The 68,542-nt window shown below is 40.4% G+C and overlaps 4 protein-coding genes across 4 annotated transcripts in view; 3 read left to right on the top strand and 1 right to left on the bottom strand.

The window, feature by feature from the left end:
* Positions 1–19,493: 19,493 nt before the first annotated feature.
* Positions 19,494–38,776, bottom strand: toe1 (target of EGR1, exonuclease). Its single transcript, XM_080441091.1, has 9 exons — positions 38,358–38,776; positions 37,004–37,044; positions 36,278–36,374; positions 35,520–35,678; positions 33,208–33,321; positions 24,544–24,692; positions 23,484–23,649; positions 22,151–22,604; positions 19,494–20,022 (listed from the first exon to the last, which is right to left on the bottom strand). Exons 1-9 carry the CDS (start codon positions 38,463–38,465, stop codon positions 19,640–19,642), a joined length of 1,671 nt encoding a protein of 556 aa, XP_080297217.1. The 5' UTR covers positions 38,466–38,776; the 3' UTR covers positions 19,494–19,639.
* A 999-nt stretch (positions 38,777–39,775) lies between these two features.
* Positions 39,776–44,965, top strand: LOC308092836 (uncharacterized protein; the record flags this gene model as incomplete). Its single annotated transcript, XM_080438935.1, has 4 exons — positions 39,776–40,073; positions 42,665–42,857; positions 43,724–43,914; positions 44,522–44,965. Exons 1-4 carry the CDS (start codon positions 39,921–39,923, stop codon positions 44,963–44,965), a joined length of 981 nt encoding a protein of 326 aa, XP_080295061.1. The 5' UTR covers positions 39,776–39,920.
* Positions 44,966–50,704: 5,739 nt separating this feature from the next.
* On the top strand, positions 50,705–60,054 carry selenop2 (selenoprotein P2). The gene is made up of 5 exons (XM_080439261.1): positions 50,705–50,731; positions 55,213–55,473; positions 57,003–57,215; positions 58,442–58,550; positions 59,218–60,054. Exons 2-5 carry the CDS (start codon positions 55,235–55,237, stop codon positions 59,530–59,532), a joined length of 876 nt encoding a protein of 291 aa, XP_080295387.1. The 5' UTR covers positions 50,705–50,731; positions 55,213–55,234; the 3' UTR covers positions 59,533–60,054.
* A 3,108-nt stretch (positions 60,055–63,162) lies between these two features.
* elovl8a (ELOVL fatty acid elongase 8a) overlaps positions 63,163–68,542 on the top strand; it is a gene marked incomplete at both ends in the record, with an annotated part of 12,773 nt that continues 7,393 nt past the window's right edge. The window contains 4 exons of the mRNA XM_080438936.1: positions 63,163–63,168; positions 66,232–66,304; positions 66,408–66,595; positions 68,484–68,542. The exon at positions 68,484–68,542 is cut by the window's right edge and continues 22 nt beyond it. Of these exons, the coding sequence (XP_080295062.1) occupies positions 63,163–63,168; positions 66,232–66,304; positions 66,408–66,595; positions 68,484–68,542 (326 nt within the window). The remainder of the gene's footprint in view (positions 63,169–66,231; positions 66,305–66,407; positions 66,596–68,483) is intronic.

Here is a 68,542-nt window from a genome sequence, read left to right on the forward strand (position 1 = left end):
CTAAATGGAACAGAGCCTTCATTAGAACCACTGTGCTCCACTAAATGGAACAGAGCCTTCATTAGAACCACTGTGCTCCACTAAATGGAACAGAGCCTTCATTAGAACCACTAGACATTATAGTGGTATCAAATGGGGGTCTGTGGGCTCATCCATATCAAACTGCAACTCAAAAGGTTGACAATCTCTGGGTTCAAGTTTTTACATGTGAGTATTTCTATTCTATAAACACATTCGGTGCCGAAACCGTAAAATCATGTCTTTTCAATCTTTTTGTTTTTTTTGTTTTTTTTCACAAGGGGGGGGGGGGGGGAGTAGCGCAGCTCTGGAATCACCCACGGTGATTCTGAGAAGGAAGGGACAGATGGATCACCGTGCCAAAAAAACATGGCTCCCCGTCCGTCCATCTCCTTGCAAAAAACCTCTGTAGCTCCGAAACTTTTTCCGGTGGGGAAAACGAGTCATTTTGGATGCACGATCACTCCGCCATTGTGACTCGCGTGAGAGATGTTATCGTTCCAGGCGTTAGCCAGGACCATTGTGCACCGTGCACGCACGCATTGTTTTTCATGGATTGTTCGTCGTGGAGTCTAGAGCTTTAAACAGCGCAGCGCAGCGGTGAGATTTCTGGCACCAAACGTAATCTGTTATTATAAAATTCTGGCACCGGATGTGTTAACCAACTTTTCATGTTTTTTCTCTTTTTTTTGCAGAAACCAAAAGCCCTGAAGATGTTCCACTACATGTTATATATATATATATATTCCAGGGTGTTGTTGTTGTTACACAGTTGTGCGTTTGTTTTTTACTGAACAGTTTTTCACTTATGTTTGTTTTTTACTGAACAGTGTTTCACTTATGTTTGTTTTTTACTGAACAGTGTTTCACTTATGTTTGTTTTTTACTGAACAGTTATGTTTGTTTTTTACTGAACAGTTTTTCCCTTTAAAGGGCTAGACCACTTTGGTAGAGGTTTGGGTTGTGTGTAGTTTTAGCTTTACCCTATGTGGCCTTGTGGAACTGATTGACAACGAGCTGTCAGCAACGTCACAAAACGCTGGCGCCCGGACGATAGAGATCAGATTATTTGATGAGACTCTGGGGAAGCCTGCAGTGGTTGTCTTGGACAATGGACAGGGAATGTCGTCGAAGCAGCTCAGTAACTGGGCAGTGTACAGGCTGTCTTAAGTTCAACGAGAAAAAGGCCAGTATGATCACCTTGCCATGATGATGTAACTCCAAAGGTGGACAAGAAATGAAAAGTAATTGCTCCATTGATTTAGAAATTGATCATTCAAAATATGCTCCTCATTGACTTGACAAGTCACTCTTTTAGCATGTAAACAAACACAAAGTTGATTATAAAAGTTTTTATAAAAATGTTATCTTCCTGCTGATTTTACTATTTGAAGGTCTGGATCTGCGGATCCAGTCTGGGTTTTCTTCTTAATAAAAATAGCTAAATCAACAGGAAGATGACATTTGTATAAAAAATGTAAAACAGTACTGGGTTTTGTGATGTTCTATATTGTCTGAAACTCTGAATCAACTTTGTTTGCGTTCGTTTACGGGCTGAAAGAGTGACTTTGAGAGCTGTTTTACCAATGTAAGTCAATGAGGAGCTTATTTTTGAATTATCAATTTCTAATCAATGGAGCAATTATTTTAGATTTCTTGTCCACCTTTTTGGAGTTGCGTCATGGCAAGGTAAACTACACAACCCAAACCTCTACCAAGTGGTCAAGCCCATCTGTTCAAAATCTTACTTTGGTTTACTCTTATGAGTGCCCTCCTGTGTTGTTTTGGTGTAATTACAAATGTATGTCTGATTATATACAGATATCAGTGGTTCAGAGCCATGATAGTATTATCGTTAACATGTCCTCCATGTGTAATGCACTTTGATTAAACTTGCATGTGTTTCATATCAAGGTGACACCCACATACTGCCTGGTTATAGAGTCTTTCTTCATTCCCAGCCAGTGAATGCATAGTGATAGAAATGTGTTTCTTCAACAGCCTTGTACCACATAACGCTGTACAAAACATTAGTCCAATTATTCTACAAGCCTGCTTAAACTTTCTGATGAGAGAATTCATTCACACAAGCTCATTTAAAATAGTAACCCTGTTGAATGTGTTTTTTTTTTGTACAGCAAATATTCAGAGATGCATAACGCATCTGTGTCACTTTAGATTTCTTTGGCTATTCAAAAATAGCAGATATACAAGCTCATAGCGCGGCACCGAGTGCCGCACTATGAGCTTGTAGATCTGCTATTTTTGAAAAATCTTTAAAAAAATGTTTAAGATTTATTTTCAAAAACCTTTTAGGATTTAGATTTTTTTTTAAAGAATCGCCTCAGGTCTTAATGGGTTAGGCTCATTTGTCAAGCATTACAAAAAAAAATCTACACAAGGTTTATCAACTTAGACATGATTTATATGTGAAAACTGCTCAAACTTTGTCATGTCAAGGAGCCCCAAAATTATGTGTATTTGGCCGCGGACGCCCATCTCAAAATATTTAGTTCCAGGGACCCCCCGGGCCACCCTCCCCCCAGAAGCAAAGATTTGAGTTACAAATGTTCATGATTTTTCTAAAATAGCCAAAGTGGTTACATTGCAGTCATTTAGCAGACGCTTTTATCCAAAGCGACTTACAATAAGTGCATTCAACATAGGTAGGGAACTAAACTACTAATCACCAGAAGTCTTTAGTGCATTTTCTGCAAAAACAAGCAACTAAGAGTATACCTAGCGCTAAGGTAAAAGTGCAATATATCAGCTACCTACTTTCTTAAACAGATGAGACAAAATAGCTAAATCAAATGAGCATGAGCTAAAACAAATAAGTGTATCGACTAAACAAGATCCAATAAAACAATACAATAATAAAACAAGAGTTCTTACAACTAGTTAACAAGCAGGCAAGGCGAAGAGTAAAGGTAGTGTTTCCTGAAGAGGTGGGTTTTCAGTCTGCGGCGAAAAGATGGGCAGTGACTCTGCATATATTACACAGATGTGTTCCCGGTTTGAATGGGTCAATATGGCAAGGAGGTAGTTTGAATGTAAAGGTGAGAATTCTGAAGATGCCTACTTGAATGAATCAACTGTTGCAGCAAAATACGTCAGGATAACAGCTTTTAAGCATTTGTAAAGATGGACTGATAGCAAAAGCCATTTGATATCCCATGCATTTAGATTCTTGAATTATAGCACTTTCTTTGTCAACTATAAGACAGGCTTTTTTTTAAAGATGACAATTTTGTCATGTATGAAAACCTAAAAAGGGATCAGATAAGAGCACAAAAGAAAAAATACATTTAGTGTAAGCAGTAACATATTAATAAAAGTATGTTTAGCATCAATTAAAACAGTTGACAACAATGAGTAGACGAAGCAGAAAGATTACTTATAAGTTGTCAGTTAGCCTGACACATAGAACGGCTAGACAATGAGAAAAGAGATGCATCATCATTTAGTGTTTTATTTAATTAGAAAAAAATACATGTTTTTGTAAAACTGTGGAATATAAATTTAGATAGTCATTGTCATTCTTATAAAGGCACAAGTATGTTGTTTATCTTTCACAGTTCAAATTCTTGAAACTCACGGCTGCCCTCCTGTGTTTACTTGGGGTCATTACACACAGATGTCTGATCACATACAGTCAATGATATGAGGTAGTGTTATCTTAACTAACGAGCCCTCCATGAGTAATGTTAAGACCTGAAGCCGATTCTACAATGTCTTCTAAATCCCAACAGTATTCTAAAAAAAAAAAAGTTTCTATATCAGTGGTGCTCAAACCTTTTCGTGACAAGGACCCCCAAAATTATATGTATTTGACCGCCGATCCTCATCTCAAAATATTTTGTTCTAGGGACCCCCCAGAAGCAAAGATTTGAGTTAAAAATGCACACATTTTCAAGATTTTTCAAAAATAGCAGATCTACAAGCTCGTAGTGCGGCACTCGGTGCCGCGCTACGAGCTTGTATATCTGCTATTTTTAAATAGCCAAACTAAAGTGTAAAATTATGCTTTTAGCTCAAATCAAAAAGTGACACAGATGCGTTCCAGGTCTTAATTTTGTACAACAGTGATTAGCGACACATCAAACATACAACCTAAAATGACCGGCGCTCTCCTTCAAGACCGGGAACGCATCTGTGTCACTTTAGATTTCTTTGGCTATTCAAACATAGCAGATCTACAAGCTATGAGCTTGTAGATCTGCTATTCATGAAAAAATCATGAAAATCTTTGAATATATAAATATTTTATCTTTTTAAAGCGATTTTTTTTAAACTAAAATCTTTGCTTCTGGGGGATTCTACAACTTTCTTCTAACCCCTAACAGTTTTTTTTTTTGTTGCTATAATATCAGTGGTTCTCAAACTTTTTCATGTCAAGGACCCCCAAAATGATATGTATTTGGCCGTGGACCCCCATCTGAAAATATTTTGTTCCAGGGACCCCCATGAAGCAAAGATTTGAGTTAAATATGTGTGTGTGTGTGTGTGTGTATATATGTATATACAGTGTATATATATATATATATATATATATATATAAAGATTTGCACACATTTTCATCACTTTCTTTTCAAAAATAGCAGATCTACAAGCTCATAGCTTGAGCTTGTATGTGGGTCATTCCAGAATTGGAGGACATTTTACGTCCCACCCAAGAAATGTCAAATAATCCATTTACAAAATACTAAATAATGCAGTTGTCGTGTAACTTTGACTTGTCCAGAGACCAAATCTAAATCAACATGGAGAAAAAAATGTTTGAACATATTTTAAAAAAATACCAAATAAGTCTGTAGTACCCCTAAAATGCTACTTTTCTCTTGTCCCACCCCCTTGGTGACCAAATTGAATCTCAGATAAAACTGTTAAAATGACATCTAAATCTACTTTTTTTTGCATTATTTTGTTCATAGATGTCTCTTGTAGATGTGCAAACATATTTTTTAATTAACATAATATTTTAAATAAGTATTATTATGCAAGGAACCTGTGTCCCACAACTTGCATGCAACCCTGTTACCTTAACCTTTTTAGCATGGTAAAAGAAGAAGAAAAGTGTGAGTCACATGACACACTAGAAGTGACATCATCAAACACTTTCCTAACAGCATGGGTAGAGCAAAGGTATCTCCTCTCTTCTGTTATTCATATTTTTATAACATTGTCAGCCTTGCTTGAATGTCTCAACCTACCTCACGCAACCCTGTTATGCATATTTCCAGAATAAGATAAATACTTGACAAAAAAATCTGTACTTATTTACTTATGTGAGTTTGTCCTCTTGGTAAATCCTAACAGCTATCTAAACAGCTAGCTTCTATTCCTGAGAAAAAGCTAACATTAGCATAGATTTGCAATCCTGTTACTTGCAGCCCTGTTACTGTGATTAGAGTAACAGGGTTGTACAACATTAACAGGGTTGCATTAATAGAATTAAAACACTATTATTTATGGTTAAATTAAAAACATTACATAATCTAAACTATAATTTAGGTTAATCTACGTATTTTAAACATTATTGAATTTTACAGACTATATTGCTTCATTTTATTTTAACCATGTAGTCAAAATGAGTTATAGTTGTTCGGTGGCAGTGGTGGGATGGTATGCCTTTATGAATTTGACAACTGTGAAGTAGACCATGATGCCAGGTGGTCGTGGAAGAGGCTGAGCTACCAGGCTGAACCCAGTTGAACTGGGGAGTCAAGAAAGTGTTTGGCGTGAGGGGAGCATGGAGTTGGGGCCTCCAGTTAAAGGGGTTGTCATCTCTGTTCCCGATCCATCTGACTGTTCTCTGGTAACCGCCAAACCATGTGATTAAGGACCAGTGGTGCGACCAAAAGAGGCTACAGTGAGTACTCCAATGGCACCACCTGTTGATACTAGCTTCATGGAAGAGATGAGGAACTTTATGTGTCGTTCTAAACGGACTGAATAAATCTTTTTCTGGCCGTAACCAAGTCCAAACAGCTTCTGGTGCAATGGACATAGAGACATCACGACAGCCCATGCCACTGGATCAGAGACCTGATAATCCACCTAACCTAACTCCAGCCTCTCATGTTTCAGAACTGAGAATCCCAGACATCAGAGAAGGTGAGGATGCTGAGAGCTTCTTTGTGCGGTTTGAGTGCATGGGGGTGGAGGCAGGGAAAATGGGTTGCCCCGGTTGTCACTTTATTGACCAGACGGGCCCTTGAAGTATATGCTGGCATGGATGAACAACAACAGTCAGAGTCATATGAAGCTATCAAAACAGCAGTACCAAACAAATACAATGCTACTGAAGAGACTTATCGACAGAGGTTCTGCAGCACCATTGTTCCAGCAGGAACTCAATATTTTGAGATGGGCGTCCACGGCCAAATACATATAATCTTGGGGCTCCTTGACATGACAAAGTTTGAGCAGTTTTCACATATAAATTATGTCTAAGTTGATAAACCTTGTGTAGATGTTTTTTTTGTAATGCTTGACAAATGAGCCTTAACCCATTTAGACTTCTTTGGCTATTCAAAAATATCAGATCTACAAGCTCATAGTGCGGCACCGAGTGCCGCGTTACGAGCTTGTAGATCTGCTATTTTTGAAAAATCTAGATCATTTTTTTTTTTTTTTCAAAAAACGTTTAGGATCTAGAAAAATAAAATAAGAATCACCTCAGGTCTTAATGGGTTAATATGACAAGGAGGTAGTTTGAATGTAAAGGCGAAAATTCTGAAGATGCTCTACTTGAATGAATCAACTATGCTGCAGCAAAATACGTCAGGATAACAGCTTTTAAGCATTTGTAAAGATGGACCATTTGAAAAAGTCATTTGATATCCCATGCATTTAGATTCTAGAATTGCAGCACTTTGTCAAGTATAAGACGAGCTTTTTTTAAGATGAGAATTTTGTCATAATGTATGAAAACCTAAAAAGGGATCAGATAAGAGCACAAAAGAAAAAATACATTTAATGTAAGCAGTAACATATTAATAAAAGTATGTTTAGCATCAATTAAAACAGTTGACAACAATGAGTAGACGAAGCAGAAAGATTACTTATAAGTTGTCAGTTAGCCTGACACATAGAACGGCTAGACAATGAGAAAAGAGATGCATCATCATTTAGTGTTTTATTTAATTAGAAAAAAATACATGTTTTTGTAAAACTGTGGAATATAAATTTAGATAGTCATTGTCATTCTTATAAAGGCACAAGTATGTTGTTTATCTTTCACAGTTCAAATTCTGGAACCTCACGGCTGCCCTCCTGTGTTTACTTGGGGTCATTACACACGGATGTCTGATCACATACAGTCAATGATATGAGGTAGTGTTATCTTAACTAACGAGCCCTCCATGAGTAATGTTAAGACCTGAAGCCGATTCTACAATGTCTTCTAAATCCCAACAGTATTCTTTAAAAAAAAAATGTTTCTATATCAGTGGCGCTCAAACCTTTTCGGGACAAGGACCCCCAAAATTATATGTATTTGACCGCCGATCCTCATCTCAAAATATGTTGTTCTAGGGACCCCCCAGAAGCAAAGATTTGAGTTAAAAATGCACACATTTTCAAGATTTTTCAAAAATAGCAGATCTACAAGCTCGTAGTGCGGCACTCGGTGCCGCGCTACGAGCTTGTATATCTGCTATTTTTAAATAGCCAAACTAAAGTGTAAAATGATGCTTTTAGCTCAAATCAAAAAGTGACACAGATGCGTTCCAGGTCTTAATTTTGTACAACAGTGATTAGCGACACATCAAACATACAACCTAAAATGACCGGCGCTCTCCTTCAAGACCGGGAACGCATCTGTGTCACTTTAGATTTCTTTGGCTATTCAAACATAGCAGATCTACAAGCTATGAGCTTGTAGATCTGCTATTCATGAAAAAAATCATGAAAATCTTTGAATATATAAATATTTTATCTTTTTAAAGCGATTTTTTTTAAACTAAAATCTTTGCTTCTGGGGGATTCTACAACTTTCTTCTAACCCCTAACAGTTTTTTTTTTGTTGCTATAATATCAGTGGTTCTCAAACTTTTTCATGTCAAGGACCCCCAAAATGATATGTATTTGGCCGTGGACCCCCATCTGAAAATATTTTGTTCCAGGGACCCCCATGAAGCAAAGATTTGAGTTAAATATGTGTGTGTGTGTGTGTGTATATATGTATATACAGTGTGTATATATATATATATATATATATATATATATATATATAAAGATTTGCACACATTTTCATCACTTTCTTTTCAAAAATAGCAGATCTACAAGCTCATAGCTTGAGCTTGTATGTGCTCTTTTTGAATAGCCAAAGAAATCTAAAAATGACAAACAGATGCGTTCCCGGTCTTGATGGATAAATGTCTGAATGTACCACGTACCGTTTACATTTCTGAATAATAAAGTATACAATCAAAACATTCAATCAAAACATTCAATGTCTCTCTTCACAGATTATAATCTAGTATCAGCCTGGCTGGATCTATTTACTATGGAGAAGCTCTCAGGCATTAGGGGACCACACCTTCTGAGGAGAAAACCGCTGATTTAGTCTCTGCTGTGTTGCAGGCTACTTGGTATCCAATGGTGAACATCGGGGTAGTCAAAACTACATCTGTCAATTTTGTCACAGTGTTTCAAGTTCACAGACCAACCCCCTGATTGGTTTAACCCATTAAGACCTGAGGCCGATTCTACAAAAATATCTTCTAAATCCTAAAAACTGTTTTTTGAAAAAAACTTATGCTACTATATCAGTGGTTCTCAAACGTTTTCATGTCAAGGACCTCCCAAAATTATATGTATTTGGCCGCGGACCCCCATCTCAAAATATGTTGTTCCAGGGACCCCCCCAGAAGCAAAGATTTGAGTTACAAATGTTCGCTTTAAAAATTATCTATTCAAAGATTTGCAAACATTTTCAAGATTTTTCAAAAAATAGCAGATCTACAAGCTCTTAGCGCGGCACCGAGTGCCGCGCTATGAGCTTGTAGATCTGCTATTTTTGAATAGCCAAAGTGTATAATAATGCTTTTTTAGCTCAAATCAAAAAGTGGCACAGATGCGTTCCAGGTCTTAATGGGTTTAGAAAGACAATGGAAAGAGGAAACGTTCAGACGGCCTGAGATGTCGATGTAGCTCCCCCACAAACTGTTTTACTGTAATATGTTTTTGTTCCATATTTTGTTATAATACGATAATGTCCTGCTGGATCGCTGCCATGCTCTTCACGGTGCACGTGATCTTTCTCTGACTCCACATCGCCCTGACCTTCCACATTCTCATTATCGTTCCATAGCTGGAACGATAATGCGAATGGGTCTGCGACATCCGAGGCGATCCCAATATTTCTCTTAGGCCTTCCTCTAGGTCTGCCCATGAACCCATAATATCTTATATGCTTCTTCGTACACCCTCTCTCTTCTCCTTCCTTCTCCTCATCACCACGATTCTCGGCGTTGCACAATGTGTCCTTACTTATCTCAGCCTCCTCAGCAGCACGGCTCTCCAAACATCTCGCACGTTTTCCTGCTTCAGACTCGTTCCTACTCGTCTTCTCCGGCCGAACGTTCATCCTCGGCTCAGGGACTCGTCCATGACGATAACGCTGGACGTGACTCTTCAGGCTGACGTCGTGACGAAACGACGCGTCACAATGCTCGCACCGGTAGGGTTTCTCCCCCGTGTGGAGGCGCATGTGGGATTTGAGGTTGCACGACGTGGGTGAACGAGCGCTGGCACACCTCGCAGACAAACTGCTTTGCTTTCGTGTGCACGACCACGTGCCTTAGGGGTGTCACGATTCACTTACCTCACGATTCGATTCAAAATCGATTCCTAGGGTGCCGATTCGATTTAAATTGCGATTCTGCGATTAATTGTGAGTAATTGCGGTTCGATTCGATACTGCGATTTATTGCGATTAAATCCTAGGGTGCCGATTCGATTTAAATTGAGATTCTGCAATTAATGGCGATTCGATTCGATTCTGCGATTTATCGCGATTAAATCCTAGGGTGCCGATTCGATTTAAATTGCGATTCTGCAATTAATTGCGATTCGATTCGATTCTGCGATTTATTGCGATTTTCTTCCCCAAATCGTTTTGCTTTAATTATACTAGAACATTTTAAAACAATTCTGAACAATATAAACCATGAAAAGTTGAATCATACACTTCAGTGCAGCCAGATCATGTCAGTCAGTCTTTCTGACATTTATTTCAGACAAAGTGCCAGTGAAAAAGGTACAACCTCTTCAAAAAAATCTTCAAAAAATCATGAATCATTTTTTTTTTTTTTTTTTTAAATCGAAAAAATCGATTCTGAACATTTGAAACGATTAAAAAAATCGTGGCATTAAGAATCGCGATTTATTCACGAATCGATTTTTTTTGACAGGCCTAACGTGCCTCTCCAGTGCACCGCCGCTGGGAAACCCCACGCTGCATATGTGGCAAATGAACGTTTTGGGGCCTCTGTTGTGACTCAGCAGGTGTTCACGGCGCTCTAGCATCTTGGCAAACACCTGTGGACAGTCGGGACATCGATAGGGCTTCTCTGCGGGGAGGTGGCTCTGCTCGTGTGCACGTTTTTGTGTCTTCGTCTCGAAGGTGGAGAGGCAGTACACGCACGCGTGCTTGTAGCCTTCCTTGTGGATGCTGCTGTGAATTTTTAGATTACGCTCTGTGGAACATCTTTTGCCACACACCTTACAGGAATAGGGCTTGATTTTGTACCCGCACGTGTGAGTCTTCTGCTGAACGCGGAAAAACTCTCCGCACTCGGGACAGAGTTGCCGGACAGTTTTTAGGCCCGCTGGTCCTCCATCCTCGTCATCTTCCTCTTCGTCGTTCTCGTCTGTATCCGACTCGCCATCTATGTCGCGGTGCTCCGGGAGATCCCGATCGCTGTCTGAATCGTGCTCTCCGTCATCCACCTCACTGCCTTGTCCTTCATCCGCGGAGTCAGTTTCCTCGTCACTAAAATCTATAATTGCAGTGATTTCAGCAGCGCCAGAACCCTCTGGATCACTGGTACAGCTGTGAGCGTCGCCCGAGGGCACTGCCTGTAAAAGATAGATAGAGATTAGATCGGCGGTCTTCAACGTTTTCAGGCCATGGACCCCCTTAGCTGAGAGAGAGATGAAGCAGGGACCCCCCTCTATATCGTATAACATTGTGTTTCAGATTCAACATTTTGTGTTCATGTGGTCTGCTCTTTTCCCCTCTAAACAAGCTTAGTGCTTAATGAGTCTTCCAGTTTTAGTAGACCTTGTATTGTGAATTTGTACTTCCATGTACTGTACTTCTCATGTCTTACTAAATAAAGTACATCAATCCACACCTATGCCTCTTCGCCAAAAATAGCCGATCTACAAGCTCACAACGCCTCGCAGCGCGAGGCGTTGTGAGCTTGTAGATCTGCTATTTTTGGCTAAAGTTCTCCTCAGAAAAGGGATGCTAGGGTTCAAGTGGTTACGGTAAAAAAAATCATATCACCCAAAGATTTGGCGGACCCCCTGTAGTAACTCAGAGGACCCCCTAGGGGTCCCGGACCCCCTGTTGAAGACCCCTGGATTAGATGAACAGTAATGTCATTCATTTGGTAAGCTCGATAGCATTCCCTCCTGTAAAAAGTGGTTAAACATATTCAAGTTTTGGCAGATTTTTCTAACAGATAGTCAAATCATACAGGTTATTAATGTTAGCTGATGAGCACACCAGTATATATGTGTATAAGGCAGGGGTCTTCAACCTTTTCAGGCCAAGGACCCCTTAGCTGAGACAGAGATGAAGCAGGGACCCCCTCTACATATTGTATAAAATTGTGTTTCAGATTAAATATTTTTTGTTTACTTGTTCTGCTCTTTTCCCCTACACCTATATCTCTTTGCCAAAAATAGCCGATCTACAAGCTCACAATGCCTCGCGCTGCGAGGCATTGTGAGCTTGTAGAGTTAAATGAACATTGATTTTACAATATGAATTGGGGTCCCAGAGAGAAATGCCATTAAATGGGGGTCCATAGCCTAATGCATGTCAAACTGGGGGTCCTTGAAATTAAAATGGTTGAGAATCACTGCTAGAGCCGTCAAAAAATCTTCTCTTATGGGGGGTCCCTGGCATATCTTTTCAAATGGGGGTCCGCGGGCTAATAAGTTTCAATTTGGGGGTCCTTGACATGAAAAAGTTTGAGAACCACTGAGTTAGAGTGCACATACCCAAAGCATTATGTATTTATACAGCCAGATAAATGTCTTCAGTTCAGCCTTTTCAATTTGAACATGAGAGCAACATAAGCCTGGAGGACAACATTGAAGACATGATTCAAAATATAGATGAAAATGAAGGTGAAACGGTGAGGAAAGAAGTGGATGGTCTCTGTGCAGTAACTGTCTGTCAGTGCCAACAGAGAAGGAGTGTTTGTAAAGATCTCCACTTTGTCTGCAGCTGTTCACTTCACGGTAAGCATATTGATATGATCAAACTATCGTTTCATGATGAACCCTAGTATTCGATATCAATCATTTCAGAGATTAGCATCCATCGTTATCGGATGCTTTATACATCTTCCTTGGCTACAGTTTAAACCAGGGGTCCTCAATGTTTTCAGGCCAAGGACCCCCTAGCTGAGAGAGAGATGAAGCAGGGACCCCCTCTATAGGCCTATTGTATAAAATGGTGTTTCAGATAAACCTTAGCTGCTCTTTTTTTCCCTCTACACCTATAACTCTTTGCCAAAAATAGCATATTTTTTTAGCTGCTATTTTTGGCATATCCCTTTTCTCCTCAGAAAAGGGATGCTAGGGTTCAAGTGGTTAAAGGTAGGGTAAGTGATATTTTTGGGTTAAAACAAAAAGTATTTTTTTAAAAGGTTAAAGCACTATATTCTGATAGTAATCATTGCTATAGAGTGTTTGTTCAGTAACAGATGTCTCCATGTCTCTCCAGCTCTTTAATAAACAGAAAATACATTTTTCGGTAGGTGTCAAAATCTCAGCCAATCAGGAGAAAATACCCATTTTTAAGCTTAATTTTTATAGTGTTCCAGTTCAAATTTTGCATGCTCATTTCTTAGTGTCATCACTTCCAATTTCACTTGTTTAATCTATATCCTGATTGAGTTCTCTATCCTGATTGGATAAAATTGGAAATGAAACTGAAACTGAAACGAAAATGCATTTTCTGTTTTATAAAGAGCTGGAGAGACATGGAGACTCCTTATATGGACAGGACACTAACGAGCACTATCAGAACATACCCATTTTGCAATTATTTGAATAATTGCAAATTACTTACCCTACCTTTAATGTAAAAAAAATAATAATCATATCACACAAAGATTTGGCGGACCCCCTGTATTAACTCTGAGGACCCCCTAGGGGTCCCGGACCCCCTGTTGAAGACCCCTGGTTTAAACAATGCTGAAACAATGAACTGTTACTCTGATAGAAAATGTAATTAAAAACGCCTATATATTTGTAATGGGTGAAAAGGGAATTTCTCTGGCTGCTTTGAGAGGGCTCAGATGAACTTACAGTGTAATCCATCGGATCAGACTGTCCGTACTGTGGCTCAGTCTCCTCGTTAAGTTCATGATCTGAGAGGAACAGATCCCGGGACTGACGGTTCTCCTCTGGTACATCCAACTCAATCTTAGGTTCAGCTGCGTTAACGTGGCCCATACATAGTACCGGACAGTCCACATCCACTGGAAACTGTACCGCGACATCACGCATATTCATATAATCTGTCTGAGTTGCAGCATGGGTCCTCATTATCATTGGAACTGGGGGACTGTTGTCTTCTTCTGGAACTGGGGGACTGTTGTCTTCTTCTGGAACTGGGGGACTGTTGTCTTCTTCTGGAACTGGGGGACTGTTGTCTTCTTCTGTGGTCACTGACTGAACTGGGGGACTGTTGTCTTCTTCTGTGGTCACTGACTGAACTGGGGGACTGCTGGCTTCTTCTGTGGTCACTGACTGAACTGGGGGACTGCTGGCTTCTTCTGTGGTCACTGACTGAACTGGGGGACTGTTGTCTTCTTCTGTGGTCACTGACTGAACTGGGGGACTGTTGTCTTCTTCTGTGGTCACTGACTGAACTGGGGGACTGTTGGCTTCTTCTGTGGTCACTGACTGAACTGGGGGACTGTTGTCTTCTTCTGTGGTCACTGACTGAACTGGGGGACTGTCGGGCTCCTCCTTGATGGGGTTTGTGTTAAATGGTTCACTTTTTTCAAAGGCTGCAACTGTAGGAGTGGGTCGTGTACCAGTACCACGGTGGTCTTTAACTTCAACTTTGACCTTCACAATTTCAGGTGGCTTAGCGTAACCATGGTCCATATACACCGGATATAGCCACCAGTATATTGCATCCGCCGGACACTGTGCCGCTGCATCCGACCTGCCCCAACACGTGTTAGTTTCAGCGTCAGTAAACACCAGCAAAGGTAAACACTGTTCACTTTCAGACCGCTCAACCGACTCATCGGCACTTTCTTCTACAGGAGGAGGCGGGAGGAAATAAGCATCTAGTAACTCCTGTCTTAGCAGGCATTCTGACGCCTTGCTGTGGGGGAAAATCGTAGGCACGGCAACCGGAGTTAATCTCAGACAATTACGACCCACGACAAGCCGAGATCTGCTGTACACTACGAATGAATCGGGAGTGAAATGGCGGGAACACATCCGCGGGTATTTGGCGAGTTTTACCCCCACACACCCACTCTCCTAGCCCTAGAATGTCTGTGATCTTACATACATTTCAAGTATTCCAAATACACAGTCATAGATCTCTCTCGGTCCCCCACTGTGTAGTGCCCATCTGCGCGGCCATAAAAGTGCTCTAAACTCCGTCTGTACTCACCCAATAATTAATTCCTAAGACGTGGAGTCATATTTTGTCCTCTAGTTTCATATCCATGTGAAAGTTCTGCCAGAAAACGTGTGTTTAGTCAAATATCTCCACTTATTCACGAGCTGCACACGGACGACTTCTGTACGACGCGAGGGGCCAGGAATGATTGCAGCACTGAATATACGTAACTTCCTTTAGGACGCACAAATGTTTGGGACACACAATTGGCAGGTGATGATTCATTACCCCGCACCAATCATAAGCACCTGTCAATTGTGTGTCCCAAACATTTGTGCGTCCTAAAGGAAGTTACGTATATTCAGTGCTGCAATCATTCCTGGCCCCTCGCGTCGTACAGAAGTCGCCCGTGTGCAGCTCGTGAATAAGTGGAGATATTTGACTAAACACACGTTTTCTGGCAGAACTTTCACATGGATATGAAACTAGAGGACAAAATATGACTCCACGTCTTAGGAATTAATTATTGGGTGAGTACAGACGGAGTTTAGAGCACTTTTATGGCCGCGCAGATGGGCACTACACAGTGGGGGACCGAGAGAGATCTATGACTGTGTATTTGGAATACTTGAAATGTATGTAAGATCACAGACATTCTAGGGCTACCACTCTCCCAGATCCTTCTCCTCTTCATGTCGCTGAGGTTAGGGAAGTTGTGGAGACTCATACCGCTGTCCCTGTTGTCTTTAGCCGAGAAATTACAACCAGAGGCAGAACAGGACGGCTTAACCATAGTTAAAACTACTTTCTACCGGACAGACCTCCACACTGTCTACAACCTAAACACACTATCTACCCAGCATGCGTTGCGCGCGTGAATGTAATGGCGGATTCCTTAGCATCTACGAGTCTTAGCGACCGCCCCACCAGTTTGCTCTGGAATGTCACCAGTAAAGCCCGCATTTCTCCAAACATGTACAAATGCGAAGTATAAGGTGCTTACCCGCTTGCCCCAAATGATAACTAGGTTTACGGTGGGTTTGTGTAATGTATTAGTCCATATTATTCAATAAAGAAGTGTTTTAATCCCGTCTGTGGCCGAACGCCATTTCCCCCCTCGTTTACTTCCAGTTTACATTGAGTGAAATTCGGGCTTTCACCGGATGCGCCCCGTCACTGCCGCTCTGTGGGAATTTACCGACAGAATCGGCCACAGACGGGATTAAAACACTTCTTTATTGAAAAATATGGACTAATACATTACACTAACACACCGGACACCTAGTTAACATTTGGGGCAAGCGGGTAAGCACCTTATTTTTTACATTTGTACATGTTTGGAGAAATATGGGCTTTACTTGATTTAAGGCTAAATGTGGGGTAACTTCTTTTTTTTGTAATTAAAAATATTTCATGTTTCTAACTACGTATTTAGGAGTAAAGCAAAGGGACAATTATTGTATATTAAAGCATATACGTCTTACTAGTCAGGGTTCATTTAAAGTGTCACAACAAGAGTTAACTATAACGTCTCACATAACCCAGTGTTACATTTACTGCTCAGTGCTCAGATCCGGTCTAGAGCCCGCCTATTGTATTGCATTGTATCCGCTTAGCTTCCACTCAAAAACATAAGCACTTCCGTATCCGTTTTAGACCGGATCTGCAGATTGATGAGTGAGTTGACCTCATTCTACTAGTACTCTCCAACGTACCCTTGTTGCTTGTTGTGGGTTCGCTGAAGAAGGCACAGCGGTTGTCTTGCAAAGCACACACTCGAGGCATTTAAAAAAGTAATATGGCGCTGCTGCTGTTGTTGACCCGGAAGATAAACAACTTAATGTTATGGGTGTAATACCATAGGTGTGTACTGTGTACAGTAACGGTAGTGTCTCCGTTTGTTGTTGTTGTTGTTGGCAAACAACTTTATGGTGCACTACCGCCATCTTCTGGACTGGAGTGTGTAGGTCCCCAATCTACATCAGCTGTTCTCAACCTTTTCAGGCCGTGACCCCCCAAAATAATCATATTTAAACCGGGGACCCCCCAAAATAATCATATTTAAACCGGGGACCCCCCAAAATAATCATATTTGAACTGGGGACCCCCCAAAATAATCATATTTAAACTGGAGACCCCCCAAAATAATCATATTTAAACTGGAGACCCCCCAAAATAATCATATTTAAACTGGAGACCCCCCGAAATAATCATATTTGAACTGGGGACCCCCCAAAATAATCATATTTGAACTGGAGACCCCCCAAAATAATCATATTTGAACTGGGGACCCCCCAAAATAATCATATTTGAACTGGGGACCCCCCAAAATAATCATATTTGAACTGGGGACCCCCCCAAAATAATCATATTTGAACTGAGGCATAACATTTAGTTTGACCTTGTTCCACAGATAAACATTGTGAAAATAGCAGATCTACAAGCTCACAACACCTTGCAACGTGAGCTTGTAGATCTGCTACTTTCACAATTTGTACCTCTTTATATTATTTGACAATTTGGCCAATATTTAGACCAGTTTTCATAGTATAGTTTGTTGATTACTTTTGATGTATTAATGGTCTTTTACGTTGCTTTTTTTTAGTTATTAAAAAGGTCTTAAATGGCCACTTCACTGTCATCTGGGGACCCAGACCCACAGGCTGAGAACCACTGATCTATTCTACACCATTTCAGCTGGTTCAGTTTAGACACATCTGAACCATCCCCAATGTAAGGATCTAGGAGGGCATTCAGAGCACTTCATGTCTTCTCACAAGTCATTCATCTCAAATCAGACACTATTAACAACATCTCTACTCTATTATTGCTGCTCTTAATAGAAGCATTTTTTTTCTCTTTGTACCTATGATTGTTCAGGTTGATTTCCTGCACACATGTACCTATATGTCCTAGTACAATTTACACATTGGTGCGCGTTTCACCCACTTTTGTTTAACCCATTAAGACCTGAGGCTGATTAAAACATTTTTTTTCTAAATCCTAACGCTTAAAAAATATATATATTGAAAGATTTGCACACATATTTTTTTTTTTTTTCAAAAATAGCAGATCTACAAATTCATAGTGCGGCACTCGGTGCCGCGCTATGAGCTTGTATATCTGCTATTTTTTATATAGCCAAAGAAATCTTAAAATGACACACAAATGCGTTCCTGGTCTTAAAGGGTTAAAATGAACAAAGTACGTAAACCTAAGAAGACATAGTTCAGACACTTGCAATGCGTACATTTTCAAAACGCTTTCCTGTGATTTATAATGACAGTCAGGATGTAAAAAAAAAGTATTCAATACGGTACTTTAATTTCTTTTATACAAATACATTGTGCTCTGAAAAAATCATCATACATTCTGAAAAGAGCGTGTCCGTTTGTATTGTAAGTCGTCTATCTAACTAACAGCCCGATTATGTCAACAAAGAAAATCAAACAAACTTAAAATTTGTACTATATAAAACAAAAGCGCTGACATACACACATCCCCTTGCTGGGTGGCGAACGGCCTTTTCCTGTGTTGTTGAAGCGCAAGGGGCCCGGGGGGGAGAGAGTCAGCGTACTGAAGTCAAGCCACAGACTACTGTGTTGTTGACGGACAACGGATGCACGCTTATGAGAAACAACAACAATAAAACCTGGCAAAACAGTTGCGTGCATTGCAGCGCAAGATGAGGATAAAGGAAACATTCAGTCTAAGTGTCCAGTTTGCTAATTCACAACTACTGTGCCAGATAACCCTCAAACCAAGAGAGTTAACCCATTAAAACCTGGAACGCATCTGTGTCACTTTAGATGTCTTTGGCTATTCAAAAATAGCAGATATACAAGCTCATAGCGCGGCACCGAGTGCCGCGCTATGAGCTTGTAGATCTGCTATTTTTGAAAAATCTTGGAAAAAAATGTTTCGATTTTTTTCCAAAAACTGTTAGGATTTAGATTTTTTTAAAGAATCGCCTGAGGTCTTAATGGGTTAAAAAAGAAAAAATGTTTCAGTCATTATTCAGTCCGACTTCACTGTAGCCTATAGTAGCCTTTTCATAAATGATGTTTGTACTTAGGCTGTCCTGAAAGTTTATAACATTTAGAGAAATGTAAAGTTTCAAATACAAAAGTAGTAGCCTAGTAGTAGTTGTGAATTAGCAAACTGGACATTTAGACTGAATGTTTCCTTTATCCTCATCTTGCGCTGCAATGCACGCAACTGTTTCGCCAGGTTTTATTGTTGTCGTTTCTCATAAGCGTGCATCCGTTGCAGTGGTGGAAAGTAACTAAGTACATTTACTTAAGTACTCTACTTAAGTAAAATTTTTAGGTATTTGTACTTTACTTGAGTATTTCCAATTTCCAGTACTTTCACTTCTACTCCACTACATCTCAGAGGCAAATATTGTACTTTTACTCCACTACAATTATTTGAAAACTTTAGTTACTAGTTACTTTTCAGATATGAATTATGATATTATGAAACATACATTTACCACTTTAGCCCTGTTTCATACCTAGGCTATTTGAAAATAGCCGATCTACAAGCTCACAACGCGTCGCGATGCGACGCGTTGTGAGCTTGTAGATCTGCTATTTTCAATTTTTTTTGTACTTTTACTTTTGGTACTTTAAGTACATTTTGATACCAATACTTTTGTACTTTTATTCAAGTAAATTTTGAATTCTGGACTTTTACTTGTAACAGAGTATTTTTATATTGCAGTATTGGTACTTTTACTTAAGTAGAGAATTTGAATACTTTTTCCACCACTGCATGTATCTACACAGTCCCTTGCTGTGCCCTCTCTGCCAGGGCGCTGGCTGCACTCTTGGCCCAAACCATCTCCATCTTGTGAAGGTGGGCCTTGGACGACTTGGAGAAGGTGCTCTTAACGATGTGCAGGGGTGCCGCCTTCCCGCTCAGGTACACCTTATTGATGCATTCTGGGAGCCATGATGAACCTCCCTTCTGCGTCGTCGTCTTCTCCCCCTCTTTTTCTTCTTCTTCTTCTTTCCCCGCTCCTCCTCTCTTACAGAGGGTGGTGGCGTGGGCGAAGATGTATCCGGTCATGAAGGCATCGAACCCGGCCCGGTGCGTGCCTCCCTCCGGCTTCTTTTTCTTGACGTCCGCCGCAGGAGAGACGCAGCTGCCGTTCCCTAGGGCTGTCAACGATCAAACTTTACTTGACGATTTAATTGTCACATAATTATAACATAATTGCGATTAACGATTTATTTGTGTTTTTGGGCATTGCATATTGGAACATATAAATAGAAATTTCATTTCTGTTTTGGGCTTTTAGGCTTCTGAGCTGAACAAAAACAGATATGATAAATAACCTTAAAGGTAGGGTAAGTGATATTTTTTGGTTAAAACAAAAAGTATTTTGTTAAAAGGTTAAAATACTATATTCTGATAGTAATCATTGCTATAGAGTGTTTTTTCAGTAACAGATGTCTCCCCGTCTCTCCAGCTCTTTAATAAACAGAAAATAAATTTTTCGGTAGGTGTCAAAATCTCAGCCAATCAGGAGAAAGTACCCATTTTAAAGCTTAATTTGTATAGTGTTCCAGTTCCAATTTTGTCTGCTCATTTCTTAGTGTCATCACTTCCAATTTCACTTGTTTAATCTGTATCCTGATTGAGTTCTCTGTTGTGGTTGGATAAAATTGGAAATGAAACTGAAACTGAAACGAAAATGCATTTTCTGTTTAATAAAGAGGTGGAGAGACAAGGAGACTCCTAATACTGAACAAACACTCTATAGCAATGAGTACTATCAGAATATAGAGCTATTTAACAATTATTTTAACCAACGCAAATCACTTACCATACCTTTTAATATACAAAAACTAATATAATATAATATAACTTTATACTTCTAAAAATAAATATATAGCGCAAGTAGCCGATCTAGAGCGCATCGTGTTGTAAGCTTGTCAGTCGCGACTTTTCGAAAATATCTGAAAATGTATCATGGAAATTTGTCAACATACGATTATGACGGTTATGCAATGTAATAATAGCCTCTAAGCACAGCAGCCATATTGGAAAGTAATTGGGCCTCTTCCTTACTTCCTTCACAGGTTTTACCAATGGTCCTAACGAAGGCTCCGTTCCATTTAGTGGTAGCACAGTGGTTCTCAAAACTTAATTTCAAAGGACCTCCATAACTCTGAGCGTGTAGGAAATGGAACCAAATGGACCCGGTTCCATTCGTACACGCTCAGAGTTACACACCCGTAAGGGGCCATTTAGAACCAGTGAGCCAACATGCACAATATCAGCACCCTGACTCTGTTTGACCTGAATGGAACAGAGCCTTCATTAATATCATTGGTAACACCTATTAAAGGGAGTAAGGAAGAGGCCCAATTTCTTTCCAATATGGCTGCTGCGCATAGAGCCTACAGAGTACAGAAGTCCTGACGTCACTCGTTCATCCCCTGGTTCGTAAAGTAATGTCTCTATGGAGAATAACATTGGGTCATCTTAGAAGTGTCTCATAAGAATTGTGGTCCAAAAATAAACAAACTGCCTCTGTGATATTATCAGGGAGGTGGCTCTGTATCGTTTATGATAGTCAGTCACTTATATTTGATACAGTCTGTTTCTGCCGAAAATTTTACTAATTAGGCGGAAGTAACATTATAGTTTTCTCACCGTCAGTTGATGCTTCATATCCATAAGAGTCAAACAGCCGGGGTCATTTGTTTATTTTTGGAACACAGTTCTTATTTGACGCGATATAGAGCACCGAAGTCCTGACGTGACTCGTTCATCCCCAGGTTTGCGGAAGTAATTTCTCTATGGAGAATAACATTGGGTCATCTTAGAATCGTCTCATATAAGAATTGTGGTCCAAAAATAAACACCGCGTGTCGGCGTTATTGTCAGGGAGGAGGCTCTGTATCGTTTATGATAGTCAGTCACTTATATTTGATACAGTCTGTTTCTGCCGAAAAGTTTACTAATTAGGCGGAAGTAACATTAGCGTTTTCTCACCGTCAGTTGATGCTTCATATCCATAAGAGTCAAACAGCCGGGGTCATTTGTTTATTTTTGGAACACAGTTCTTATTTGACGCGATATTAAAGACGTCTATGGGGATTCAGAACGGGGGTGGAAAACTGCGAACCAGGTAGACAAACAAAGGATGTGTAAATGACGTCAGACTTCGGCGGTCTATTAAACACGTCTATGGGGATTCAGAACGGGGGTGGAAAACCACGAACCAGGTAGGATGTGTAAATTACGTCAGACTTCGGTGCTCTATTGTGACAGGCCTACCATTTCCTCCTTCTGGTCCCACCGACTCCATTTTCACACCATTTTGTGTTTCGTCGTCAGGTGCAGTGGTGGTGGTGGTGGTGGTGACAACAGGTGTGGTGCTGGGGACACCGAGATCCTCTCTCTCTCTGTTCTCCTCCATGCCGTCCGGTGGTCCCTGGCATGACTCGGCGGTCGCTGGCCGGTCCTGGATGGCGGCGGCGGCGACGTCAACAACAGGTCCCTCTTGGGGATCCACTTCCATGATGCAGGCCATTTTATTTTCGGGCGCGCCTTCAAAGACGGCGGAGCCTCCCTCCTCCGCCTTCTGTCCTCCGCCTCCTCCTCTCTTCTTGTCTCTCTTTCTCTTCCTCCTGCTTCTCCTGTCGTCCGTTCCCTTCTCGTCCTGGTGGAGGATGAGGTCGATGTCGTGGGACGAGGTGCACTGGGAACCGTGGGGACACCAGCCGAATGCCTGACACACGCACACACACACACGCACACGCACACACACACACACACACAGTATTGTCGATGTGAAATGTATCATTTGGGAAGAAGGCCTGGACCGCAAATATTGAATAAAATGTCAGGAAATTCCTTCGACCTCAAGTTGAGTCAACAATCCTGGACTTTAGTCTGCAAGCTCCTTTACCGTTATTAATATCAGTATTATGACTAACAAGTCATAACATAATAATGTTATTAGTAACAGACAATAGGGCATAGCAGTGGCGGCCATTTTCTGGTTCCACTTCAAAATACTCAATGCATTTTTCACATTGACATTTCCAAAAATATTTATATCAATTAATTTAAGCCTAGAATCAAGCCATCCAGGGTCCTGGTGAATCATGACCATAAAACATATTTTTCTGTGATTTAAAAAAAAAATTTATAATGAATTATATGATATACTATGTTTAATAAATACCCTTTGTTTTGCCGTTTTCAAAAAAAAATAATCACAGAATCAATCGTTTTGACAGAGCTGGATACCCGGATGTCAAAATGGGAAAATACGGATTTCAGAAAGGGGACTGTGTTTCAATATATAGTGGCTGAAAGAGGGGGGAAAAAATCTAAATATATATATATATGTAAATATTTTTAAATGTAGGCTTAAAGTTACCTAGAATCCCTTTAACAAATAACATTTTTAAGTAGAACAGAAATTGCAGCTATTAATCCCTTAGTAGAAGTAGTGGTGTATTGGTTTTGGTATTAGTTGTAGTAACTGAAGTGGTGTGTGAGTGATCTCCTAGCAGATTTCCTGAAGCTCTTTCATTACTTAATGACTTTATTGCTGCTGAGACAAAAAAAAAACTTTTAATTGTTTTTACTATTCACTTACAGAGAAGCGCTCGCAAACGTTGCCAGGCTGCCCCTCAGGTGACGCCATGGCCGGACAGGGTCTGTAATCTATATAGTTGGACATCTGACCGGCGTACTGACAGAAGTCCACATGGACATGGGGTCCGGGCCGTCCTGACGCCACGCTGCGACTGGTGTCCAACTTACTGCAAAGGAGGATAGCAAGGAAATGATGTTTTAGATATAAGAACCAGCTGATTTCACTATGAGCTGGTATAGATGGTACCAACACTGGGCCTATCATGATGTTATCTAGGTCAGTGGTTCCCAAACTGGGTGTCGGGGGGGCCCTCAGGGGGGTCCCCTAAATTATTTTGGGGGAGTCCCCAGAAGATTAGCTTAATGTGCAACATTGTTTTCTCACTCAACAGTAAACACATCAACAAACCGTATAAGTGTATACAGGGTATTTGCACATTTATAAAGTTACAATTTAGGGACTTTTTAATAACAAATTGTCAAATATTACTTAACCCATTGAGACCTGAAGCCGATTCTACATGTCTGCTAAATCTCAACAGTTTTCTGAAAAACGTATGTTTCTATATCAGTGGTGCTCAATCTTTTTCATGTCAAGGACCCCCAAAATTATATGTATTTGGCCGCGGACCCCCATCAAAATATTGTGTTCCAGGGACCCCCCAGAAGCAAAGATTTGAGTTAAAAATGTTCGCTTTAAAAAATATATTATTTAGAAGATTTGCACACATTTTCACGATTTTTCAAAAATAGCAGATCTACAAGCTCGTAGCGCGGCACTCGGTGCCGCGCTACGAGCTTGTAGATCTGCTATTTTTGAATAGCCCAAAGTGTAAAATAATGCTTTTGAACTCAAATCTAAAAATGACACAGTTCCAGGTCTTAATGGGTTAATAACAAATTGTCAAATATTACTTAAGAAAGAGGCAGAAATTGTGAAAATAGCCGATCTACAAGCTCACGATGCCTTTGCAGTGTGAGGCGAAAAGCTTGAGAACCAGTGATCTAGGAGGGCATCGAGCCTTACGCCGATTATATATATACAAGTTAGCGGTGCTGACCATTTCTTGTAGGCGTACTCCAGATAGGAGGCTGTGAGGCGGAGCTGGAACTCCGTGGCGTACTTGGTGTCGTAGACGCCCGCCGGGAACATCTCAGACAGGTCGGCTGTGAAGGTGGCCAGACGCTCAGGCAGGTGGGCGTAGAAACACTGGGAGGAGGAGAGAGGACACAACGACAACAACACAGTTAGAAACACATAGAAACACTGGGAGGAGAGGAGAGGACACAACGACAACAACACAGTTAGAAACACATAGAAACACTGGGAGGAGAGGAGGACAACTATAACAACACAGTTAGAAACACATAGAAACACTGGGAGGAGAGGAGGACAACAACAACAACACAGTTAGAAACACATAGAAACACTGGGAGGAGAGGACAACAACAACAACACAGTTAGAAACACATAGAAACACTGGGAGGAGAGGAGGACAACAACAACAACACAGTTAGAAACACATAGAAACACTGGGAGGAGAGGAGGACAACTACAACAACACAGTTAGAAACACATAGAAACACTGGGAGGAGAGGAGAGGACACAACGACAACAACACAGTTAGAAACACATAGAAACACTGGGAGGAGAAGAGAGGACACAACGACAACAACACAGTTAGAAACACATAGAAACACTGGGAGGAGAGGAGGACAACTATAACAACACAGTTAGAAACACATAGAAACACTGGGAGGAGAGGAGGACAACAACAACAACACAGTTAGAAACACATAGAAACACTGGGAGGAGAGGACAACAACAACAACACAGTTAGAAACACATAGAAACACTGGGAGGAGAGGAGGACAACAACAACAACACAGTTAGAAACACATAGAAACACTGGGAGGAGAGGAGGACAACTACAACAACACAGTTAGAAACACATAGAAACACTGGGAGGAGAGGAGAGGACACAACGACAACAACACAGTTAGAAACACATAGAAACACTGGGAGGAGAAGAGAGGACACAACGACAACAACACAGTTAGAAACACATAGAAACACTGGGAGGAGAGGAGAGGACACGACGACAACAACACAGTTAGAAACACATAGAAACACTGGGAGGAGAGGAGAGGACACAACGACAACAACACAGTTAGAAACACATAGAAACACTGGGAGGAGAGGAGAGGACACAACGACAACAACACAGTTAGAAACACATAGAAACACTGGGAGGAGAGGAGAGGACACGACGACAACAACACAGTTAGAAACACATAGAAACACTGGGAGGAGAGGAGAGGACACAACGACAACACAGTTAGAAACACATAGAAACACTGGGAGGAGAGGAGGACAACGACAACAACACCGTTAGAAACACATAGAAACACTGGGAGGAGAGGAGAGGACACAACGACAACAACACCGTTAGAAACACATAGAAACACTGGGAGGAGAGGAGGACAACAACAACAACACAGTTAGAAACACATAGAAACACTGGGAGGAGAGGAGGACAACAACAACAACACAGTTAGAAACACATAGAAACACTGGGAGGAGAGGAGAGGACACAACAACAACAACACAGTTAGAAACACATAGAAACACTGGGAGGAGGAGGACAACAACAACAACACAGTTAGAAACACATAGAAACACTGGGAGGAGAAGAGAGGACACAACAACAACAACACAGTTAGAAACACATAGAAACACTGGGAGGAGGAGGACAACAACAACAACACAGTTAGAAACACATAGAAACACTGGGAGGAGAAGAGAGGACAACAACAACAACACAGTTAGAAACACATAGAAACACTGGGAGGAGGAGGACAACAACAACAACACAGTTAGAAACACATAGAAACACTGGGAGGAGAGGAGGACAACAACAACAACACAGTTAGAAACACATAGAAACACTGGGAGGAGAGGAGGACAACAACAACAACACAGTTAGAAACACATAGAAACACTGGGAGGAGAGGAGGACAACAACAACAACACAGTTAGAAACACATAGAAACACTGGGAGGAGAGGAGGACAACAACAACAACACAGTTAGAAACACATAGAAACACTGGGAGGAGAAGAGAGGACACAACGACAACAACACAGTTAGAAACACATAGAAACACTGGGAGGAGAAGAGAGGACAACAACAACAACACAGTTAGAAACACATAGAAACACTGGGAGGAGAGGAGGACAACAACAACAACACAGTTAGAAACACATAGAAACACTGGGAGGAGAGGAGGACAACAACAACAACACAGTTAGAAACACATAGAAACACTGGGAGGAGAGGAGATGACACAACGACAACACAGTTAGAAACACATAGAAACACTGGGAGGAGAAGAGAGGACACAACAACAACACAGTTAGAAACACATAGAAACACTGGGAGGAGAAGAGAGGACACAACGACAACAACACAGTTAGAAACACATAGAAACACTGGGAGGAGAAGAGAGGACACAACGACAACAACACAGTTAGAAACACATAGAAACACTGGGAGGAGAGGAGGACACAACAACAACAACACAGTTAGAAACACATAGAAACACTGGGAGGAGAGGAGGACAACAACAACAACACAGTTAGAAACACATAGAAACACTGGGAGGAGAAGAGAGGACACAACGACAACAACACAGTTAGAAACACATAGAAACACTGGGAGGAGAGGAGAGGACACAACGACAACAACAACACAGTTAGAAACACATAGAAACACTGGGAGGAGAGGAGGACACAACAACAACAACACAGTTAGAAACACATAGAAACACTGGGAGGAGAAGAGAGGACACAACAACAACAACACAGTTAGAAACACATAGAAACACTGGGAGGAGAGGAGGACACAACAACAACAACACAGTTAGAAACACATAGAAACACTGGGAGGAGAAGAGAGGACACAACAACAACAACACAGTTAGAAACACATAGAAACACTGGGAGGAGAGGAGGACACAACAACAACAACACAGTTAGAAACACATAGAAACACTGGGAGGAGAAGAGAGGACACAACAACAACAACACAGTTAGAAACACATAGAAACACTGGGAGGAGAAGAGAGGACACAACGACAACAACACAGTTAGAAACACATAGAAACACTGGGAGGAGAAGAGAGGACACAACGACAACAACACAGTTAGAAACACATAGAAACACTGGGAGGAGAGGAGGACAACAACAACAACACAGTTAGAAACACATAGAAACACTGGGAGGAGAGGAGGACAACAACAACAACACAGTTAGAAACACATAGAAACACTGGGAGGAGAGGAGGACAACAACAACAACACAGTTAGAAACACATAGAAACACTGGGAGGAGAGGAGGACAACAACAACAACACAGTTAGAAACACATAGAAACACTGGGAGGAGAAGAGAGGACACAACGACAACAACACAGTTAGAAACACATAGAAACACTGGGAGGAGAAGAGAGGACACAACAACAACAACACAGTTAGAAACACATAGAAACACTGGGAGGAGAAGAGAGGACACAACAACAACAACACAGTTAGAAACACATAGAAACACTGGGAGGAGAAGAGAGGACACAACGACAACAACACAGTTAGAAACACATAGAAACACTGGGAGGAGAAGAGAGGACACAACGACAACAACACAGTTAGAAACACATAGAAACACTGGGAGGAGAGGAGGACAACAACAACAACACAGTTAGAAACACATAGAAACACTGGGAGGAGAGGAGGACAACAACAACAACACAGTTAGAAACACATAGAAACACTGGGAGGAGAGGAGGACAACAACAACAACACAGTTAGAAACACATAGAAACACTGGGAGGAGAGGAGGACAACAACAACAACACAGTTAGAAACACATAGAAACACTGGGAGGAGAAGAGAGGACACAACGACAACAACACAGTTAGAAACACATAGAAACACTGGGAGGAGAAGAGAGGACACAACAACAACAACACAGTTAGAAACACATAGAAACACTGGGAGGAGAAGAGAGGACACAACGACAACAACACAGTTAGAAACACATAGAAACACTGGGAGGAGAAGAGAGGACACAACAACAACAACACAGTTAGAAACACATAGAAACACTGGGAGGAGAGGAGGACACAACAACAACAACACAGTTAGAAACACATAGAAACACTGGGAGGAGAAGAGAGGACACAACAACAACAACACAGTTAGAAACACATAGAAACACTGGGAGGAGAAGAGAGGACACAACAACAACAACACAGTTAGAAACACATAGAAACACTGGGAGGAGAAGAGAGGACACAACAACAACAACACAGTTAGAAACACATAGAAACACTGGGAGGAGAAGAGAGGACACAACAACAACAACACAGTTAGAAACACATAGAAACACTGGGAGGAGAAGAGAGGACACAACGACAACAACACAGTTAGAAACACATAGAAACACTGGGAGGAGAAGAGAGGACACAACAACAACAACACAGTTAGAAACACATAGAAACACTGGGAGGAGAGGAGGACACAACAACAACAACACAGTTAGAAACACATAGAAACACTGGGAGGAGAAGAGAGGACACAACAACAACAACACAGTTAGAAACACATAGAAACACTGGGAGGAGAAGAGAGGACACAACAACAACAACACAGTTAGAAACACATAGAAACACTGGGAGGAGAAGAGAGGACACAACGACAACAACACAGTTAGAAACACATAGAAACACTGGGAGGAGAAGAGAGGACACAACAACAACAACACAGTTAGAAACACATAGAAACACTGGGAGGAGAAGAGAGGACACAACAACAACAACACAGTTAGAAACACATAGAAACACTGGGAGGAGAAGAGAGGACACAACAACAACAACACAGTTAGAAACACATAGAAACACTGGGAGGAGAAGAGAGGACACAACGACAACAACACAGTTAGAAACACATAGAAACACTGGGAGGAGAAGAGAGGACACAACGACAACAACACAGTTAGAAACACATAGAAACACTGGGAGGAGAGGAGGACAACAACAACAACACAGTTAGAAACACATAGAAACACTGGGAGGAGAGGAGGACAACAACAACAACACAGTTAGAAACACATAGAAACACTGGGAGGAGAAGAGAGGACACAACGACAACAACACAGTTAGAAACACATAGAAACACTGGGAGGAGAAGAGAGGACACAACGACAACAACACAGTTAGAAACACATAGAAACACTGGGAGGAGGAGGACAACAACAACAACACAGTTAGAAACACATAGAAACACTGGGAGGAGGAGGACAACAACAACAACACAGTTAGAAACACATAGAAACACTGGGAGGAGGAGGACAACAACAACAACACAGTTAGAAACACATAGAAACACTGGGAGGAGAAGAGAGGACACAACGACAACAACACAGTTAGAAACACATAGAAACACTGGGAGGAGAAGAGAGGACACAACGACAACAACACAGTTAGAAACACATAGAAACACTGGGAGGAGAAGAGAGGACACAACGACAACAACACAGTTAGAAACACATAGAAACACTGGGAGGAGAGGAGGACAACAACAACAACACAGTTAGAAACACATAGAAACACTGGGAGGAGAAGAGAGGACACAACGACAACAACACAGTTAGAAACACATAGAAACACTGGGAGGAGAGGAGGACAACAACAACACAGTTAGAAACACATAGAAACACTGGGAGGAGAAGAGAGGACACGACGACAACAACACAGTTAGAAACACATAGAAACACTGGGAGGAGAGGACAACAACAGTGTTGTTAACTGATGACAGCGCCGATTAATCATTATTTAACCCTTTTAACTTGAGCACAATATAAACTAGAAAAAGTGCTCCTCGGAGCACAGGTCTCCGCCAGGTCAGGTACGTTATTCTGGCCTCCTGGTGGCGCTATAATAGGCCAATGTGAAAAGGGTGCCATTTATTCTTAGGTCTTTCACGGCAATCAGACACTGCATTCATGATTTGAGGCATTTTGTTCCAAAAATGTGTTTTGCTAAATTAGACCTGCTGGTGGCGCTATAACAGGCCAATGTGAAAAGGGTGGCATTTCTTCCTGGGCCTAGTGGGAATGTGCGTGTGAAAATTCACGGAAATCGCAAGCTGCGTGCATAGTTTGAGGCTTTTTGTTAAAAACGGACCAATCCTGCAAACTTTGGAAGCCAACCATAGGCAATGAGGATGGAGTATGGGAAATCGGACAAATTTGTGTTGATCACATGACTATAGAGATACTGTGTACCGATTTGCATGACGTTTGGATAAAATCTGTAGGAGTAAAGGTCCTTACACACCGGGGCGATTTTTTCGTGTGAATAATACGCTTTTTTTTAAAACCTTATAAAGTCAATGCAAGCGTACATGGCGCGAAAAAGCGGAAAAGCGAAGCGAAAAAGCGTCTTCTAATTATTCGGAACGAGTCCGAATTTTGCGTATATTCGCACATTCGCCGGTGTGTAACCACCTTTATGTAGAAAAATGGGTTTTGCACAAATCGGCCTCCTGGTGGCGCTATAACAGGCCCATGTGAAAAAATTGGGGCAGAGGTTCTGAATTGGCATCCAGGGAGTGTGTGTGCACAGTTTCGGAGTGACCGGGCCAACGGTGCCGGAGATTGGCTGCTAACACACAGACAGGACGGACACACACACACACACACACGGACGGACAGGGGCGAAAACATACTCTCTCGCCATGCCTTTCGGCCTGGCGGAGACAATAAATATAAATGTAAAATGCATGAACTTTATTCAGTCTTCTTTATTCAGTCTTCATCTGCATCCATCTCACCCTGATTTAGCTCTCACCCGGACTTGAACCTAACTATGGATTATACCGACAAGGGACTTTACCTTTTTTTATTTGCTCTTCCTCATGGACCTACTTGCGGATTAAACCAGTGTCAGTCTACCTTATGTGGATTATGCGGTCGACACGCACTGAAATTTTTGCCCCTTAATCCCATGTACAACGCACTGACTTGTCTTTTGTGTTTTTTTTCTAGCACCTTAACACATTGACCGCCAGAGGTTAATCTCATAATGTACTCACCAGTGCCAACGTGTTATTGTTGTTTTTTTGATGTCGCCATAGATCTTGTTAAAATCCTTAAGATTGAGCCGTACACGGTCTGTTTACAGCCGTGACATCTCACTGTATCTCCCAGTGAAAACCGCATGTCAAACGGAGCTCCATGATTGTAGTTAGAGCGGATTACGTTAAACAGTGATATGCGAGGAGAAAAAACTACAGGAAGAGAATTGAGTTTCAGTTTCGTCTGTAGAACGAGGGCGGACGTGATCGTCAAAACCGGATCCCAAATAATTCTGTTTCCGGTCATCAAACCGGAACCGGAAATGGATAAAAAAAATCTGAAAGTGCACCTGGAAAATTTTCAACGCGAATCGGCGGTTCGCGTAGATCTACGTGACTGGCATGCTGCGGCTTTAAATAGGTTCGCGTAGATCTACGCGATTGGCATTCAATGTGTTAACGCACGTCCATAAGTATCTCATGCAGAGTATACATCTGCTGCTATGCTCATACGCAACGTTATATCTTATCTCAGGTACCATGTGTAAATACGTAGATAATTTGTCATTTGTTTTTTTCTTGTTGATCTCCTCCCCCCTCTTCTTCTTCCCTTTCTTTCTTCTATGGAAATAACGATACGATGGGAACTATGCACGGAAACGAATTTCACCCACTTCTTTACTCTGTAAACCTATGATGTGACAATAAAGATGATTCTGATACTGATTCTAAAACCCTGTCCTCTGCCTCCACTTCTCTCACACCAACTCATTTAATGTCCTCTTTCACTACATCCTATAAATCTCCTCTTTGGTCTTCCTCTGTAGGCCTCTTGCCTGGCAGTTCCAACCTCAGCATCCTTCTACTCACACTATCCCTCCTCTGTACATGTCCAAACCATTCTCAGTCTGGCCTCTCTGGCTTTATCTCCAAAACGTACTCATTCCTGATCCTATCCATCCTGGTTACTCCCGTGTCATTTGTAAATGACAGCTCTTTGAGGATAGCTCATGGGATCAAATAAATCTACATGCATCATCAGCTGAGCTTGTCCATCGGCTATGTTCGGCCAAATATATTTGGTATAGATCAGGGGTCTTCAACGTTTTCAGGCCAAGGACCCCCTAACTGAGAGAGAGATGAAGCAGGGACCCCCTACTCTATATTGTATAAAATTGTGTTTCAGATTCAACTTCTTTTGTTTACTTGATCTGCTCTTTTTTCCCTCTACACCTATACCTCTTTGACAAAAATAGCCGATCTACAAGTTCACAACAGGCCATGTGAACTTGTAGATCTGCTATTTTTGGCTAAAGTTCTCCTCAGAAAAGGGATGCTAGGGTTCAAGTGGTTAAGGTTAAAAAAAAAATCATATCACACAAAGATTTGGCGGACCCCCTGTAGTAACTTTGAGGACCCCCTAGGGGTCCCGGACCCCCTGTTGAAGACCCCTGTTATAGAGGAGGGGAAAAGAAGCGGACCAAGTGTAGAGCCCTGTGGGACCCCGGTACTGTAAATGGTAAACTGTGAGACATGCATAAAAAAAAAGTCTTTGAATGGAAGTGAATTGAAGGGTGAAGAGGTGAACACCTACCTGGTAGAGGAAGGCCATGTCAATGAGGCCGTTGTGGAGCACCAGAGGTCTCCTGGCACGGAGGAGTTCAGTGAACAACGCACGGACAGTCACACCCTGGCTGTCTGATCCTCCCTGGAAGAACCACGAGAGAGAGAGAGAGAGATAAGAGAAACCATTAACACTCTCACCGCCGATCCCGTAGCCTACGGGCTGTGGTGCTTTTCCCTTTTTTTCGAAAAAAAAAACCCTTTTTAAAATTTTCTATACAGAACATTTCATTGTAACACCACCGGAAACGGAATTATTCGGGATCACGTTTTGCCGATCCCGTAGGCCTCCATTCTAAAGCGCACACTGAAACGCCATTTTCTTCGATTGTAGTTTTTCTCCTCGCTGATCACTGTTTAACATAAACCGTTCTAACTACAACTTGGCGGCTCCGTTTGACACGTGGTTTGGACTGGTAGACGCAGGGAGATCTACGCGATGTTTACAAACAGTGCACGGCTCAATCTTAAGGATTTTAACGAGGTCTATGGCGACGTGAAAAAAACTAAAAACAACAATAAAACGTTGGCACTGGTGAGTACATTATGAGATTAACCTCTGGCGGTCAATGTGTTAAGATTAACCTCATGAACCCTAGCCTATTGTGGGCCGAAGAGAATTGGGGCCCTATCCTGCAAATAGCCGACCTACAAGCTCACAACGTCGATGTCGATGTCACTATTATAAAATGTTTTTCAAAATAGTAAAAAATGGCAAAAATGTTTAGGCATAGGGGCAAGGTATAGAGATAGGGCCCTTGGTATAGAGTGAAAAGGGAGCCTGAGCCCGGGGGCGACACCAGTCAGCTATGTATATAGGGTTTATTCTGGTAGCTTCCATTATGTACAGTATAGAACAAGATTCCCTTTCAGAATAAATGAAACGGCTAATGGATATCTCTGGTAGATTTCCTTTTGCGTCTCATTTTCACCGTCGGTCTGCCTTTCTGTTGATGTAAGTGCCAGTGATTTGTGTCTTACATTCTCATCGTGCCGTTTTCTTAGCATTTAGGGACCATTTATAATTTAGACATTTAGCGGATGCTTTTATCCCCCGGGGCGACTTACAAAGTGCAAGATCGTAGTAGAGTGTAAGCAGAGCGCTGAGACAAAACACGTGCTATAACGTAACTCAAGGTGAAGGTCAAACCTAGCATCCGTCTAAACAACGTGACATCTAAATAAATACTAAATTGCATTTGTGGTCAAGCAAACAGAATATGTATGTCTATCAGAATAATACACGTCCTTTGTCCAGCCAATCTAAGCTGAAGAGGTGTGGGGGTTGGATCATGTTCTGAGAGTAAGGGGGGTGCGACGCCTCTGATTGTCTTGATGGCCAGTGGTTCTCCCAACCGGTGGTCCGGGGACCACCAGTGGTCCTTGGAGGGGTACCAGGGGGTCCGCAGCAAAATTAGTTAATATAGTGTCGCAATCATTTTAACCGTTTAGCTTTGGCTATTCAAAAATAGCAGATCTACAAGCTCATAGCGCGGCACCGAGTGCCGCGCTATGAGCTTGTAGATCTGCTATTTTTGAAAAATCTTGAAAATGTGTGCATATCTTTGAGTATATATATTTTTAAAGTGAAAACTTTTTACCCAAATCTTTGCTTCTGGGGGGTCCCTGGAACAAAATATTTTGAGATGGGGGTGCGTGGCCAAATACATATCATTTTGGGGGTCCTTGACATGAAAAAGTTTGAGAACCACTGTTGAAGGCCATCACCGGTGTTCTGAATAAGATGCATGCAGCAACCGGAAGCCGGTGAAGGAGACGCAGAAAAGGGACACGATGTTAAAATGTAGGGAGGTTGAAGACATTACATTACATTACAGTCATTTAGCAGACGCTTTTATCCAAAGCGACTTACAATAAGTGTATTCAACATAGGTAGGGAACGAAAACTACTAATCAACCAGAAGTCTTAAGTGCATTTTCTGCAAAAACAAGCAACCAAGAGTATACCTAGCGCTAAGGTAAAAGTGCAATATATCAGCTACCTATTTCCTTAAACAGATGAGACAAAATAGCTAAATCAAATGAGCATGAGCTAAAACAAATAAGTGTATTGACTAAACAAGATCCAATAAACAATACAACAATAGAAAACAAGCGTTCGTACAACTAGTTAACAACAAGTAGGTCAGGCAGAGAGGAAGGGTAGTGTTTCCTGAAGAGGTGGGTTTTCAGCCTGCGGCGAAAGATGTGACCAGCCGAAATATGTGACCAGCCGAAATATGTGACCAGCCGTGCAGCCGGATTTTCTGGATCATTCCATACCTTGTTATTGCCTTTGCAGTACGGGACCCCCTGGGCATACTGCTTGTTGAAGTCAAAGCCGTGCTGCACCAGGAACTGCACGGACTGCGGCTCTATGATGTACTCCTCTGAACACAGCACCGTCAGGTTGTACACCTGGACCAGGTACGTGTCTGCAGCCTGACAGACAGACAGAGGGATACAACGTAGATTTTTTTTAGAAGAACAAAACATGAAAGATGAGAAAATAATTTATGCTACTTAACACCCATTGATACCTGGAACGCTTCTGTGTCACTTTAGATGCCTTTGGCTATTCAAAAATAGCAGATATACAAGCTCATAGCGCGGCACCGAGTGCCGCGCTACGAGCTTGTAGATCTGCTATTTTTGAAAAAATAGTGAAAAAATATTTTTTATATTTTTTTCAAAAAACTGTTAGGATTTAGATTTTTTTTAAAGAATCGCCTCGGGTCTTAATGGGTTAAACATTACAAAGTTATCAATTCTTATGTTCTACAGTAGCAAAGACAGCAACGAATTAAGGCTCAACAGAGCCAACATATGTGTTATTAATTATTTGCTAAACCACATTGATCTTGGCGTCTTGCAAAAAAAATGTAAATAGCTGATGTACAAGTTCACAACACTGAGAGCTTGTAGATATTAGTCTAATTTCACTATTCCTGATATGATGAAGTTAATCCTCTTTACGTAACAGTGTGTTGGTTCTAGACAGAGAGTAAAGCAAAGGAACAAGGAACAACGTTTTGTCTTACTTTATCGTCCAGTGTTTTGTAGCAGGCGATTCCCAGGGAGAGGATGGAACGAGAGCGAGCCGCATGGCATATGGCTTTATATCGCTCTTCTATGCATCTGAGAAGAGACGTGAAATACACATTAAACTTTAACAACGCGGAGAATGTCGTAGAGATGTCTGATCTGCTTCAGGATGGCACCAGGGCTTTTGTGCAGGAATTAGCATGATGCGTGTCTCATTCTCTGTCAAGGCCTCCACAGACCAAGCCATTATCAGTCTCTCAAACCATTCGGCTATAGCAGTGGTTCTCAAAGTTTAACATGTCAAGGACCCCCAAGATGATATGTATTTGGCCCGCGGACCCCCATCTCAAAATATTTTGTTCCAGGGACCCCCCAGAAGCAAAGATTTGAGTTAAACATTTTCGCTTAAAAAATTATATATATTATATTCAAAGATTTGCACACATTTTCACGATTTTTCAAAAACAGCAGATCTACAAGCTCATAGCGCGGCACTCTGTGCCAACGCTATGAGCTTGTTGATCTGCTGTCTTTGAATAGCCAAAGTATAAAAGGTTAAAGTGGTTCAAAGTATTGTGATGCTATGTTAACACATTTGGCTGGGGACCCCCTGAAACCCCTGGAACCCCCCCCCCCCCTTGGGAGAACCAAGGGCCATGTACTACATGGGGCCATGTACTGAAGATCAATGCAGAGATGATAAAGAAGAAGACCAAACTCACTCAGCCAACAGAGCCTTCCTGTTCCCAAGACCACTCAGCTCCTGAAGAGGACAGACAGACAGACAGGTATTTTTTACTTTCTTCAATATTCACAAATTTCAATACTTTTACTTACTACATCTTAAAGAGGAAAATATTGTACGGGACTTTTGCTTGTAAAAGAGTATAATCTAAAATGCAATACAGTAACGGATACTTTTACTTGCTTTGCCACCACACGAGATTCCAATGTTTTGGAAATTAAATCCAATCCAGTTGACACAGTGAAAGCATCAGCGTTTAAAACTTAATGTTTTGGTTCTCAAAAGCAGTGGTTCTCAAACCTTTTCATGTCAAGGACCCCTAAATTGACACTTATTAGCCCCATTTGAAAAGATATGCCAGGGAGGGACCCCCATAAGAGAAGATTTTTACAGCTCTAGCAGTCAATTCTCAACCATTTTAATTCAAGGTCAAAGGACCGCCCCCCCCCACCCCAAGTTTGCATGCATTAAGCTAAGGACCCCCATTTAATGGCCTTTCTATCTCTGGAACCCCAATTTATATTGTAAAATTTAAATCAATGTTAATGTAACTCTGAGAGTGTACAAATGGAACCAAATGGTTCTAAAAAACGGCTCCATTTGGTTCCATTTGTACACTCTCTGAGTTACAGACCCATAAGGGTCCATTTGGTTCTTATCTATCATTTAGCTGGGGACCCCCTGGAACCCCACAAGAACCCCACTTTGAGAACCCACTCACAGTATCAGTGGTGGAAAGTAACTAAGTACATTTACTTAAGTACTGTACTTAAGTACAATTTTGAGGTATTTGTACTTTACTTGAGTATTTCCAATTTCCAATACTTTTACTTCTACTCCATTACATCTCAGAGGCAAATATTGTACTTTTACTCCACTACAATTATTTGAAAACTTTAGTTACTAGTTACTTTGCAGATATAAATTATTTCACTATAAAACATACATTAACCACTTTAGCCCTATTTCATACCTAGGCTATTTGAAAATAGCAGATCTACAAGCTCACAACGCGTCGCGATGCGACACGTTGTGAGCTTGTAGATCTGCTATTTTCAATTTTTTTTTGTACTTTTACTTTTGGTACTTTAAGTACATTTTGATACCAATACTTTTGTACTTTTATTCAAGTAAATTTTTAATTCTGGACTTTTACTTGTAACAGAGTATTTTTATATTGCAGTATTGGTACTTTTACTTAAGTAGAGAATTTGAATACTTTTTCCACCACTGCACAGTATCCACTGCTATGAAGCAGGAGGTTCTGATGTGCGTGTGTGTGTGTGTGTGTGTGTGTGTGTGTGTGTGTGTGTGTGTACAGTAATACTCACAGTATCCACTGCTATGAAGCAGGAGGATCTGATGGCCAGCAGCATCGCAGGCCACAGCTCTTTAAAGTTATCATTCTGAACATCCACCACTGGTATTATCATGTCCATCTGGATCAACAGGAGCTTAATTATTTGTTTCTGCGAAATTAATGTAGTTTATAACGATAAATAAAATGTATTCTTCTTTCTGCACACCGAAGCTCAAAGCTAACTATGTTAGCAGTAAAGACACAGTAATAGTCACTTCTGACATATTGACTGGACTAAAACACTAATATAATTAATATCTGCTGTTGTTTTACTATGGCTTGTACTTGTGTTTCATTAATATTCCGTAGATAGATGTATATATTATATTGTAGATGTATATATTATATTATAAGTGTGTGAGAGAGAGAGAAACACAACATGCTGAATGTAAACACTACAGCATGTCTGGAGAGGAAAGGGGTCCTGACTGGAAGGACCACCTCATAGCTGTCTACACATTGCCTGAGTAAAAATGAAATAAATAAAGTAAAATAAAAATAAATAACACTCTTACACCAAAACTAAAAAGACTGCTTAAAGGTTTGTGTTCTTGTGTTTCACATCCTCCTATTTGTACATAAAACGTGCCATGAGGATGTTAGCCTTAGATCAAGACTATCGTAGATGCATTTTTTATCGAGTCTGCATGACTTTTACTTTCCTATCTACGAGAGTCTTAGCGACCACCCCCCCAGTTTGCCCTGGAATGTCACCAGTAAAGCCCGTATTTATCTAAACATGTACAAATGCTAAATATAAGGTGCTTACCCGCTTGCCCCAAATGTTACCTAGGTGTCCGGAGTATTTGTACAATGTATTAGTCCATATTTTTCAATAAAAACGTGTTTTAATCCCGTCTGTGGCCGAATCTGTCGGATGTTCACAATGGGTGGTAGCGACGGGGCGCATCCGGTGAAAACCGGAATTACACTCAGTGTAAAGAGGAAGTAAACGAGGGAAGAAAATTGGCGTTCGGCCACAGACGGGATTAAAACACTTCTTTATTGAATAATATGGACTAACACATTACACAAACACACCGGACACCTAGTTAACATTTGGTGCAAGCTGGGGGGAGTGGTCGCTAAGACTCTCATAGATATAAAAATGTCAAAACCGATAAAAAAAAAATACATCTACGATAGTCTTGATCTAAGGGCTACCACGATGTGATGATCAGGCATCTGCCCGGGACAGCTCACATATAGAGTACGCCACTAAACCCAGTCGTCGAGGACAAGAGCCGCCATTTTGGCTCAAAAAACAAAGTCAAACAAACCGGTTGTTTCAGATTAAATAATGTCATTTTGTTTTACTTTTTAAATATTGCGAAAACATAATATAATTGTAGACTAGAGTCCTTGTTGAAATGCTGCGTTATTCTCGCGTTATTAGTTTTTATTACCTTCCCCCTAGCTGGGGGGTTTAAAATGATGCTTTTAGACTCAGATCTTTTAGCTTAGACTTGCAGCTAACGTTCATTAGCGTTTAGATCTTAGTATTATTATTATTATTATTATTATTGTTATTGTAATGGGGGGCTGCTCGGCTCCAAACTGCTCCAACTCCACCACCATAGGGAAGCAGCTCTTCAGGTTCCCTAAGGATCCTGTGAGGAAGAAGAAATGGATGGTGAACTGCAGGAGAGATCACTTTGTACCAACTCCTCACTCCAGACTGTGCCAGGTACAAAAGTTACCTTCAATTATATTACATGTGGCTTTAGTTAATAGGCGTGAGAAAACAAGTATAGAGAGGTATTATGATCATGTATTATTATACTTATTATATAATATATATATATATATATATATATATATATATATATATATATATATATATATATATATATATATATATATACAGTGGTGGAAAGTAACTAAGTACTGTACGTTTGAGGTATTTGTACTTAACTTGAGTATTTCCAATTTACAATACTTTTACTTCTACTCCACTACATCTCAGAGGCAAATATTGTACTTTTACTTCACTACAATTATTTGAGAACTTTAGTTACTAGTTACTTTTCAGATATAAATTATGATTTTATGAAACATACATTAACCACTTTAGCCCTGTTTTATACATAGGCTATTTGAAAATAGCCGATCTACAAGCTCACAACGCATCGCGAAGCGACGCGTTGTGAGCTTGTAGATCTGCTATTTTCAAATATTTGAGTACTTTTACTTTTGGTACTTTAAGTACATTTTGATGCCAATACTTCTGTACTTTTACTCAAGTAAATTTTGAATTCTGGACTTTTACTTGTAACAGAGTATTTTTATATTGCAGTATTGGTACTTTTACTTAAGTAAAGAATTTGAGTACTTTTTCCACCACTGTGTATGTATGTATGTGTATATATATATATATATATATATATATATATATATATATATATATATATATATATATATATATATATATGCATGTGATCATGCATTGTCATTATATATTATGTATTATGACGCAAAAAAACGTTTCTGTATTTCTTCTCCTGTGTTTGACTTTTTTGAGACTTAAATTGTTTTCTTTATTTGTCTTGTATGTACTTTATGTTAAAGGGGTATTTATTGCAGAATAAGTTATTTAGCTTCAGCCTTCAGCCAACAGTTTGTTTCAAATCTCACCTGCACAAATCTATTTTTTATTATTACATATTACATATTTTGTTGTTGCTTTTATTATTGTTTATTTGCTTCTGTAAATAAACAATAATTTCCATTTGATTCCACGATGTATAAACTGTCCAAGACATTCTGAGAGGACACTCTCTCTCATAGACAGTTATAGCTTCTTGCAGAGACACTCTGTTAACTCTGACTTAATCCAGAATTCAGCTCTTTAATTTATCTCAGCCTTTCACCGTCAGATATCTTATCCTTGAAGAACTGTGCACTTTCATCAAGGATAATATGGTATGATACAGTAAGTCTTACGGAGGGCGGCAGTGGCCACTTTGGAACCCAGTTCGATCCCGGGGCTCGCCCATAGTTAGTGTCGAAGTGTCCTTGAGCAAGACGCTGAACCCCTAATTCATACATGGGCAACTGGTGGCCCGGGGGCCACATGCGGCCCCCACCTTCACTTAATGCGGCCCGCAGGTTAATATCGGAATAGTGATATATTATTGATTTCAGCTGTTATGATTCCAAACATGCAAACATGACCCGCTTTAATTACTTCAGTCTATATTAGTAGCTTAATGACTAGTATTAACATTCTATTGTCTTTTTTATGTCCAACGTATTCGTATTTAAGTTCATAAAGCTAACACAAGTATAACTAAATGCATTTGGAATTAAATGAAAATGTTACTTTTCAGGATTCCAATAAAAAAATAGCAGATCTAAAAGCTCAAGATGCGTCGCGCTGCGACCCGTTTTGAGCTTGTAGATCGGCTATTTTTGCTACTTTTGTGTGACAAAGAATGGCGAGGTACGGCATTAATTTACGAAAAATACGGAGGTGTCTGCCCGACAGTATTATGCAACGTGGCCCTCTGGAGTGAGTGTGGAAATATAGTGGCCCTCTCCATCATCAGAGTTGCATCACCCCTGCCCTAATTGCTCCTGATGAGAGCAGGTTGGGGCCTTGCATGGCGTCCTCTGCAGTGGTGGAAAGTAACTAAGTACATTTACTTAAGTACTGTACTTAAGTACAATTTTGAGGTATTTGTACTTTACTTGAGTATTTCCAATTTCCAATACTTTTACTTCTACTCCACTACATCTCAGAGGCAAATATTGTACTTTTACTCCACTACATTTACTTGAAAACTTTAGTTACTAGTTACTTTTCAGATATAAACTATGATATAATGAAACATACATTAACCACTTTATCCCTATTTTATACCTAGGCTATTTGAAAATAGCCGATCTACAAGCTCACAACGCGTCGCATGGCGACGCGTTGTGAGCTTGTAGATCTGCTATTTTCAAATATTTAGTACTTTTACTTTTGGTACTTTAAGTACATTTTGATGCCAATACTTTTGTACTTTTACTCAAGTAAATTTTTAATTCTGGACTTTTACTTGTAATAGAGTATTTTTATATTGCAGTATTGGTACTTTTACTTAAGTAAATAATTTGAGTACTTTTTCCACCACTGTGCACATTGCAAAGCACCTTGGATAAATAAATACACCGTTTACTGTATCATACCATTTTATTTGTGTAACGTGTCGTGCACTCTGTGTGAGTAGAGAGAATGAGGTAGCCTATTAACATCTTGTTTGTGTGTGTGATCCTCGTGGTGCCACCACACAGGTCCACTTTGAACAGAGTCAGTTTGAGGAGATCGCCCGCTCGCCTTCTGGAGGGAAGAAGTTGAAGCCCAACGCCATCCCCACCCTCTTCAATGTGAAAGGAGTGTCAGACCCTACTTACCCCGTCGTCACCTCCTCCGTCACCTCCTCCGCCTCTCCATACCTCCTGATGATGCCTCTCAAAACTGAACCGGGTAAAAACCTCCTCCCCTTATTTTGTGCTTGAATTCAACCAAGCAGTGGTGGAAAAAGTACTCTACTCGCATCTTTTACTTAAGTGAAAGTATCAATACTGCAGTGTAGAAATTTTCTGTTATTAAGTAAAAGTCCGGTGATCAAACATTATTTGAGTAAAAGTACAAAAGTATTGGCATCAAAATATACTTAAAGTACCACAAGTAAAAATACTCATTGTGCAGAATGTCCCATTTCACATGTTCATAATGTATACAAATCTTTTGAAAATAGCAGATCTACAAGCTCACAATGCGTCGGCTATTTTTATATGGTGACATATATATAGGGCTGTAGTGGTTAATGTATGTTTTGTAATATTAATCTAAATCTACAAAGTAACTAAAGTTTTCAAATAATTGTAGTGGAGTAAAAGTACAATATTTGCCTCAGAGATGTAGTGGAGTAAAATTCCTCAAAAGTGTACTTAAGTACAGTACTTGAGTAAATGTACTTAGTTACTTTAAACCACTGCAACCAAGTAATAGGGCTCAATAGTTTTTCATAATTGACCAAATTTATTAATGTGATTAACCACACTGCCAGACTTATTTCTGGCTGTGTTTGCCCAGTGCCAGAGATATAAGCTTGTACAGTAGATCTGCTATTTTAGAAAAATGTGCATATCTTTGAATATGTATATTTTTTAAAGCGGGGGGGGGGGGGCAAAAACATTTTCAGATTGGGGGTCTGCGGTCAAATGTATATCAATTTTAGGGGTCCTTGGCATCATGAAAAGGGTTCAAAACCACTGATTTATACTGTAGCAGATCCAAAATGAAGAAAGCCACGATTTAACCAGACATGTTGTTGTTGCCCCCCCTAGTGGACAGAGAGCTAACCTTCGGGGACCACGGCTACGCCAGACGCACCCCTCTGCCGGGGCTGGAGGAGGAGGAGCAGGCTGAGGGAGGAGGGGGAGGCGGGGGGGAGGAGCATCCGCCGTGCACGCAGTGTCAGCTCCTCAAGAAGCAGCTGGAGCAGGAGACGCAGCACACCGCGCGGCTGCAGAAAGAGGTAGGGGGCGCTGTTCTCTCTCCCTCTAAACACAGTGCTTCTTCTCCAACCTTTTCAGACCCACGTTGCCATCTTTAACCCATTAAAGGGGAATACCACTCATTTTCAACATTGAATCATGTCTTTAACACATTAAGACCTGGAACGCATCTGTGTCACTTTTTGATTTGAGCTAAAAAAGCATTATTTTACACTTTGGCTATTCAAAAATAGCAGATCTACAAGCTCATAGCGCGGCACCGAGTGCCGCGCTACGAGCTTGTAGATCTGCTATTTTTGAAAATTCATGAAAATCTTTGAATATATATATTTTTAAAGCGAACATTTGTAACTCAAATCTTTGCTTCTGGGGGTCCCTGGAACAACATATTTTGAGATGGGGGTCGGCGGCCGAATACATATCATTTTGGGGGTCCTTGACATGAAAAAGATTGAGAACCACTGATATAGAAACATACGTTTTTTCAAAAAACGGTCAGGATTTAAAAGACATTTTGTAGAATCGGCCTCAGGTCTTAATGTGTTAATGTGTTAAAAACACATTATAACCCAGTATCTCTCTCTCTCTCTCTCTCTCTCCGTCTCCTCGTTCCACACACACACCAAGGCGGAGGAGATGAAGAAGCGTCTGTTTCGTCTGGACCGCATCGAGAGGGGCCTCCAGAGCTTCCTGTTCGAGGACCAGGTCCGCGCGCTCTCCCTCACCAAGCACTCGCGCCGCGCCGTCTGGTCGCCCGAGACGGTGCTGAAGGCGCGCAAGATCCGCGGCGCCGTGGGCACCAAGGGCTACGAGTACCTCCGCGAGCTGGGCTACCCGCTGCCTTCCTACCGGACCCTGTGCAACCGCCTGGAGACCAAGATCACCATGGTCACCACGGACATGAGCTGCGAGGAGCTGGCCGAGCTGGGCCTGGGCCTCATGGCGGCCACCTGCGGAGGCGGGGGTGGCGGGGGAAACAGTCCCGCCTCGGGAGGAGGGGGGGACGCCGTGGTCGTGGTGGTCGGCGGGGACAATGGCGACGAGGAGGAACTCATAGGGGCATTGTCCTGAGTGAAGCCAGGAGGACCCGGCAGGCTTGCCTTGCGGCGTTTGCTTATGAACTAGTGGTGGGAAAAAGTGCTCACTTTTTTTTTTTACTTTAAGTATAAAAGTATCAATACCGCAATGTAAAAATAGTCCGGAAAAGTACAAAAGTATTGATATGAAATTGTACTTAAAAAGTACCAAAAGTAGAAAGTTCTCGTTCTGCAGAATGTTCCCGTTTCGCAACTTTTCAAATGTATAAAATGTATCAAAATCTTTTGAAACTAGCAGATCTACAAGCTCACAATGTGTCGCAACGCGACACATTGTGAGCTTGTAGATATGCTGTGTTCAAATGACCAAAATGTATATAGGGCTGAAGTGGGTAATGTATGTTTTTGGACTACAAGTCATGAATACTTTACATTTCTAAGGACAATGTATACAAATCATACATATATTGAGAGTGAGCTGAACACAATACGGTCCATTTAGTATACTATTATTTAATTTTCCCCCTTTTTATTATTTTATTCATATAAATGTTGGAGTAGGCAATTCATTGTTTGGTTACCCGTTATTTTCTCCCAATCTAGTCATTATTAACCCATTAATACCTGGAACGCATCTGTGTCACTTTAGATTTCTTTGGCTATTCAAAAATAGCAGATATACAAGCTCATAGCGCGGCACCGAGTGCCGCGCTGCGAGCTTGTAGATCTGCTATTTTTGAAAAATCGTGAAAAAATATTTTCCAGATTTTTTTCAAAAAACTGTTAGGATTTAGAAAACATTTTTAAGAATGGCCTCAGGTTTTAATGGGTTAATGGTGTAATAATTTCCCTGTTCTTTAATGAATTCTCCCCTTTACATTTCTGTGCTGCCACTGTTCTTGTACCATACTTTGCTCACCTGCCAGTGAGGAGCCCTAGGTCCTAGTGCTCCTCCCGTTCGACACCCCTTGCTAACGGGTGACAAAAGATCGCCATTCCGGGCCTGGCTTCCCTCCCTCCTCTCTGAACACAGGATGATTGACGCGTTGGCCGAGCCGGACGGCCCACTGTGGTGGAAAGGTTTTACACCCATTAACAATATTGTGCTTAATTCATGGACCAAATAATACCTAAGCAATACCTGGCTTCTTTAACCCATTGATACCTAGAACGCATCTGCGTCACTTTAGATGTCTTTGGCTATTCAAAAATAGCAGATATACAAGCTCGTAGCGCGGCACCGAGTGCCGCGCTACGAGCTTGTAGATCTGCTATTTTTGAAAAATCGTGAAAATTATTTTTTTATATTTTTTTCCGAAAAATTGTTAGGATTTAGAATTTTTTAGACGCGGCCTCAGGTCTTAAAGGGTTAATCCTTTTAAGACCGGGAACGCATCTTGTGCCATTGGACAGATTTCTTTGGCTATTCAAAAAATGGCAGATATACAAGCTCATAGTGCCGCGCTGTGAGCTTGTAGATCTGCTTTTTTTTTTTTTATCATGGAAATTTGTGCAAATCTTTGAATATATATATATGTTTTTTAAAGCGTTGTTTTATTTTTATCCTAACAGGTTTTTTTTAAAGAAAGTCTTATGTATGTAATATCAGTGGTTCTCAAACTTTTTTCATGTCAAGGACCACCCAAAAATGATATGCATTTGTCTGCGGACCCCCCCCCCCCATCTCAAAATATTTTGTTCAAGCCTCCAGGGACCCCCAGAAGCAAAGATTTGAGTTCAATCACTGTATAAACTGTATAGATTTGAGATTTGCTGCGCTATGAGCTTGTAGATCTGCTATTTTTGAATAGCCAAAGAAATCTAAAGTGACACAGATGCGATCCCGGATTGAATGGGTTAAAAGTCCATCTTGGAACCCCCCCCCCCCTTATTTTTATTTATTATTATTATTATTATTAATTGTTCAGCCCTAGATTCATGTTTGCAAATAATGTTCCCATAGAGCACCGAAGTCTGACGTAATTTACACATCCTACCTGGTTCACGGTTTCCCCCCGTTCTGAATCCCCATAGACGTGTTTAATATCGCGTCAAATAAGAACTGTGTTCCAAAAATAAACAAATGACCCCGGCGGGTTGACTCTTATGGATATGAAGCATCAACTGACGGTGAGAAAACGATAATGTTACTTCCGCCTAATTAGTTAAATTTTCGCCAGAAACAGACTCAGTATCAAATATAAGTGACTGACTATCATAAACGATACAGAACCTCCTCCCTGACAATATCGCCGAGACAGTTTGTTTATTTTAGGACCACAATTCTTATATGAGACGATTCTAAGATGACCCAATGTTATTCTCCATAGAGAAATTACTTTACGAACCTGGGGATGAACGAGTGACGTCAGGACTTCTGTACTCTATTGTCGGTTGACTTGAAATCCCCCGGTGCTTAGAGCGGCACCGTTATCATTTAGAGATGATGATGCTTACAGTATATATATACTAATGCTGATCCTCACCATGACAATAAGCCTATATAAGCTTATGGCCTGAAGGAACTCAACCATGCATTCTGTAGCATCAGTTATCCTGATGAGCCCATGAGATGGGAAGCTATAAGGCAGGGGTCCTCAACAACAAATCTTGAAGGTCCACAAATAAGTTTTTGAATAAGGCTAGGGTCCGCACATGCACGCGCGCGCAAAAATCGCGGATTTTGGCGGATTCAGGTACTTTTTCCCCCGTTTTTGTTACTTTACTTCAGTTTTAGGGTAAAAAAATAAATAAATAAAAATTGTTTTTTTTTTTTTTTTTAATTTTTTTAATTATAATTTTCCCAGGGTCCACAGAGAGGTGTCCCGCGGTCCGGTCATGGACCGCGGTCCGCCTGTTGAGGACCCCTGCTATAAGGCATAAGTAGACTGACTGCTACAAAATGAGTATGAAAAGATATAGAGAAGAAAATATAGATGCATGATTTGCACAACGTGTTGCTCATTTGTGTTTCAGGTGCAATTGTTCCGCAACGGCTTTAAATCGATGGTGAATGTTTCACTTTATAGCACACTGGTCCCTCACAACAACATGAAAGCTCATTCAGGGGGTGGATTTGGTTTATGGATCAATGATTGTAAATGTTGTTTTGTCTGGGGTTATATTTCCTCCATAAATGTTTGTAATCAATGAGGAACTGGTAGAGCAGTGGTTCTCAACCTTTTCAGGCTGTGACCCCCCCCCCCCACCCCCCAAAAGAAATAATCATATTTGAACTGGTGACCCCCCACCCTGACAAGCACTTGGAATGTAGGAGTTGATGCATTACATTTTGTTTGACTCAGTTCCACAGATAAATATTGTGAAAATAGCAGAGCTACAAGCTCACAACCCCTCGCAACGCGAGGGGTTGTGAGCTTGTAGATTGGCTATTTTAGTTTGCTGCTTTCTTATATTATTTGACAATTTGGCAATTTTTGTGGTAATAAAGGGATTAAAAGTCCTTAACCCATTAAGACCTGGAACGTATCTGTGTCATTTTAGATTTCTTTGGCTATTCAGCTACGAGCTTGTAGATCTGCTATTTTTTTTTTAAATTGTGATTTCTTTTGTTGATTTTTTTCAAAAATCTGTTACGATTTAGAAAACATTTTTAGACTCGCCTCAGGTCTTAATGGGTTAAATCGTCACCTCACTGTCATCTGGGGACCCCCTCAAAATCATGCACAGGTTTAGAAGCACGGTGGTAGAGAGTGAATCTTGGCTCAATGACCCCCATGGCCTATTTGCAGTTTATAAACCCAATCAACCATGACTGGATGGTCAGAAATACCAAGGCGGACTAAAGGCCTGACTTATGCTTGTTTGTCCATGTGTGTCTTGCACACCGGTACGACAACTATAAAGCAGGCGTGATAAGTCACGTGCATAGCACTGCCTCCTCGTATCGGAATACACACCGGAGTACGTGTTAATTGGTACTATACAGTCAGCTCTAAAGTTACCTAACACACAATCAGCAAAACACCCATAGTGACTATAAATAAAGTGATTTCTAAAGAATTCTATTGTGTTGTTTTTATATATGGGTCTGAGAGAGATCTGATGGACTTCTTAAAGTTGCACTAAATTGTATACATACAAAAAAAAGTTACATAGTGCTGCTTTAAAACTATATCTTACAACCCTGTTCAATACATGAGAATGCTTTAATTAAACGGTGAATAAAAGCACGCACATACAAAGTTAAAAGCCAGGTGCCGGACAGAGACAAACACTAAGAAGAATGAAGAAATAAATAACCGGATCCGGCAGATCTACAAGCTCACAACACGTTGCATAGCGACGCGTTGTGAGCTTGTAGGTCTGCTATTTTGTAAACATTTTAGTACTTTTACTTTTGGTGCTTTAAGTATATTTTGATGCAAATAACATTTTGAACACAGGCACTTGTAACAGACACTTGTAACAGAGTATTGTTACTTGTAAATACTGTTTACTTATAGGACTGTAGTGTACTTTGACCCAATCACTCAGAGAGAAAGAGTGCAGGGAGGGGAGGGGGGGGGGTCTCACCCCACAATTGAATGTGCATTGGCATTTGAAAATGGATTAATCTAGCTGTGGGGTTACAAGGCTATCATGTTGTCTCTGCAAACTTTGACAGATTCTGGCCTTCTGTCTGTTTGGCAGAGCATCAGTTTGTCAACATGTCGGTCGGCTACCATAGTTCAAAGCCTCAGCAACAACACATAGTAAAGTAAATATTGCTCAATAACGGGGTCAATATCTCCAGTGGAGAGATAAAGGGCACGGGGGAGGGGGGAAAAGGCTAGAAGATTAACCACTGAAGCCCAGTGGTGGAAAGTAACTAAGTACATTTACTTAAGTACTGTACTTAAGTACAATTTTGAGGTATTTGTACTTTACTTGAGTATTTCCAATTTCCAATACTTTTACTTCTACTCCATTACATCTCAGAGGCAAATATTGTACTTTTACTCCACTACAATTATTTGAAAACTTTAGTTACTAGTTACTTTGCAGATATAAATTATTACACTATAAAACATACATTAACCACTTTAGCCCTATTTCATACCTAGGCTATTTTCATTTTTTTTTTTACTTTTACTTTTGGTACTTTAAGTACATTTTGATACCAATACTTTTGTACTTTTATTCAAGTACATTTTGAATTCTGGACTTTTACTTGTAACAGAGTATTTTTATATTGCAGTATTGGTACTTTTACTTAAGTAGAGAATTTGAATACTTTTTCCACCACTGCTGAAGCCCAATATACTATATACATACTGTGATGATCAGTGACCAAAACAATTCATTTTTTGTTTTGGTCTCATTCCTAAGCCAATCATTTGATGACCAGTGGACCGGTATGCAGCGGTTCCGGTAGGAGACACAAAGGAAAGGAGACTCTTTGTGTCTCCTACCGGAACCGCTGCCGGTCATCAAATGATTGGCTTAGGAATGCGACAAAAACTTATTTTTTTGGGTGAACTATCCCTTTAAGTGGTTAAAGTTGTTGTAGGCTATAAAATAACAGACATATTTTGCTGCTGCATGGATATTGGATGCCCTATGAGTCATTGTTTGTTCTTAGCAGTATATTGAACTAACTGATGTTTTGTCAGTCCAAAACGCCTACTCTCCCTCTCCCTCTCCCTCTCTCTCTCTCTCTCTCTCTCTCTCTCTCTCTCTCTCTCTCTCTCTGTTTGTTTAGTAGGCAGGTCTTAACTAACCAAGGCTCTTATAAACAACAGATCATCCATGTGTTGCTTTATGTGGGTCGCAGGAACAAGAGACAGCAGACTGAGAGGTCAGTGATGGATTGCTTTTAACATATTAAATTTCTTACACATATAACCCCCCCATTAGCTTACTATGAGCTTGTAGATCTGCTAATTTTATTTTAAATCGTAAAGATCTTTGCAAATCTTTAAGTATAAATATATATTTTTAAAGCAAACATTTGTACAATATTATGTTCCAGGGACCCCCCCCCAGAAGCAAAGATTTGAGTTACAAATGTCCGCTTAAAAATATAGGTATTGAAAGATTTGTACAAATTTTCAAGATTTTTCAAAAATAGCAGATCTACAAACTCATAGCGCGGTACTCTGTGCCACGCTATGAGCTTGTATATCTGCTATTTTTGAATAGCCCAAAGAATATGTAACCCCCCCCCCCCCATTGGTGTTTATGTTTTTTGTTATTGTTTTGTTTTCTGGACATACATGTTGTGTATGCAAAAGGATAGCTTTGTGTGTATGGGCCATTTAATTAAAATACAAAATTCTCAAAAGCTTGACTGTATACAAGTAAATAGATTATTCTTCCTTTCTTTTTGTTCTTGTCAGTGCAACACCTTTTACTGAATAGTAATCTGGTGGCTGTGATGCAACCAGTGATAGTTTGATGTCATTGTTTTAACAAAATGCCCTTTAAATAGTTTGTCTTTGATCTACTCTGATTTGGACCCTGAAATAGTGTTGGAATGTTTTGTTTCTTTTGACAACTGAACATCGATTATACTTTCTTGTCAAATAAGAGACGGATCTACAAGTTCACGCATGGCAACGCATACAGGATGTTGGTGTTGCGAAATGTTGTGAGCTTGTAGATCTGCTATTTTTGCCAATTCATTCTTTCTTTCTTTCTTTCTTTCTTTCTTTCTTTCTTTCTCTCACTCTCTTTCCATCTGGCCATGTGTGACTCCATCCTTCTATCTGTGTCCGTTCATCCTCTCATCCTCTCATCTGTTTACATAGATATCTTCCACATTGCTGAATCTCTCTCTCTCTCTCTCTCTCTCTCTCTCTCTCTCTCTCTCTCTCTCTCTCTCTCTCTCTCTGACAGAGACAACATGAGTTCCCTTGTAATTAATTTGGGAATCGATTGACTGCCTGTTTGCAGTGGTGGAAAGTAACTAAGTACATTTACTTAAGTACTGTACTTAAGTATTTTGTACTTTACTTGAGTATTTCCAATTTCCAATACTTTTACTTCTACTCCACTACATCTCAGAGGCAAATATTGTACTTTTACTCCACTACAATTATTTGAAAACTTTAGTTACTAGTTACTTTTCAGATATAGATTATTATGAAACATACATTAACCACTTTAGCCCTATTTTATACCTAAGCTATTTGAAAATAGCAGATCTACAAGCTCACAATGCGTCGCATCGCGACGCGTTGTGAGCTTGTAGATCTGCTATTTTCAAATATTTTAGTACTTTTACTTTTGGTACTTTAAGTACATGTTGATGCCAATACTTCTGTACTTTTACTCAAGTCAATTTTGAATTTTGGACTTTTACTTGTAACGGAGTATTTTTATATCGCAGTATTGGTATTTTTTACTTAAGTAAAGAATTTGAGTACTTTTTCCACCACTGCCTGTTTGGCACAGAGGAGCCAGTGGAAAGATCTGAATCTGCCATTACTAGTAGCCAGGGTGCCATTTTGTCCTAAACTGTTTGTTTGTTTGTATGTATGTTTGTTTGGTTGTTTGTTTGATTGTTTGTTAATCCACTGTGTCACAACATGGGGTCTGGGGACCACCAGGGGACCACCTTATGGGTCTGTATTGTAAATGGAACCACATTGACATTTGTACTAGCTCTCTCAGAGTTAAATAAACACTGAGGATTTTACCAGCCTATCAAACTGGTAAAAAGGTTGAGAATGACTGTTTGGTCAATCTGTTGACATTCTTATCTATAGATCTATTTATCTACCATGTGGTTCAGTGAACAGAGGTACTGTGTCTTTAATTAACTCACCACTGCTGCTGATAACATCCACAACACCAGGGGCCAGTTGCAACACCTCACACTAAGTTCAAACTTAGCCTAGTTATAGCTTAAATGGCTTTGTACATTTTTTTATTTATTTGGCTATTAAAAAATAGCAGATCTACAAGCTCATAGCGCGGCACCGAGTGCCGCGCTATGAGCTTGTAGATCTGCTATTTTTTCTTTTATCGTGAAAATGTGTGCACATCTTTAAAAAATATATATTTTTAAGCAAACATTTGTAAATTAGTTTTGTTCCAGGGACCCCCCAGAAGAAAAGATTTGAGTTACAAATGTTCGCTTTAAAAATATATATTCAAAGATTTGCACACATAAATGTTTTTGCGCTATGAGCTTGTAGATCTGCTATTTTTGAATAGCCAAATTAATCTAAAATGACACAGATGCGTCCTCGGATTGAAAGGCTAAGTTTGAACGTAGTGTGATGTGGTGCAACTGGCCCCTGATTATTAACACATCTCTGATCAAATCATTATATTGATTGATTGAATAGTATCTGTCCTGAAAACAGCACGCGGTACAGTAAGACATTAAGACTAAAAGGATGACCCAAAAAAGATCCTGGGGACTTGCTCCATTGTGGTCCTATGTATTCAATTCATCAACATAGCATTTTTAAAAAAATAACACAATGATGCATGTCATCAACAAATACAAAACACAAAAGGAGGAAAAGGGAAAAACAATGACACCTCCTTTCTATGGGGACATGGCATTCACCTCCCCTTGTTGTGGTCTCCTCCAACAAGGGGAGAAACCAGTGAAAAGAAACCAGTGATTTACATGGTTTATAATGGATGGTGTCAGGAGGATATTACACATTTTGGTGGCAGAGTAGTAGAGGGAGGGTTTTTCCTGGTTTTTCCATGTTTGTTCTATATTTGGGTGGAACCAGATCGTTGTTGTAGCTCCCTCTAGTGTTGTGGCTGGCTGCATGTGTGACGCTGACTTAGGAGAAGTAGTTAGTCAGGTATATGCAGTGGTGGAAAAAGTACTTGCATCTTTTACTTAAGTAAAAGGTATCAATACTGCAATGTAGAAGTACTCTGTTACAAGTAAAAGTCCGGAATTCAACATTTACTTGAGTAAAAGTACAAAAGTATTGGTATCAAAATGTACTTAAAGTACCAAAAGTAAAAGTACTAAAATGTTTGAAAATAGCAGATCTACAAGCGCGACCCGTTGTGAGCTTGTAGATCGGCTATTTTCAAATAGCCTATGTATAAAATAGGGCTAAAGTGGTTAATGTATGTTTTATAATATAATCATTTATATCTGCAAAGTAACTAGTAACTAAAGTTTTCAAATAATTGTAGTGGAGTAAAAGTACCATATTTGCCTCTGAGATGTAGTGGGGTAGAAGTAAAAGTATTGTAAAAAAAAGTATTGTAAATACTCCAGTAAAGTAAAAAAAATCCTCAAAAGCGTACTTAAGTACTGTACTTGAGTAAATGTACTTAGTTACTTTCCGTCACTGGGTATATGAGGGTATTGAGGGCACTGCCCCTTTGACTATCTTAAATACCAACCTATTTGTATTTACTTAACCCATTAAGACCGTTTCATTTTATATTTATTTGGCTATTCAAAAATAGCAGATCTACAAGCTCATACTGTGCCACATTACGAGCTTGTAGATCTACTTTTTTTTTTTTTTTTTAATCATGAAAATGTGTGGAAATCTTTGAATGTATATATTTTTAAAGCAAACATTTGTAACTCAAATCTTTGCTTCTGGGGGATTCTACAAATGTCTTCTAAATCCTAACAGTTTTTTGAAAAAACGTATGTTGCTATAATCAGTGGTCCTCAAACTTTTTCCTGTCAAGGACCCCCAAAATGATATGTATTTGGCCGCGGACCCCCATCTCAAAACATGTTGTTCCAGGGACCCCCCAGAAGCAAAGACTTGAGTTAAAAATGTTCACTTTAAAAATATGTATATTAAAAGATTTGCACACATTTTCACGATTAAAAGAAAAATCACACCCAGTGTGAAGTGGGCGGTGTGGTCACAGTGGTCATCACAGTGATGGAAGTTCACTTAAAGAAAAGTAATATTGTGGACCAACACCCCTAACTTAAAAAAAAACATAAATGTGTTTTTTTTAAGTATATAAAAAAACCCATAAATGTGTTTTTTTTAAGTGCATAGTCCTATTTATAGGGCTATGCACAATTGTCATGTTTCCCTAGCCAATCACAGTCCTGAATAGACTGTGATTGGCCAATCACGGTGCAGGGTTAGGGGGGTACACTGGTGGCCAATCACAGCGCAGGATTTGGTGAGCAAATATCCAAACCTCACATATGGGGCGGTTTCACTGCCCGAAAATAGCAGATATACAAGCTCATAGTGCGGCACTCGGTGCCGCACTATGAGCTTGTAGATCTGCTATTTTTTGAATAGCCAAATAAATAATGGATTAAAGACAAAGCTTACGGCTGTAATAACATGATATCCTCTGTTTCCGCAGGTGTGTCTAGAGAGGCTAGACGATGTGGTCCCTGTGGCTGACTGCTCTGCTGTGGGCCTCTTCCTCCTCCTCCTCCTCCTCCTCCTCCTCCTCCTCGGCCTCTCTGCTGGTGGAAGGGGACAATGACCCGTCCAGGATCTGTAAGCCTGCCCCCTACTGGCAGGTAGAGGGAAAGGCGCCCATGCCGGAGCTTCTGGGAAACGTAGTGGTGGTGGCTCTGCTGAAGGCCAGCTGACGCTTCTGTCTCACCCAGGCCTCCAAGTAAGAGGAGATGAACTTAGAACAGCAGCATTATTATGGTTGAATGTTGAAATGGTGAATTAGTTAATTCAGGGGTCTTCAACAGGGGGTCCGGGACCCCTAGGGGGTCCTCAGAGTTAATAAAGGGGGGCCACCAAATCTTTGAGTGATAGGATTTCTTTTTTTACATTAACACCTTCAACCTTAGAATCCCTATTCTGAGGGGAAATAGCCGAAAATAGCCGATCTACAAGCTCACAACGCCTCGCGTGAGCTTGTAGATCTGCTATTTTCGGCAAAGAGGTTTGGTGTAGAAGGAAAAAAGAGCAGATCAAGTACAGAGCCAACGATTGAAGTATTGACTTGAGGGTTTAAGTGAAATAAACAAAAAACATTAGTTCACACAACACTGTTGAAATCTATGAAAAGGTTTAATCTGCAACACACTTTTATACAATATGTAGAGGGGGTCCCCTGCTTCATCTCTCTCTCAGCTAGGGGGTCCTTGGCCTGAAAAGGTTAATATAGCATTCAAATCTGTTTAACCACTTTAAACCTATATATATATATATGGGCTATTTTCCAAAAGTCTTGAACATTTTTGAATAATTTTTTAAAATGATATACAAATACACAATTTGGATGGGAGTTCCTGGCACAACATCTTTTCAGATGGGGGGGTCCTCAGCCAAATGCATATTAATTTGGGGGTCCTTGACATTAAAAAGGTCATTATATACATTTCTAAACTTTTTCAAATGTTTACATTTGTTTTCAATCACCCCACCCAGATGTAGCATGGTTCACAAGTTCACAATCGGCTATTTTAACTATTTTTTTAAAAACGTAAACTATAGGGCTGGCTTGATGATCTCAAGACTCACATTGGCTCGTTTCTCTCTCTCTCTCTCTCTCTCTCTCTCTCTCTCTCTCTCTCTCTCTCTCTCTCTCTCTCTCTCTCTCTCTCTCTCTCTCTCTCTCTGTGTGTCTCTCTCTCCTCGTGTCCCATGTAGGCTACATTGCAATACTGCAATGTAGAAATACTCTGTTACAAGTAAAAGTCCGGTATTCAAAATGTACAAAAGTATTCACATTAAAATATACTCAAGTACTGAAAGTAAAAGTAGGCCTACACATTTTTCAGAATGTCCCAATTCACAAGTGTCCAAATGTATGAAAATGCTCAGAAAATAGCCGATGTACAAGCTCACAACGCGTCGCTTGTCGACGCGTTGTGAGCTTGTAGATCAGCTATTTTCAAATGGCCTAGTATGCATAGGGCTGAAGTGGTTAATGTATGTTTTGTAATGATAATCAAAATCTAAAAAGTAACTAGTAACTAAAGTTTTCAAATAATTGTAGTGGAGTAAAAATACAATACTCTCAAGTACTCAAAAGTACTCTGAGATGTAGTGGAGTAGAAGTAAAATTATTGAAAATTGGAAGTACTCCAGTAAAGTAAAAGTACCTCAAAATTGTACTTAAGTACAGTGCTTGGGTAAATGTAGTTAGTTACTTTACACCACTCTTTCTCCCCGTGTCCCCTGTAGAATTGGGGACCTTGGGGTGAAGCTGCAGCGCAGCAACCTGACGGACGTGTCCTTCATGATCGTCAACGAGCGGGCGGCTCCGTCCAGGGCCATGTACTGGGAGCTGAAGAGAAGAGCGCCCCCTGCTGTCCCCGTCTACCAGCAGGCCCCGCTGCAGGAGGACGTGTGGGACCTGCTGGATGGAGACAAGGATGACTTCCTGGTGTATGACAGGTACAGGAAACGGGACACTTTGGGGGCTCTATTCTGGGCAAAGCTATACCCGCACCCGCTGCCCACTATACCCGTGAGATACTGCCCGCTACCCGTTAGTTACGGATAAGGGAGCTGGCACTGTCCCTAAACCAGGGGTCTTCAACGTTTTCAGGCCAAGGACCCCTATAGCTGAGTGAGAGATGAAGCAGGGACCCCCTACTCTATATTGTATAAAATTGTGTTTCAGATTAAAGTTTATTTTTTACTTAGTCTGCTCTTTTTTCCCTCTACACCTATAGCCTCTTTGCCAAAAAATAGCAGATCTACAAGCTCTCAACGCCTCGTAGCGCGAGGCGTTGAGAGCTTGTAGATCTGCTATTTTCGGCTAATGTTCCCCTCAGAAAAGGAATTCTAGGGTTCAAGTGGTTAATGTAAAAACTAAATCCTATCGCACAAAGATTTGGCGGACCCCCTGTAGTAGCTCTGAGGACCCCCTAGGGGTCCCGGACCCCCTGTTGAAGACCCCTGTCCCTAAACGGTATTTTGCGGCCGCTATACCCGCTATTCATCATGCCGATTCCGTTATTTGAGCCTGGAGGTGTGGCCCTGGGCGTGTTGTTACATAAATTGCTATTTTGCCCACAACAGTTGGGAAAGTGCATAGCGGATTCTAAAATCCCCCCGGCCCCCGCTATGACAAATTTGTTTGGTAGAGCGTGCCGGGGTGCACAACATTCAAAGGCTCCCTCTCTCCTAAATCTCAACGAATATCTGTGATTATAATTTTCCTATAATCAGCAGAAGTGAGAGTGTCAATTCCTTGTGTCAATTGTGTTTATATAAGATGATAGTCTATTCAAAGAAGACAATTTGTGCGTCGCGCAATGCAATGCAATGCAATGCTATGCTCTCCAAATTACGCACGTCAGTTTTATTCATCGATTACGCAGGAAATAATGAACTGATTACAAAAATATAAAATGATCTCTAATCAGTAACATGTAGGTGATACTTATGTCTGTCAAATGTGGTTTTATTGAAAGGCAATCAAAAACCAGTATGGCCCTGAATAGGGCCCGAAAGCTCAAATGTTTGTTAGTACTTCTGTGTCTATATCTATATATATCAATCTCTCTCTCTCTCTCTCTCTCTCTCTCTCTCTCTCTCTCTCTCTCTCTCTCTCTCTCTCTCTCTCTCTCTCTCTCTCTCTCTCTCTCTCTCTCTCTCTCTCTCTCTCTCTCTAGGTGTGGTCTGTTGACCTTCCACATAGTTCTGCCATACAGTTTTCTACATTACCCCTACATAGAGGCTGCCATCAGAGCCACCTACCTTAAAGATATCTGCAACTGCTCCGTGAGTAAACACACACACACACGCACGCACGCACACACACACACACACACACACACACACACACACACACACACACACACACACACACACACACACACACACACACACACACACACACACACACACACACACACACACACACACATTGGGACACAGGAATGTACAAATAAATACTCACAATCACAAGGACCTACCTGTATATAATGACGATAATAATGAATTACATTTTTATAGTGCTTTTCTAAGTACTCACAGCACTTTACAGTCCTTTACAGTCATACGTTGGGAGGTCAGCGTCCTCACCTCCCACATTCACATACAATCACCATTCACACACACACATGGTGGAGGAAACCATGCAAGGCACCAACCTGCTCATCGGGAGCAATTAGGGGTTCAGCGTCTTGCTCAAGGACACTTCCACACTAACTCATCACTTATTCGATCTGATCAACGGTTCTTCAGTCTGGTGGTTATGAGACCAACAGTATTTAGCACGGCAACTATCCATTATCCTCTTTGTGATTATTATATCCATTACTAAATCTATTGGTCTGATTAACCATTAAAGCCCTATTTTATACGTTGTCATACAACGGATATACAACGACAAAATGATAATAATTCATTATCGTTACATTTTTCATGTGTTTGCTCTCTCCTGTAGGAGCGTGCCAATTCTTCCATCGCTGTTGCCGGCGGGAGGAGAGAAACCCTGGAGGAATTAAAACAAGACAACATGAACCACACAGACAGGGACAACACTACAGTAGTACACACAACAACCACACTGCAAACCAATGCTCCTGTAGATGACGTGCATCATCACCAACATCACCATGATCACAACATGAACCACACAGACAGTGACAACACTACACTACCCACAATGCCAAGCGCTGCTTCTGGAGATGATATACATCATCATCATCACCTCCATCATCATCATCATCATCATGCTAGCAAACAGTCGCCCCCATGAGATGGGAACGTGCGGACTGGGTGCTAGATAAAATAATAATGTTGCTGTACTCTTGCGTGTTAAGCGATTCCCAAACCAGTTGTCCTCAAAACCCCGTTCACAATAATTGCTGTGATTGGCTGAGATGCGCGAAGGGCGCGCGAAGGGAGCGCTTGTTTTGGTTCACGTGATATCCTATACCGTCCACCATGGCTTGCCTCATGAGGGCGATCGGTTGTTTTCAAGTGATTTAAATCCATGCGTTTGTTATGGAAAAACATGCACATAATCTGGACAATGAGTGAACAATTGGCGTCCGATGTGAATTACTGTACCGGTATGTTTTCTATGTCCTTCATAGTGTCTTTGTTATGGCCGTACAGTTGAGTTATGTCACAGTTATTGTTTTATAGGATAGTCATTGTGTCCCATATATAACTGAGTTATGAGACCAAATGAAATGAACTGATGAACGCGTTATTGTTCCGTTATTCTGAAAACACGAGTCAGACAGAACATTGTACGCAGCCTCACTAGTAGTGACTAGCCCAGTGGTTCTCAGGACCTTTTTAATACCTCTAAAAGAAAGAATAGAAAAAGACCATTACTGCATCAGAGTAATCAACAAACTATACTATAAAAACTGGTCAGACATTGGCCAAATTGTCAAATAATATAAGAAGGAGGCAAATAGTGAAAATAGACAATCTACAAGCTCACGACGTCTCGCAACGCGAGGCGTCATGAGCTTGTAGATTGTCTATTTTCACTATATTTATCTGTGGAACCGAAAATTCAATGCCTCAACTCCTACATTCCAAGTGCTTATCAGGGTGGGAGGTCCCCAGTTCAAAGATGATTATTTTGGGGGGTCCTCAGTTCAAATATGATTATTTTGGGGGGTCCTCAGTTCAAAAATGATCATTTTTGGAGGGTCCCCAGTTCAAATATGATTATTTTGGGGGGTCACGGCCTGAAAAGGTTGAGAACCACTGGACTAGCCAACTATATCTGCTGGAGACCATATGGTGATGCCACTTTCCCATGTGGAATCTGAACAAGATCCTCAGTGAGTGTCTGAATCCAGACTGAACCAGTGTTCTGTCTCTGATTGTCCTCATCATGTGAAGGCCTAACAGAGCTGTTCTTCTCTGAGTGCTTTACACTGACCGGGGGGTCTGTGCTGTCCTCTCCTGTTGATGAAGTCTGCAGGGTTAAACCTGACCACAGGGAGTCTGTGGACGGATGTGTGTGGAGAGACAGAATGGACCCGCCAGTCATTCTAACCCACACAGAGCTATAACAGGGCCCTGATGATGAGCAGGTTACTTGTTCACGCTGGTTTCAAATGCTGCTGTATGTTTTGTTTTCTGAGCATTAAACAGGTGGGACAAAACCTGAAGGGGGTTTTTGTCATCATGAGCGCTGGTGAGATGAATGAATAAAGATGAATACACAAATCACTCTTGGTTTAACTGCAAATGTTGACAGTTGACACACTCAGTGTCTTTGTGTACATTGGAAAGTTACATTTAGAGAGACTAACGCAATCTCAACAAAAGCGACAAATAACTAAGTGAAGGTGAACTAGAGGAGTTTTATACCTCTGTAGCTTACTAAAAGAGAATTCCCTGCTATAGACGCTGCCCATTTCAACAAGATATAGTTCAAGACAGGTAGAAAAGTTTAAGCACAGTATCAATTAACAACACACAGTTTACAAGCTTGTTTTAAAAGCAATGGCTGGTTGAGATCTGCACTCTGTGGGGCACAGCTTTTTTCTTTCAATGCCAATGGCAGTTTAAGATCATCTAACTTCTTATCCAACAGAAATCAATGTGGAAAAAGTAAGCATATCCCTAACACCTTCATCCGATCAAATGTCTGTAAATTGAATGGCTCACAAAACACAAAAGAATGGCTGAAAAGGGAGAAATGAAAGATTATAGAATAAGTAAATTGAAGTCTAGATTTTAGTCATCTGAAATAAATGTCATGGGTAATCCTGAAGAGGGCAGTACATGCACACACACACACAAACACCCACAGCCACACACACACACACACACACACACACACACACACACACACACACACACACAAAACATTAAACATCACAGTTAAAGGAGTTCTTCACTGAAGAGTCCTCCCAGGCCATGTAAGAGACCCATACAAAAATCTCTACAATAAGTTATAGGCCTAGTAAATAAAGTACAAAGTTCTCGTGTCATTTGTTGAATGGGATCATCTTTAATAGACTGTTGAACCCTACAGTATGAATTGAACTGAGAACTAGGTTTCCATAAGTCTTGTTTTAAAAAAGGGGGTGGACTTGATTTTTTTCACAGTACTGTAGATGAAGCTACATGTACCCAGTTGATGAAAGTACATTTACTCAAGTCTGTACCAAACACACTTTTGAGGGTTTTTGAATATTACATCTTGTATGCATTATACCTGTCATGATTGTACTTTTTACTCCACTACAATAATTTGACAGATTCAGTTAGTTACTTTGGAGGTTTAGCTTATTAATACAAGAAAACATACATTAAGTGATAAATGATGATGTATTGTTATATAGTTTACGCTACCCCGCAGCTCATGAAGTAGCTGAAATTGAAAGAAGTGATGAACACATTCATCTCAATGCATTACTAATTACAATCCAATAATATGATGGTGAAATGGGCCAGTCTGCTTCTGCATGAGTACTTTGATGTGTGGCAATGTAAAGTAAAGTATATTTTGATGACAATACTGTTGTAGTTTTAGTCAAGTAAAAGTTTAAATTACAGGACTTTTACTTGTAATTTCTTCCACCCCTGTACAGTACATGTACATCACCAGGGGAACTGAAAAGTACCCTAAAATTACAGTAAGAATGTTATTGGAATATGATAAGCTAGTCATTACCTAACCCATTAACCACTTTAACCATTCTTTTATACTTTGGCTATTCAAAAATAGCAGATCTACAAGCTCATAGCGCGGCACCGAGTGCCACTCTATGAGCTTGTAGATCTGCTATTTTTGAGAAATCATGAAAATCTTTGAATATATATATTTCTTTTTTAAGCAAACATTTGTGACTCAAATCTTCGCTTCTGGGGGTCCCTGCTGGAACTAAATATTTTGAGATGGGGGTCCGCGGCACACATACATATAATTGGGTATAATTGGGTGGTCCTTGACGTGAAAAGGTTTGAGAACCACTGTGATATTACAGCAACATAAGTGTTGTAACAGAAAACTGATAGGATTTAGAAGACATTTTGTATAGAATCAGCCTCAGGTCTGAATGGGTTAATGTAAGTTTGCCATATGTCACGACAGACACACACACACACACACACACGTACACGGTCACGGTCACGCGCACGCGCACGCGCACACACACACACACACACACACACACACACACACACACACACACACACACACACACACACACACACACACACACACACATACACACACACACACACACACACACACACACACACACACACACACACACACACACAGGTGGATTACCTCAGTGTAGGATCAGTGATGTAAGGACTGTCAGGTCGTCAGAGCAGAGCAGAGGGCAGAGAGAGATGAGCTGAATGAAAGCAGAGACAGAACCTACAGCAACCAGACAGCACAATGCAGGTACTGTACTATCATTACACCTCACAGGACTGTAGAGTTGTTATTAGGTTATTTCCAGTGGTGGAAAGTAACTAAGTACATTTACTCAAGTACTGTACTTAGGTACAATTTTGAGGTATCTGTACTTGTACTTGAGTATTTCCAATTTCCAATACTTTTACTCGCACTCCACTACATCTCAGAAGCAAATTGTACTTTTACTCCACTACAATTATTTGAAATCTTAAGTTACTACTGTAGTTAGGCCTACTTTGTAGATTTTTATTATTATTACAAAACATACATTAACCACTTCAGCCCTATATACATTTCGGCCATTTGAAAATAGCCGATCTACAAGCTCACACAATGCGTCGTGAACTTGTAGATCTGCTATTTTCAAAAGATTTGTATACATTTGAAAACTTCAAATGAAATGGGACATTCTGCATAATGAATACTTTCTGCTTGTGGTACTTTAAGTACATTTTGATACCAATACTTTTGTACTTTTACTTAAACTTTGAATACTGGACTTCCAACGTATATGTTTTCTCGTGCCAATAAAGCTCCTTTGAATTTAATTGACATGTATTGATCACACAAGGGAAGTTCAGTTGTCATAGCAACTGAACATAGACAACTGAACTGTCCATTAGATTAAGGTCAGGTTCACACAGATCCCCTTACTTACGCATGTGTTCATTATTGATGAGGACGACCACACAATTAACCATAATTAGTCTGTCATAGTTTCCTCCTATATTCTACGTCTATGGCTGAATGTACTTTTGAATGTACAACTACTTGTACGAGCTCTTGTTTTGTTGGATGTTGTTTATTTGATACACTTATTTGTTTTAGCTCTTTCTCATTTGATTTTCCTATTTGTCTACTGTTTAAGAAAGTAGGTAGCTGATATATTGCACTTTTACCTTAGTCAGTGGTGTAAAGTAACTAAGTACATTTACTTAAGTACAATTTTGAGGTATTTGTACTTTACTTGAGTATTTCCAATTCCCAATACTTTTACTTCTACTCCACTACATCTCAGAGGCAAATATTGTACTTTTACTCCACTACAATTATTTGTAGTGGAGTTATTTGTAGTCCCCCCCCCCAAGGACCACTGGTGGTCCCCGGACCACTGGTTGAGAACCACTGTTCTAGACTAAAGGACTTTCCACAACACAGAGAAACAGAAACAGCTCTAATTTTGTATTGATGATGATTGATTGACACAGCAGCAGTCAGATGAAGGGACCATCACTCACCCCTTTGAGCCACACTATTATTGAGCTTTTGAACAAGGACAACTGAACTCCATGTTGTTGTTTTATGTTGTTGTTTGATTATATTATGTCAGTAATGGTGACTGGTGACTCTCACTCAGTGGTGGAAAAAGTACTAATTTTTTTTAACTTAAAGGGATATTTCACTTTCAAAAAAACGTTTTCATTTATTTTATTTAATCTTTTTATTGTATTGTATTTTTTTCATTTTCCAAAAAAAATATTAAAAATAAATGAAAAAAGTAATTGAAAAAACACGGCCCCCTCACGTATTAGGAGGGCAGGATGAGTCACCAGAACCAAGGACGGTGTTTTGGATGAATCTAACATGGTTAAAATGAAGTTTGAAGTTACAATGGGTTTGTATAGGAAGGGGGCGTGTCTGATAAAATGAATATCAAATATCTAAATAATGAATCAAGCAACTTAAAAACTGTCTGGGGGGCTCATAAAAGCCTGAGTAGTACTTTTTGAAAGTTTGCAATGCAAAGTTTGCAATGCAAAAGTAAACTGTAACAAGTAAAAGTCCCGGATTCTAAATGTACTTGCGTAAAAGTACACAATATAGGTATCAAAATATACTTAAAGTACCAAAAGTAGAAAGCACTCATTCTGCAGAATGTCCCATTTCATAAGTTTCATAAGTTTCAAATGTATAAACATCTTTTTGTGAGCTTGTAGATCGGCTAATTTCGAATGGCCAAAATATATATAGGGCCTGCAGTAGTTAATGTGTGTTTTGTAATAATAATCAGAATCTACAACGTAACTAGTAACTAATGTTTTCAAATAATTGTAGTGGAGTAAAAAATATATTTTTGCCGCTGAGGTGTAGTGGAGTAGAAGTAAAAGTACTGAAAATTGGAAATACTCCAGTAAAGTAAAAAAATATATATACCTCAAGATTGTACTTCAGTATGTAGCCTACTTGAGTAAAATGTAGACTACTCTCACTCACAGTTGCTCTGTGCATAACATCCATCTAACACTAGATGGCAGCACTGGTGCCCACTAAGCACTGGCTCTGATCCACACATCCTCATAATATAATGAGCCACATGGTGCTTTCATCAGTAATATCATCTATTATGCTATGTTTAATGTGGGATTACAGAGCATAATCCATATTATATATGTCATTTATAAAAATCTGTGGGTGGTTGGTTTGAACTTAATAAGGGATCTGATGGGAACACATAGTGTGTATTTTGCTCTCAGAATTAATTAATTATGTTAATAGATTTAAATGTAATTTTCAGGCAGAGTAGAGCACGTTTCAAGAGTTGAAGACACGTGTCATCTCAAAATACCGTATTATGAGTCATTACTATAATTATTATTATCATGATTAATTTTACCCCCAAATACATTTGACTCAAATGCTCTCATGTCTGAAAAGTTCAGCATTTTCTGACCAGCTGGTAATATAGAAAAGAGAAAAGCAAGGTTTTGCTATCCAACACATTAAAATGTATATATATTTTAACCAATTTTATTGACACCCAATTAACCCTGGCTTCCCTAGGCCTAGGGCACATTTTCTTTCTTTCTCACATTTATTTTATTTTCAAAAATAATATATAAGTCTTAATTAGTTCATGTTCTCTTCAAATGAACCTCTAAGCATAATGGTCTCACATTTATTTAATTTTCCAAAAAAGTTTAAGTCTTAATTAGTTCATGTTCCCTTCAAATGAACCTCTGGCATATTCACATTCATTTTGGGGGATTAGACGATTTGTTTTTAGAAGGTGTTTCTCCCTCTTCTCATGCTGTGTTTATGCATCTTCAGGGTTTTCATCACATAGCCATCAGCACATGGCACAAAGCACAGCTGTACTACCAAGGCATTCTAGAAAATGGAGGTAAAACTTGTTCTAATCTAGTATAAAGTCATCATCTGGCAGCAACATGTTGTTATAACATTAAAGTATTTTGACATCATTCTCTCTTCTTCCCATTGTCCAGATAAGAGAACAGATGATTGGCTGCTGGTCTACTCTCCCGTACCAATCACGTGCATCTTCCTGTGCTATTTGCTCACAATATGGGCGGGGCCAAAGCTGATGGAACACAGGCAGCCAATCAACCTTAAGCCTGTCCTCATAGTCTATAACTTCGCCATGGTCTGCCTGTCTGCCTACATGTTCTATGAGGTACTACTACCTTTATTGTGTGTGGAAATAGTAGACAGTAGTTGTTTCCCAGATGATTAGCTTAATGTGCAACACTGTTTTCTCACTCAACAGTAAACAAACCAACATACAGTATAAGTGTATACATACAGGGTATCTGCACATTTCTAAAGTGACAATTTAACTGACCTTTCTAATACAAAATTGGCCAAATTGTCAAATATTACTTAAGAAAGAGGCAAACATTGAAAATAGCCGATCTACAAGCTCACAACGCCTCGCGGTGCGAGGCGTTGTGAGCTTGTAGTTCGGCTATTTTCACAATATTTATCAGTGGAACCGAGTCTAGGGTGGGGGTCCCCAGTTCAAATAGGATTCATTTGGGGGGGTCGTGGCACTGAAATGTTTGGGAACCCTTGGGGTTAGGGTACTATAAATGGCCAGCCAACAGGCCTCTCTGTTTTGTGGGATTAATTTGCCCCACAATATGTTTTGTCATTTTTTGTCATGACAAGTAGGCCAACATTCACACAGAGTGTGAATATTATTCGGTCATAAAGTGACGTAATTATTATTCAGAACAAAGGTCTATTTATCTGAGCTTCCAGACCATGAATCCTGTAAGAATGAGGCATTAAATCAAGGAATAGTTTTATCACGGAATATTCCCCGGTGACTGTCAGCGAGTATTTTGCATTTTTTGTATTGTTTATTTGTTGTGCCCCCGGTGTGTAGAGGCCTAGTTCATTATTTATGGCAAGTGATGTTGTGCAAGAAGTATAAATTGGGCTGACAACAAAGAAGGTGTGAGTGTTTTTAACCACCTGAACCCTACATAGTGTCACGACCACGCCCATGCCCTCATCCCAGAGATCCTCATCTCCAGCCTATTAACTCTACACACCTGTTCCTCATTAGTCCAGCACTCCTATGTATACCCCCCTCTTCCATCCAGCCAGCAGTTAATATTGTTTGGCTCTAGACATTAGCAGTTCCTCACGGTCCCGTCCGTGTTTGCCCTTGTTTATCGGTTCTCTGAACCTTGCCTTTCCCACTTGTACCTTTGTTGGACTTTATTAAACACCCTTGAAACCTGCGCCTGCATTCAAGAATGTTGTTACACATAGGCCTACTTATACAAGCTCACGGGACTCTCTCTTCCTTTGGTGTGTCGCCCATGGCGCCTAAACCCTAACCTTTAACTTCACCAAACACTATGCATAACCTAAACCCTAAGCCTAACCTCACAAACACTATGCTTAACCCTAACCGGAACCCTAACCCTAACCTCACAAACACTATGCCTAACCCTAACCTGAACCCTAACCTCACAAACACTATGCCTAACCCTAACCTGAACCCTAACCTCACAAACACTATGCCTAACCCTAACCTGAACCCTAACCTCACAAACACTATGCCTAACCTAAACCCTAACCTCACAAACACTATGCCTAAACCTAACCTAAACCCTAAGCCTAACCTCACAAACACTAAGCCTAACCCTAACCTCACAAACACTATGCCTAACCCTAACCTCACAAACACTATAACTAACCTTTAACTTCACCAAACACTGTGCCTAACCCTTACCTAAACCCTAAGCCTAACCTCACAAACACTATACCTAACCTGAACCCTAACCTCACACTATGTCTAACCCTAACCTTAACCTCACAAACACTATGCCTAAATCTAACCTTAACCCTAACCTCACAAACACTATGCCTAACCTAAACCCTAACCCTAACCTCACAGAAACAATGCCTAAACCTGACCTCAAAACCAGTCCGCTGTTGTGACGCTTTGTGAGCTTGTAGATTTTCAATTTGCTAAATGTTTTGTCACAGAATAGTGAGTGGTTATAGACAGATGAAAATGGTGTTTTATTTGGTCTTTCCCCATACAGTTCACAGCCTCTGCCTGGCTGGCCAAATACAGTCTGCTGTGTCAGCCGGTCGACTACAG

Source organism: Gymnoscopelus braueri, assembly GCF_963280865.1.
Source record: "Gymnoscopelus braueri genome assembly, chromosome: 10".
Taxonomy (NCBI): domain Eukaryota; kingdom Metazoa; phylum Chordata; class Actinopteri; order Myctophiformes; family Myctophidae; genus Gymnoscopelus; species Gymnoscopelus braueri.

What these genes read in the sequence shown, in the direction of transcription:
- toe1 (XM_080441091.1), bottom strand. Translation starts at nt 38,465, where the DNA reads ATGGACATGATAATACCAGTGGTGGATGTTCAGAATGATAACTTTAAA. An exon ending in ACTGCAAAGGCAATAACAAG is followed by an intron (nt 33,322 to 35,519) that starts GTATGGAATGAT and finishes TGGTTCTTCCAG; the next exon opens with GGAGGATCAGACAGCCAGGG. An exon ending in GAGTACGCCTACAAGAAATG is followed by an intron (nt 23,650 to 24,543) that starts GTCAGCACCGCT and finishes CCTCCTTTGCAG; the next exon opens with TAAGTTGGACACCAGTCGCA.